General features: G+C 40.0%; 3 protein-coding genes across 6 annotated transcripts; all 3 read right to left on the bottom strand.

Annotated features, from left to right (window-relative positions):
* Window positions 1–15,151: 15,151 nt before the first annotated feature.
* On the bottom strand, window positions 15,152–36,823 carry pdgfra (platelet-derived growth factor receptor, alpha polypeptide). 4 transcript variants are annotated; one of them, XM_017456284.3, is made up of 29 exons: window positions 36,569–36,823; window positions 33,740–33,818; window positions 33,322–33,606; window positions 32,568–32,813; window positions 32,345–32,490; window positions 31,206–31,368; window positions 30,231–30,420; window positions 29,883–29,998; window positions 29,400–29,690; window positions 28,868–29,131; window positions 28,637–28,767; window positions 28,259–28,427; window positions 27,355–27,544; window positions 26,971–27,086; window positions 26,500–26,626; window positions 26,012–26,208; window positions 24,588–24,682; window positions 24,039–24,171; window positions 22,941–23,045; window positions 22,686–22,796; window positions 22,378–22,531; window positions 22,084–22,244; window positions 21,403–21,515; window positions 20,455–20,577; window positions 20,203–20,314; window positions 19,945–20,044; window positions 19,753–19,858; window positions 18,629–18,867; window positions 15,152–17,593 (listed from the first exon to the last, which is right to left on the bottom strand). In XM_017456284.3, the coding sequence occupies exons 2-29, from the start codon at window positions 33,795–33,797 to the stop codon at window positions 17,446–17,448; spliced, it is 4,389 nt and encodes a 1,462-aa protein (XP_017311773.1). In that variant the 5' UTR covers window positions 33,798–33,818; window positions 36,569–36,823; the 3' UTR covers window positions 15,152–17,445. The 4 variants fall into 4 exon arrangements, with proteins under 4 accessions (XP_017311773.1, XP_017311769.1, XP_017311771.1 ...); XM_017456280.3 differs by having other exon boundaries at window positions 36,576–36,822; XM_017456282.3 differs by lacking the exon at window positions 36,569–36,823 and adding an exon at window positions 35,118–36,326.
* A 3,528-nt stretch (window positions 36,824–40,351) lies between these two features.
* Window positions 40,352–45,488, bottom strand: LOC108257620 (pancreas/duodenum homeobox protein 1). The gene is made up of 2 exons (XM_017455530.3): window positions 45,080–45,488; window positions 40,352–42,574 (listed from the first exon to the last, which is right to left on the bottom strand). Exons 1-2 carry the CDS (start codon window positions 45,408–45,410, stop codon window positions 42,288–42,290), a joined length of 618 nt encoding a protein of 205 aa, XP_017311019.1. The 5' UTR covers window positions 45,411–45,488; the 3' UTR covers window positions 40,352–42,287.
* Window positions 45,489–49,766: 4,278 nt separating this feature from the next.
* Window positions 49,767–51,550, bottom strand: gsx2 (GS homeobox 2). The gene is made up of 2 exons (XM_017455629.3): window positions 51,056–51,550; window positions 49,767–50,651 (listed from the first exon to the last, which is right to left on the bottom strand). Exons 1-2 carry the CDS (start codon window positions 51,417–51,419, stop codon window positions 50,311–50,313), a joined length of 705 nt encoding a protein of 234 aa, XP_017311118.1. The 5' UTR covers window positions 51,420–51,550; the 3' UTR covers window positions 49,767–50,310.
* Between the last annotated feature and the right edge of the window lie 20,539 nt (window positions 51,551–72,089).

Consider the following 72,089-nt stretch of genomic DNA (forward strand, 5'->3'; position numbering starts at 1 on the left):
CTGACTAATCAACTCAAATTTTGGTTTATATTTACTGGGTAATGCTGGGTCAGTTTTTCTGTCTCTCTACATAATCGTTATGTGACTTCCTTAAATTAGTTTTGATAAAGAGAGTTGCAATCAGAGATTACAAAAAAAAAAAGTTGAATGGAGTCTCATCCATCCATTTTCTGTACTGCTTATCCTACAAAGGGTTGCAGAGAGCCTGGACCATATCCCATTTGGGTTACAAGTCAGGGGGCACCTTGGACAGGGTGCCAACCCATCCCAGGGCACAATCACACACTACAAACAATTAAGATACCTTCTTAGAGATATCTTTGAACTGGTGGAGGAAAACCCGAAGCTCGGGGAGAATGTGCAAACTCCACATACACAAGACGGAGGCGGGAATCAAACTCCCAACCCTGGAAGTGTCAGACAAACATGCTAATAACTAAACCATTGTACCCCTGAATGGCATCCCCAGAGATTGTTACAGGAAAATCTAAACAAACCACAAACCACATGAAGAAAACCAAGGGGTTGTCAGAACAGATCAGGGACAAGATTTTAGAAAAATATCCGAGTTTGGTCATGAAGATATACAGTATATAACCAAATGTTTTTGGTTATTATTTACAACATTTAAAAAGTGAGAGAAATAACTTCCTCACGTCAGACAATTTGCTAAGCTGTGTAGAGAACAATATAACTTAATCAGTATCATGATTAGTATCTATTACCCCAAACAGACCATTCATTTCATTTCATTTCATTTCATTTCACTCACTTCCTTTTCAAAATCATTAACTTGTGTACCAGGTACCTTAGGTACACATTTACTTAAACAAATACTACTTCTACTAGGGCCACAGGGAGCTAAAGTAAGTTTTATAATTGTAATTAAATAGTAACTCTGGATGGCCTTTAATTTACAGAAATACTAGTAATGCAAATGTTCTTTTTCTCTTCGTCTTTTTTTCAGTATGAGTATTTGCTATTTTGTCATTGGAAGTGGAGTCTTGCTCTTGGTAAAGGCTATTTAAAAGGTCTAGTTAAGAAAGTTAAGCTTTAATCCCACAGACAATTTAACAGCTGTGACCACACTTTTGAGTAGATTCTAGGCATATTTTACTGTAATATGGAGCCTCCGTAAAGGACAGATCACAGAAGTTTGTGGGCAGCTTTCACCAAAATTCCTATCTCAACTTCAACTCAAAAACAGCTTAAACAGAATTGAAACTAGCCCCAAAAATGTTAGGGCATAAGACCGGATGGATGCATTTTTCTTCTGTTTTTCAGTGTTTTTCATGGGGAACAAGTTATAAGTGGTGCACATTTCTGATTTGCAGTTTCTGTGATACATTATACAAAGAACCTGGTAATCCTGCTCATGGGAAAAAGACCAAGTTAATTACCGACAGGAGGTCATTGCAAAAACATTGCTAGTGGGTTTTATTTAATGATCATTCTCCTACAGTATGAATTCAAAGAAAATCGTCTCAGAAAATCTGCAGGTATTTTAATAAAAGCTGCTTAAAGGACCCCATATTGACGTACGTCCTAGCTCTTAGTAGATTCTGATAGTGGGTCCAGCAAACCTTTCTGATTCTCAAAGTTACAAGCCCAAAAACTGAAGAAAATCTAATCAAATATTATTAGATGGCTATTGTTGTCAACTGTCAACAACAGCTTCTTGATTTGGGAAAGATATTATTGTTTTGAAACATTGTTAGCTTCCTTACTCAGTCACATTAGATAGAAGATAAGGTTTGCCAGAAAGTTCCACAGGTTGATTAAAGTTATGTTCTGCCAACTGCTATTTCTTATTACAATGTATGAATGAGAAGTTTGCAGGGCATAGTGGACTTCTGGTATAAGATAAGATAAGCTAATAACACAGCAGCAGTGTAGGAGCAGTAACAAAGAAAATAATTCTTTAAATACCTATAGAATAGAAATAATAGCGATAATAGGAATAATAAAATAGATCTGTGTGTATGTACATACATGCTAGAGTTCTATTTGTATATGTTAATGAGCAATATTCTTGGTATTTATATACATGTGCAATATCTTTGGAATGACAATTAACTGTTGAGTGTGTAGTTGTGTGTGTGTGTGTGTTTGTGAGACTCAGTCAGTAGAGTAGGAGATAAGTCAAAGAACTTAGAACATGGTACCTTTTCTTTGAACCCACCCAGTTTTCAAGTCATCAAAAATTTTGGAACATGTGACTGACAGGTGTTCCTTGTTACCCACGTGTGCCCTGTTGGATTGATTGTCTAAACAATTAATAACTTGTGATATCTAATCTTGGTTTGTGCCCTGGGTTTCACCTGTGAAGACTGTATGTGTTAAAAAGGATAAGCTAACATGAAGACCAGAGAGGTGTCTATGGGAGGAAAGCAAGCCATTTTGAAGCTGAGAAAATAGAGAAAAATCAATCAGAGGCATTGCATAAGCATTGGGCATAGCCAATGCAACAAATGTCCTGAAAAAGAAAGAAACCACTAGTGTACTAATAACCTCAAGGGAGAAATCCCCCTAAACAAACAACAACTGAAAGAGGCTGTGGTAAAAGCCTGGAAAAGCATCACAGAAGAAGAAACAACAGTTTGGTGATGTTAATGAGTTGCAGGCTTGATGCAGTGATTGTAAGCAAGGGATATGCAACCAAATATTAATATAATAAGTGTTATTTACTTTCATTTTCTTCAAGAATATCTGTTCCTATACCAAAGGTGCCATTTTCTAAGTTGTTTATCACATCTACATGAAAGAATGAAAGAAATCGGGCTTGTCGTTCCAATACTTTCAGAGAGGTCTGTATATTGACTGAATGAAAGGAGTCATTGCTTTGTTAATAAACAGGATCTCACTGTTTCGGGGTTTCTTGGCTAATTAATTTAATTAGATGAGAGCTAGCAAAAGGACAGAAATGCTAGAACACAAAGACAAAGTTGTCAAAAAAATTGCCTGCACTTAGGACATAACAAAAGTAGTATGAGGTATCATCTGCTCCCCCCCCCCCCCTTCTGCATCTCACTATATCTTTCTCACAGTTGCTCAAGAGGCAAAAAAAAGTGGCACAACACACTATGTCAACATTATAGGCTATCTATGATGCTAACAGAACTGTTAATGCTAACTTTATTAATGCATGCATTTAGTGAACCAACTTGGCTGCTGTCTAACAACCCTAACACAGATTTTATTGTTTCTCTGGACTTCGTGCCAATATTAGGGAATAGCTTTTACCAAAAAAAAAGAAGAAAAAAAGAAGAAAAAATACATTTTCTTGGTATCTGAGCTTTTTGCCAATCTGTAACTATGGAGCTGTTTGGCTTCAGGTTACAGAGACTGCATCAAGAGAAAAATGGCAAACGTTAAAGGAATAAATACTATCACTGCACAGGGAAACCACAGAATTGCCAAAATCATAAATGAGATTACAGCTTTATTTATTTTTTTTAAACCAAATTAAGGTGCAATTTAGATGCAAGGCAGCAATCAAAGACACACATTCTTGTGTGCAATATTTTCTCCCATATTTCCCACACATGTCTATGGCTTCTGTGGTAATTCTGTGGTAATAATGATAGATGAATGAAAAACGGAAAGGAAAAAAAAACAACAACAGAGTTTAGTATTCCAGAGGCAAAATTTAACTCAGCACCGCATGGGACTGGATGTGATTCAAAAAGAATGATAGCACAATTGCTGTTTCCTTTAATTGTGTTTCCTTTTCAGCTTGTTAAAAACCCCTATTTACACAATGATGCCATGAACAGTTCTCATGCACTGGGCTGTGTAAAAAGCATTTGATGGCTGTAAAGCTGTCATTCTGATTTTGAAATGCCTTGACATTTGCCAGAGAGAATCAAATTTTTGTTTGAAAACAATGCTACTTAAGAACAGGTTTGCACAGAGTTTGTGGTAAATACAGCCTTGCATCATGCGGTCTGACATGGTAATGAAACGCCTGGCAGCACTACAGTCCTGAACAAATCTAACAAGTATATAAAGGTGTTTGATCTAGACAAATTGTGAAACAGCATTAATCTCAAGGCTTGTTTGATTTGAGATCAAATATAAATGGTTATGAAGTTATACAAATCGTACTAAATGCTATACCGGTTATAGATCTCTGTTTTTAAGGATAATAGCTATTCTAACGTGTTAATGTGATTCAACAACCTCTACGGTTGGCACATAATTGTCTCACTCAATTCATTAGACTGTTTCTACCATGTAACTGTCATAACATTGGAGCAAGATGTTGGCCTACTGAGACATAGGATTACCAGACGGTTTGGTGTTTCATGCTAAGAGGAATATGGAGGCCGTTTATATATTAGGTATATAATCTTTTATTTTACATGAAGTTTATTCTAAGAGGATCAAGAAAACTAACAGCGGGCTCCAGTACCACTATCGAAACCACAGCAGAGCTTCTTCTTTGGCAGGTTTAGAGAAAAAAGAAAAAGAAAAAAAGAAGGAGATGCAATCTTTGTTCTGTGTGGAGGATGAGGTAAAACAGAATTTGAGGGGATGAAAGAGAGCACCTTGTAGCCAAACATACTGATTCATATCTTCTGATCTTTATCCTGGCTAGATGGTAGAAATGCAAGCATGCAAACCAATGACTGTTCAGAAACATCACAGGTCTAACTGTGAAATTGTACGGTGCTAAATCTGATCTGTGCTTGGCAGAGAATCATGATTTTGGGAGCCAGCACTGTGTAACAAAGCTCCCTTGCTTCTTTTCAGTAGGACGGTGGGTTAAAAGTCTTTTTCTCGTCTACAACTTGTAAAAACTTGAGTTTTTCTCCACACAAATTTTTGTTATGGTAAAATCGCAGTGTCACATAGATATATGGATTATGTAGGCCAATGAATCATGCTTTTTGATATTATAAGGGAGCTGCATGATGGATTAACCTGGGTGAGCATGTAGGAAATCAGTACACTATTTAATGTATTGCAAGAGATATCCTGAGCATGCAACAATATAAGCTGGATCACTTTAGTTTGTATGACCTCTGGGTTTTGTATACTCCACTTGCAGATTAAGGACAGATAGAACATTGAGCAGTTTTCTACAGAACAGGCTTTGTTCTGGCTGGCATGGTGGTGCAGTTAGTCGCATTGCCGCCTCACAGCCTTAGGGTCCTTGGTTCTATCCTGAGCTCGGGTTACTTCCTGTAACGCATGTTCTCCATGTGTTTGTGTGAAGAACCTCTAGGTTCTCGGTTTCCTGCTGTCCATATCCCTGCAGGTATGTGAATTGGCTATGCCAAATTGAATGTGTGTGTGTGTGTGTGTGTGTGTGTGTGAGAGAGAGAGAGATGGACTGGCATCCCATCCAATGACTTGTCCTCTGTGTTACTGATATAGGTTCTGGAGCTTCCCTGTCCAAGATAAAGAGGTCACTGAAGAGTGAGTGAGCAAGGCTTTGTTCCTGTATCTTCAAAATTCCTACATAATTAAGCGTACAACAGAATGATGATGAACCACAGTGTACCAAATGCTAGTATGTTACACAAAGCTGCAGGTCCTAATAATGGATCCATTTCAAAGTTGCCTACTCTCTGTGAAAGATACTGTACGGAATAAGTATAAAGAAACAAAATAAAAATATTTATGCATAAATTCTCTCTCTCTCTGTCTCTCTCTCTGTCTCTCTCTCTGTCTCTCTCTCTGTCTCTCTCTGTCTCTCTCTCTCTCTGTCTCTCTCTCTCTCTCTCTCACACACACACACACACACACACACACACACACAAAGCTACATCCTTTTCCCGCTTGCTCACAAGGGGCAACAGACTAGCATCTTCAGGCTATAGCTAGAATTTGTGCTCACATGATATTCACACACACCCACACACACACACAGCACCCCTGTGGGGAGGGCATTAGTGGTGGTGGTGGTGGTGATGGTGGTGGAACTGGGGGTGGAAGATTTTTCCAGAGTGCAACAAAATGCAGTACCATCTAGAAGAAATACTTTTAAGATCAGTGGGCTAGAAGACATTTTAACACTCAACTAAGGGATTCATCTACTAAGCACTTGAATATTCCAAGGCATTTTAACAGCTGAAGGTGGACAGCCCAGGTCACAAACCTTGTTATGGTTACATGACAACAGTCATAAACCTTGTTGTGCATTTTAATATGTGTGCAGTTGCTATCTTTGCCACATTTTCATTAGAAAGATCCTTCCATTTTCTGTACCGCATACCCTGCACAGGGTCACAGGGAGCCTGGAGCATATCCCAGGGAACTCGGGCACAAGGTGGGGGACACCCTGGACAGGGTGGCAACTCACTGTAGGGTGCAATCAAACACTCATACGCACGCTAGTCACATTTGGAAACGCTAGTCAGCCTACAGCGCTGTCTTTGGACCAGGAGAAGAAACTGGAGTACCTGGAGGAAACCCCTGAATCATGGGGAGAACCTGCAAACTCAACATACGCAGGACAGAGGTGGGATTCGAACCCCCAACCCCGAAGATTGAGCTAACCACGGAGCCACTGTGTCCTGAATTGGAAAGATATTCAGGCAAATACAATACATTACAATAAAACTTATTGCAAACATATTTTTTCCTACTTGCTTTACACAACCTAGTAGATAAGCCCTTTCCACTGGGGCTATTATCTCCTTTCAATCTGTTTCACTTTAGTTCTGAGGCAGCAAGAAGTCAGAAGAAAAAGGAAAGCGCGAAGAAAACAAGAGGAATATTAAAGAGGTGGATTTTCACGTCATTTGAAGTCCAACACATAAAACCGCTGAGTGACAAAAACATGATTGAGACTGAGATTGCTTGGATTGAGAATCAAAAACGGTCATCATATAACCAAGCAATTTTACTCTATTATTTCCATGATGAAACCATAAACATTCTACAACTCCAGGTTAAGACAACTTAATTTATTCCACGGCCTTTGACTTTGCTCTGGTGAGAAGAATGTTTGCAGTATCAGTGATATGAAACTTGACATAGAGGTGGTTAATGCACCATACTGTGTGCTCCTGATAAACAAATAATGACCTCAGGGTCACCTCAGGGTCAGAAGGTGGTAGGATAAAGATCTTTAACCCTACAGGCAGCAAAATGAACTTTGAACTCATTTGCTTTGAACATTTAGGGCTGTATCTGGACATCCGGGAACGGTCGTGTATACGGCTAAAGCTTGAAATAAACAAAGGTGGGTCCAAATAGTGGAAAAACCTGTATTGAGTGTAAATCCAGCCTTGTGTGCTCCTAACCGCTTTCAGCTCACATTTCTCCACCACCCAGTGCTCTGAGTAAATGTAAAAGACTCAATATGCATGGTAAGACATGATTTATTTCTTTTATTGTGTTTTACAAATGGAAAAGCCTTCTTAACATTCCCGGATTTCACTTTTTATGTTGACTTCAAAAGGAAAAATCCAAGAGATGTGTGACAGCTTTATTAATTAATTAATTAATGACACACAATACTTTTCAATTTAAACTTAAATGAATTTCAGTTACAGTCATGTGAGAAAATAAGTACACCCCATAGAAACTGTTGGCTTATTTGGACAAGCTCACATTTTATCCTCTTTGAAACAGTGACTATTAATAACGTTGATACACTATCAAATGACATAAAGTTGACATTATGTAGTAATTTTCTGATATTAAATGAACAAAAAACAGATCAGTCACATGGAAAAAGTGAGTACACCCCTACATTCATCACACCTTCAAATCCATAAAATCAGAATCAGGTGTTGAAGATTGGGTGCCAGTGATGTGAACCTGCTTAGGGAGTGCAGGAGGAACCTGTCTCTTATTTGTACCCCTCTCATATCTAGCGTCTGATGTTCCCTTTGTTATTGAGGTGTGTGGTGTCATCGTGCCAAGATGTAAAGACTTCTGGCTGGTGAAAATATATATTTATATTGACTTGTCTCCTGTATCTAGCTACATTCCAAGAGGATTGCACACTGTCAGGCATCTATGTCTGTTTGTGAGTATGAACTATGTTATTATGGCTGCTTTGATTACCAGCCATACAGGAGTGAAATAGGAATATTGTATAAACTTATGTATATACGGTATATGTACTGTATATGTATTACATGTATTATATATTGGCCCTGTTTATCATAAAGTATAGAAAATGTACTTAGAAAAATATATAGAAAAAAATATATAGAAAATATACAACCCCAATTCCAAAAAAGTTGGGACAGTATGGAAAATACAAAACCATTTTTTTAAAGTCTTTTGAAAATTCAATTCACCCTGTACTATATTGAAACACACATTATTTGATGTTTTACTTTAATTGAACTTGTTTTTGAAAATATACACTCAAATCTGATGACTGCAACACACTCCAAAAAAGCTGGGACAGTGAACTGTTTATCACTGTTTAGGACTGTTTACCACTGTGTATCATCACCTTTTCTTTTAATAATACTTATTAAGCATTTGAGTACTGGCGGAATCTTCCCCAATCCATCCATTATGCATCTCTTCAGCTGCGCAACTGTACGGGGCCTTCGTTGTCTTATTTTGCACTTCATAATGCGCTACACTGTCACGTACCGTGGGTGGGGAGGGAAGCAGTCGCAGGTGACAGAATCCAGGCAGAATAATCCAAAGGGGAAAGACAAAGTCCGTGGTCCATAAACAGGCAAGGGTCAGGCGATCAGGCAAACAAACAAAACGAAGCTAGGCAGAAATCGAGGTCAGGGACGGAAAAACTGGTCAAAGTAACTTTGTAAACGCACGAGAAAAAGGCTTAGAGAATGGCACAGAAACAAGTCAACTGAACATTACTTCACAGAGTCTCTTCGCTTCCAAAGTCTCTCTTATGCTATGGTGTGAGTGTGTTTATAATGGGATGCAGGAGTGTGTGATTAGAACTCCGGGGAAGGCGAGCACATGCGTGTGTGGGAAGTGTAGTCCTCAGCGGCCATGTTTGTAGTTAGCGGTGCCTCCTGGGAAACTGAGTCATGGCTGGGCTGAGATATGACACACACATTCTGAATTGGAGATAGGTCAGGACTGCAGGCTGGTCATGCTAGCACCCGCACTCTCTGCTTATGCAACCATGCGCTTGTAATCCAGGCAGAATGTGGTTTGTCGTTGTCCTGCTCTGGATGGCAGCATATGTTACTCCAAAATGTATACATATCTTTTTGCATTAATGGCCCTCACAGATGTGCATGTTACCTATGCCATGGGCCCTGACATGCCTCCATACCATGACAGACGCTGGCTTTTGGACCTGACGCTGATAACAGCTCGGATGGTCCTTTTCCTCTTTGGCTCAGAGAGCACAATGGTTGTTTTGTCCAAAAACTATTTGAAATGTCGACTCAGACCACAAAACACGATTCCACTGTGCTACTGTCCACCTCAGATGAGACCGAGCCCAGAGAAGTCAGCGGCGCTTCTGGACAGTGTTGATGTACGGCTTCTGCTCTGCATAGTAAAGCCTTAACTTGCATCAATGGATGCAGCGGCGAATGGTGTTGATGACAAAGGTTTACCAAAGTATTCCGAGCCCATGTCAGGATATCCATTACAGACTCATGACGGTTTTTAAGACAGTGACGTCTGAGGGATCGGAGATCACGCACATTCAGAAGTGGTTTTCAGCCTTGCCTTTTACGCACAGAGACTTGACCGGATTCCTTGAATCTTTTAATTATATTGTGCACTGTAGAAGGTGAAATGCCAAAAATCCTACCGATTTGTCTTCGGGGAATGTTGTTCTCAAAGTGTTGGATTATTCGCTGATGCATCTGTTGGCAGATTGGCAATTCTGGACCCATCCTTGCTCTTGAAAGACTAGGCCTTTTTTGGAGGCTCCTTATATACTATATATTTATATATAGTTATAAACTATATATATGTTATACATTATATACTATGATTAGACGATTGCCTCACCTGTTTCACATCACCTTCTTATTTCAACTCTTCACATCGCCATTAGTCCTAAATTGCCCCTGTCCTACCCTTTTTGGACCATGTTGCATGCATCAATTTCAAAATAAACGTCTTCAAAAAACTATGCAGTTGATTAGGTAAAATATCAAATACGTTATCTTTATACGTTTTTTTGTTTAAATTCAAGTCAAAGTACATTTACAAATCACTCCTCTTTGTTTTTATTAGCATATTCCATACTGTCCCAACTTTTTTGGAATTGAGGTTGTACAACCATTAAGCTAAGAAAGACCTAAGATTGTGTCTATATTTATATTGCGAAACTGTATTGAATGTACCATGTTCACTGGATATATTGTGTTTAAGGATGTCTTTAAACATAGGCCTTGAAACAAGTACCCCAATGGGTACACTCTGGCAAGTCTGAGTGTTATTGAGTACTGGAGGATTTTAATGTCTCTGCAGTTGAGGCTGCACCATAATCGATGTAGAGAAAAGAGTGGTTTGTCCTGGTGCAATGATGCCTAGTGTTTTTCAATATGTAGCGGCGGCGGCTTTTTTGTCCAAGTGATAAATCAATTGGACGTATCGCTTACAACTCAGGAGTTTTAATCTGGGCTCGAGACTCTGCAGAAACAACATCAGTCTATGTGGGTAATTAGAGTCAGGCCTCGGGCAGGGAGCAGAGACCTACTGTGCACAAAGGAGCTGCCCAATCTCTTACAGCAATACTGTCCCTGTTGAGTAGAGAGCGAGAGAGAGACAGAGAGAGAGACAGAGAGAGAGAGAGACACATGTTAATCCACGGAGTCGAGTTACACCTGAAAGAGAGAATTTCATATCGAACAAGGCTGAGAGGTAACTAATTAGATTAGGCCCCATTATGCTTCTGCAATCCAAATGCATCATAAATGGGATTTGATCTCCCTGTTAGCGCCAATAAAACAAAATAATCTATGGTTGGGTTTCACTTCATCGCTCACCGGGGACTTGGTTGATCTGCATGGTTTACTGTTGAAAGACATCACAGGCAAACTTTTTGTTAACACATTGACATCTTAGCCATTGTATCATCCTGATGATTTAGCTAGAAGCCCGGCAATATCATCTCTCATGTATTATATATACAGCCCTTTATCTCACTAACTGGAAACAATCTTTGATTTAATACTGGCTAGCCAATACAGGTGTGGCTTGACTGTGCGCAACTGCTTTAGGTTCAAGTAATATTTGTGCTATCCATGGCTATAAGTCTAGCATCAAGAGACTGGGCCCTGATCATGCCATCTGGCCAATTAATGGAGTTCAAGCTTTTCATAACGTCTCCCTTCTCCACTCCAAAGTTCCTTTTCATTACGGACAGTGCTTTAAGTATGTGTTCATTCTCACTGAATAATATATTAAAAATGTTCCAACTGCTCACATTAGTGCCAGGGGTCTCAGGGTGAGTCTGGAGTCTGCAGCCATGTCCCAAATGGCACCCTAAGCCCTGCAGGCCTCCTCCAAGTTTCCACCTTGGCGGTGTTGTTAATGTGTAGGCCTACGGTGCAAAAGTGAGATAGGGAGTGAGAGTATAATAGCAAACATTTGAAACAGTCATTGCAGTGCCTTCACAATGATGACACGTTTAATTCATATCAACAGACACTTTTGGACATCTTGATTATTTACTTTTTGTTTGCCCTTGGCTTTAACTTTGCTGCATCCATCGCAACCCATTTGCTGCAAGTGATCCTCAAAAATAATCATAATAATCACAAGTGGTTGCAGGTAAAAGAGACTACTGCTGAGTCCAGTTTGCTTCATATGCAGTAAGTGTACAAAAAGGATTATTGTTAGCTCTGTGAGTTGATTAACAACTCTGTGTTAAACATAAAATGAGAAATAGAACCACCTCATAGACCTAGAGGGCAAGTATGCCTTTTGGGACATGGTCTGCATGGTCATGTGATAGAGTCCACACTCCACTTCAGCTCATCAGCAGGCTTTATCTGACACTGAGAGGGATTGTGATACTTTCACCATCGCAGAACCATTATTTCCGATGAGATAGAGGTTTTAGTGTGTCGATAAAATAATAATTTATACGGTAATGTTTACTGTTTACGGTTGTGTTGACATCTATTTGGACAGAAATGTCCTGAACAATGACACTCGTAGGAAAACAGTCTGTTAGAACCTAATTAATCTGGTGATAAGTTAAATGGGTGAGCACAAATGACTCTTAATTATGTGTGTGTGTGTGTGTGTGTGTGTGTGTGTGTGTGTGTGTGTGTGTGTGTGTGTGTGTGTGTGTAATATACTTGTTCGGATGGTCCCTTTCAAGTATATTGTTTTTGAGTAAAGCTCTGCTTTCTCAATACATGCACACATCAAGTAAAAATATCTTCAATATGCGCAAACTCATCTAATATTTCTTATTATGAGATTATTATAAATCAAGTAAAGGACACTTCAGCCTGTTTTTAGATGCTTCTTCTCATTTGAAGCATTAAATGTTCTTATGGAATTGGCGATAATGTTGCTTTCTAGGGTAAAATGTCCAAAAATAGGTTCAAAATCTTATATTTGGTTTAGTGTAATCTTTGTAATAGGAACTGCCCTCTCTCTCTCGCTCGCTCTCGCGCTGTCTCACTCTCGGATTGTTTTTTGTCAGTCTGTTTTGCATGATTCCCTGACAATATGAGTATTTTGATGTTTATTAGGTTGGTTAACCCTTTGGCACTAAATGTTTTGAGTGACAATTTGAGTAACAGATCTGACAGTGTGGAGAGCAACTGGATATAGAGCTGTCACAATGAAGCATCACAGACAGCATCAACAGAGACTGGTTCAATATTAACTGTGGAATATATAGATGATGTTTCATCTAACACAGAATAACACAGAGACACACATACACAGACAGGAAACTTCTCCACATTAAACATTTACCATTTCTTGGCTATACTTTATATCATATATATATAATAGTCGTGTACGAGTCCCTCAGTCGTCCTCAGTGTGAAAAGATGGATCTCAGCATCATATAGACACTATTGGAAAGGGATAAAATATGCAGAAGATGCTGGAAAAGCAGAGAATGTGCAGGACCTGGAGGATTTTTATGAAGAACAGTGGACAGTTTAACTGCTCAGGATAAACAAGGGGCTCATGAACATCTATCATAAAACATAAACACATCATGTCGTTAATCATCCAGGTAACGACACACAGTATTAATAATCAAGCGTATGTAAACTTTTGAACTGGTTCGTTTGTATGAATTCAATTATTATTGGGTCTTGTGGACTATATATAATATTCAGGGCAGGTCTAGATAAAAAACAAAACGCAATGTTTTTTGGGGAAAATGAACACTTTGCAGATTCTGCAAGGCGTATGTAAACTGTATATTGTTCACACATGATTAATTTGTCTGGAACTTTAATTTGCTAGGCATACAAGTACACATCCATACAAACCGTTGCAACCCCAGACACTTGTGCAGACTTTTGCATGTCTCTACATGATTGTGTTCTGTCTGTCTTTTGCACTCAGCTCAGTTACTTGTCCTGAGTTGTACTTTAACTGATTCTCATTTTCATGGAGTGCTGACAGATGCCTCAGTGCCTTGACTGCAGCTTAGTGCTTTGCATACCACCACCAACCCCCTCACCTCACCATCTGCACCCCCAGCACACACAGTCTCTCTCACATGTATACCATTTGCATAACCTTTTTATTAGCAAGATTATTTTCACACTTCACTCCGACTGAAAATTATCCTGCTTTATCAGTCATAACTCCAATATAAACTCATGATAAACAAGAACTGGTGCCAGACAATCCCCAGGATCTATAGAATCCATATAACTGATATAGCTGTTTGCGCCAAAGAGAATTTTTAAAATAATTTCTCATCTGTCGTAAATGTTATTCTGTGAGTAATTTCGGGGGGTGGTGGTGGGAGGGTGGGTGTATGCTTAAAATACATACATTCAGCTTTAGTTCTTCTAAAGTAGCACACTATCTAAACAAACAAAGGTCTGACCATATTACAAAGACAGACCACACTTACAAGTGAGCAACACCTCTGTCAATTTGATGTTGCGCATCGCCCTCTAGTGGAGCCGTGCATATAGTACAATCTAAATCTACTAAGTGGGTCTAAACCAGTTTAAACAAATTCCAAAAGATCATATTATAGTTAGTAATGAACCTTTACATTTGATTAGTAGTCCAACATCTTAACCACTGAGCTTCCACTTCCCCTTTAGGCATACAAGGCAAAGTAATAACCATGGGTGTATAGCAACGAATAACAATGAGCTAGAAATATAGCAGCCTACGTATGTTTGTTTTAAAAAATATCACTCCAGTATAGGTTTTATTCCACTCAGGATATATATTACATATGGCAATATTAAATATTACATATGGCGATATTAAATAAGTATAAATCAACACTTATGCAAATTGCACTTACATGCAAACACTGCATTCAGGATGCCCCATGTTATTCCAGCCTAAGTACATGACCATGTACAAGACCATGAATGTCTATCCTGATACAGAGATACAGAGAGAGCGAGAGGGATGGAGATGCTACACTATATGGTCAAAAGTACAGTATGTGGACACCTGACCATCACACCCATATGTGGTTCTTCCCCAAACTGGTGCCAGAAAGTGGGAAGCACACAATTGTATAGGATGTCTCTGTTTGCTGTAGTATTCCAATTTCCCATCACTGGAACTGAGAGGCCAAACCTGTTCCAGCATGATCCTGTGTACAATGCGAGCTCCATGAAGACATGGTATGTTAAGGTTGGAGTGAAAGAACTCGTGTGTCCTGCACAGAGTCCTGACCTCAACCCCACCGAACACCTTTGGGATGAACTGGAACACCGACTGCACCCCAGACCTCATGAGTGCCTGATCTCACTAATGCTCTTGTAGTTGAATGAACACAAATCCTCATAGCCACACTCCAAATCTAGTGGCAAGCCTTCCCAGAAGAGTGGAAGATATTATAATAGCAAAGGTGGACTAATTTCACTTGGCTACAAGTGAAATGTCCCCACAAGTGAAAACCAGTTTTTGTGGGGACATTTTGTACCTGCTAAGATATAAAAACATACACACACACGCATGCAAGCACACACACACACACACACACACACACACACACACACACACACACACACACACACACCAAAAGACAAAATACCAAATGGAAAACAAATCACATTATTAAATCTCATTTATTGAAATATAAATCATCTGAATGGACAGACATAACGCATAATAAAAACAGGAGAATAACGTCTTGTACTGAGAGTAACTACCTATTATTACACATACTGTACCATGGAGTATAATTCTTACCGGCCTTCTATTAACCATCTCTTCCTGTACAACACTCAGTTTGCTGTCTTCAGAAACTGGAAGCATTTTAAAGCCAAATAAATCTCATCAAATGTATTTGCTAAATCATATAAACTCTTCAAACAAACATAGAATGACAGATAAAAGCAACAAAAGAAGGGTCTAAAAAGTGCAACAGGTTTTTTTTCTCTTCCTTCATTCCCATAGAGTAGATCACAGAGGATATATGCTCAGAGGGAGGCAGTGGATTGCTGGATGATAAACTATACATTGGAAACGCATTTAATCCGTGCAGTGATGTATAACATCAAACTAGCTACACAGAAACTCTCTACAAGGTTTCAGGACGACTGTACATGATATAGGGGAGATGGAAATTGGCTTTAGACTTTACATGCACTGAAGCTGGACATTTGCTGGTGTACCTGTGTTTCAGTTTACATAAATGAAAAACCTGGAATACCGGGGTTTTACGCTCCATAGTCCAGCATCAATGCTCAGGAACAGAACAGAAGGTCAAGATTGTCTGGAGCTCAACATCTTATGCATATTAGTAATTTTATATGAATATCACAAAACCTCTCAATGCAAAAAATGACGTTGAAAATATCTTGAATATAGATATCAAATTTATCTAATTTATCCAATTATGAGACTACAGTAAAGCAAATATAAGATTAATAAACCTATTTCTAGACATACATATACATATATACATACATTATATATATATATATATATATATGAGAGAGTATTTTTTAAAACTAATTTCACATTTAAAAATATATATTTATATATTTTAAGCATTTAAGTATGTCTAGCAAGAAGCATAATTAACTACCAACTGTATAAGACAATTTAACCTTCAAATGTGTAGAAAATGTCTAGAAATAGGTTTAATAATATTTGGGTTATTGTAATCTTATAATATGAAATACTAGACAACTACATTCAAGATGTCTTCCCTCTCTCTACAATATTACTACGGTTATTTTGCTACTATGGTACAGATCTAAAGCTTTAACAAAAAGCTGAAAGGATGAAAGGGAACCTTTGGGTACAACATCTAAACCAGCCAATATAATATGTCATTTGGTTTAGATTATGCAAATAGTAAACAGATGATTATGGTACATTGTTATACACAGCAACAAAACATTCCAGCTTATTGTGAAAATTTGACCTTTAAAGGCCAATCAAGCTACCACAAGTTTCTCCTCTCATTGAGGTGATTAGTTCATCGCTGCCACAGGGTAAAAACACAGTTCCTGTGTACTATAACACTGGTAGAAAATGTACTTATTGGTCATCAATGGCGATATTGCCTTTGCTTCTGCTCAACACATTGAACAGAATGTTTAATCTTTGGTCCACGCTTTGGTACGGTTGTACTGCAATGGGGTGAGGTTTGTGTGCCATATAAAAGTCAAAACATTATTGCTGTTTTCTTCATTTAGAACCATAAAGACTTTCCCCTTCCCTCCCCAATATTCACAAACTATTACACTTTTAAAAAAAAATAAAAAATTTAAAAACTGCTGCACTTATTGCATCTCGGACAATATACTGTATGTATCAGCTAAAGGATCTAAATATTTAGTCAAAAGTTTGTGTTTGTGCAACGTGTTAGAAAATGGATGTGAATGGAAATAAATTGCGTCAGGTCAGTTCATTTGTTCAGGTGTAGTGGTCATTGGAAGCACAGACTGACTCATTGGTAAATAAACTGATAATGGAGAATACAATAGTACGCTCAGGTCTTGATACATTCCTGCTTAATTCACTGTTCTGAATGCCCATCAAAATAAACTTCTATACAAAAATGTTAATATTCTGTATTATTTCCTTAATTCCTCATAGTTTGAGTACCCAGAAAGTCCTCCGAACCAGTAGAGGACGCTGTCTCTAATTATAGCTGACCTTTACAGGACATCCAGGCTGTGAAGAATCTTTTTTTTTCCTCTGAGGATTCTAGGGGCAGGTGGATGACACGGGAGCAAGAGTTCAGAGAACAGGTGGGAGATAGAAAAGGGCTATTCTGAAGAGTTCTTGTATTGACGCTCGCATTTTAGCCCTTCTCTCCTCCTCCTCCCTTTCGGATGAATTGCTAAACAGGGTCTCTCTCATCCTCTCTTTTTCTCTTTCCATCTCTCACAGGAAGCTGTCCTCCACCAGATCTCCCGAGTCCAGGCACATCTCATCCAGCAGCGTAATGTCCTCCAGGGTCTCTCCCTCCCGCTTGGGCAGGGTGGAGCTGCTCGAGCCGGTCTCTATAGCGCTCTCCTCAGATGTCTGAGAGCTGCAAACACACGTTTTCACAGTTCATTCATTATTTTACTGTTTCACAAACGTAATAATAACGATTGGCCTGGACATGCTGTCGAATTCTTGAATTTGATTGGTCAGAAGGTGTTCATTCCTTTTCAGTGCTGGTTGTAATTCAAATCCTAGGTTTTTAATAATGTGCTCATTCTAATCTGTTATTGTTTCTATAGTAACCACTCACTCATTCTCAGGGAATAATAATAGACTAGGTTGTTTTTGTTTTGTTTGTTTTTTTTAAAAAGAAATGTGCTATTATTTAACAGAGTACACTCATTGACATGGCGAAGCTTTGTAAGGAGATGTTTATTTCACATTGATGGAAGGAGTCTCCAGTATCAGTGCTTTGTAACAGCTTTCCACATTTCCAGGTGCCTTTGCAGGACTTTCCAGTTTCTCAATAACATGAAAAGCTGTGGTTTTGACTTGTTATTCATTTCAAGGGTGAGAAAAAGAGGCTGGTCATTAAACGACTGTTAATAGCTGCTATAATGTAAGTGAGAACAGGAACTAACTTGTTTTTGTGGAACATTAAATGTAACTATAAACAAATCAAAACTACAATTGTTCACTACAAGTGTTCATTAATAAATAAAAAATTGCAGACGTTCACAAATTTCTGTTGCATTAAAGGACTTCAGGACGTCCCTGTCATTATTGTCCGGTGTGATTTTTTTTCCCAGTGTTTGCTATCTTGATATATTTCAATATCGCATCTCATATAGTCAGGAATGTAAGTTTCATTTAGTTATTTAATTGATTCACAGTTGAAATATAATTTAGGCAGGTATTTAATCCAACTATCTGTCCACATTTCTGACCAAATACATTTATATACATATGTACACCTTTCTCAGAAACGTGTCTGCAATATCAGACCATTCAAAACTCAGTCCACTATTATTACAGTGCTTTTATTAATATATGAACTACAGTGTAGTTTGTTCCATTTTTACCGATTATAATAAATAGTCTATGTTTTATAAATGAACAGCTGGTATGGGCTGCCTACCTGTGACGGTTCCTTTTGGTGTATTCTTCGTCGGAAAGGGGTTCAAGGTCAGGCAGAGGGATGATGTAGCCACTGTCTGAGCTCAGTCTCTGCTCCTCGAAGCCGCTTTCACGCTCTCTCATCTTGCACTGGTTCTTATAGGCCACACCCAAATAGGTCTCATCGCTCTGCACACACTGCACGCGGGTCACCGCCGGGTGGTCGCTCTTCAGGAAGTCGTTATTTACACGCTCATAGCTCTGCACAGACACAAACACCTCTTTTTAGACAGCTGACCAATTTCGACGCATTCATATGTTTTTCCTGTCTAATATTTAGGATGAGCTCATGTAATAAGATTTGTGTTTCACAAACTCTAGACCTTCTGCTTGGTTGGAATGAAAACCTGCACCCACAGTGGCCCTTTCTGGATAAGATTGGATAGCCCTGCTCTAGACCATGCTACCAGTGATGTACTTCAGCAAGAGCTATTTGAGATCTAATTGCTAGATTATATCTGCCATTACAGCATTAAAATGTGCTCCTGTCTTTCAAAATGTTTGAAGGAAATAGGGAAGGAAGTTGGATCAGCTTTAGTGGTCTCTATATTCTCCAGTATATTCCCTTAAACACTGCTATAAACATAGCTCTGTTCCATTTACACACCCGCTCTGTGGTTCTGCAAGGATTCGGAAAAACCTATAAAGAACCACATTTCCCACCACACCCCTTCCCAAGGTGCTATTACAGAATCTAGTTAGCCCCTGGCCATGTGACTCTAGGAAACTTGTGTTTTGAAGTGTTGTGTGTGGCACATGTTTAGGAAGGTCATTATGGCTAACAAGCGTACGCTCTGGGTGGATTTGGTCCTGTCGGGTGTTAGCCAGTTGGAGCATTAGCATACTAATAGCTGTTACAGAGCGTTACACACCTAGTCTGTGTGCTCAGGCTGACAAACTGAATTAATACCACAGGAAACAGGAAGCTAGGCAGAGTGACATGATTACTGATGCACCCAAGTTCAAAGTTCATGGATGAGGGAAATTGAGAGAAGCAGCAACAAGAACAGAGGCAAAAATAGGAAAAGGATTCAGTACAAATGCCTAAAGATTACATATAGAACCAACTGGTCCACTAGATCTTACCCTCTTGTATCCGCAGGGCAGCAGGGTGGCCACACTCTCACTCAGACTGTGGAAAGAGGGTCTCTTATCTGGCTCATTGTTCCAGCACTTCACCATCAGCTCATAACTACATTGACACAAGCATTGACAATCAGGCAGGAAAGCTTGCAATACTCAAAAAAAAATACCAATTTGTTGTTAAGCTGAACCTACACATCACTGGAAGCGTGTTCAGGTTTGGCCATCCTGTAGCCACTCTTGATTTTGTTATAGAAGCTGGAGTCCACAACCATGCCAGGATAAGGGGTCCCGCCTGCATACATATACATATCAAATATAAAGATTAAAAAAAGGATGATATTTTGAATTCAGAATAGAATCCTTTCTTGGCTTCTTCTCAATCAGGTATTTGTCTAAAAAGGAGATCACCAATGAATCTTCAAAAGATATAGACAGAAACTGATTATATACCCAGAGAAAAGATCTCCCACAATAAAATGCCGTAAGACCAGACATCACTCAGAGTGGTGTACAGGTTATCAAAGATGCTCTCAGGGGCCATCCATTTTACTGGCAGGAAGGTCTGTTTATGTATAGAGCGAGAGATAGAGAGAGAGAAGAAACATACTTCAACACCACAATGCATGCTTATGTAGGCCAATGTATTCTTATGTAGGAAACATTCAACACAGAAAAGCATAGCAAAGAAGACGAGACACTTACACTTCCTTTGGACACATAGTTGTTGTCGTGCATGATGTCCCTGGCCAGCCCAAAGTCACAGATCTTCACAATCTTCCCCTGAGACAGCAGAACATTTCGAGCTGCCAAATCTCTGTGAACACACTGTATATAACAGAGAGACATCAAAACCAGTTATAGGCTCTTTCCATCTTTCCATCAATCTGAAAGAGTTTGATCAATTCTTTGACTGTTGTCTCAATGGCCACACAGTGCTACCATACCTAAACAAATTGATCTGAAATTCATATATTGTTTAATTCTCTGTCCATTCAATATTTGTCATTATATTACAGCTTCCATTTTTCATTATATTACAATTTGTCATTATATTACAGCTTCTCTGTAAAGGTGGTCTGAAAAAATAAAAGAAACCCCTCCAAAAAACCAGTAAATCTGCTGGATTATCTTGGAAACTCTTCTGGAAGCATTTAAATGCCCACGAAACTAAATTCATACCTGATGTGTGGTCCTCTAATAGCATATTTTTGTAATATGCAATATCATAGTTTAATAACATGTCATAATGTACAGAAACACGCTCTTATGTTCTATTCTGAGTGTTTGGGCTTTTCTCAAGCCACCCCAACCCCACAATTTAAACAGGTCAGTTGGGAGTTTCACAAAACATTGGCTGGAGCAACGGTTGCATCCCTTAAGGATTGGTGTGTGCGTGTGTATATAGCAGTTAGAGTATGTAAACTAAAGTGTTTCAGTTTGAAACAAAGAAAACAACAATTTTCTGTGGTGGAGTTTGAATTTCTAACTAGTAGATCTGGAACCCATTTAATATAACATTTTAGCTAAAACTCTCAAAAATGTTTTGAGAGCCAGTCTGAGGGCAATCATTATTAAAATCAAGCCAACTAATAGCTTCTGTAAAGTTTATCATTGTTACACAGCCAGCATCAGTTATCATTTTAGACTCACATTTTTGGAGGCCAGGAACTCCATCCCTCTGGCCACTTGATAGGTGAAGCTAAGAAGATCCATTGTGGTCAAGCGCTCTGAGTCATCAGAGAGAAGCTTTTCTACCTCACTTTCTGTTGGACACACACACACACACACACACACACACACACAGACACACAGAGTCCAAGTTAGACATACTAGCTTCCCTTTGAAGGTGTGGGCAATACGGCTTGGACTGTTGTACATGAGGTGCGAGTACATTTTTGAAGAGCTGCTCATATAGGTCCTTGAAATGGCTGGGTGAAGCATGCAGCAAACCCCACATACTACAATTATCTCCAGTAAATGCAGGGTGCACGGAGTGCAATGCATCATATACTCAGAAACAAGGGTGGACGCCTTCACGGTTGCAGCCAAAACATCAGTGTGTATGCAGATGTGTGGGTGTGTGTGAGTTTAAAAAGTTATTGCCAAGTCAAACCAGATGCAAGCAAGCCAAACTGAACAGGGAAAACTGAAGAAAACGAAGGAAGACTCCAAAACAAATAAAACGCTCGGGCAAAAAGTGAAAGAAAAATATCTCACTGCTACAATGTTTTCTGATCCAAGGAAGTTTGTGTCACGTCCATGTGCATGAAAGAATGAGTTTGTTTTTGTGGGCCGTTTGTGAGAGCGAGTTTTGCTGACTGTGTGTTTTACCGTTGATGTGTTTGTGAGAGGGAGGGTGATCATAGTCATCTCTCTGAAGGTCGAAGTATTTGGAGGCGTTGCTCCTCTCCAACATGGGGACATACTGCATTGTGTCTGCCTGCTTCATATCCACGTAGTCTCCTTTTTCCTCAAACGACAGGATCACATAACTGAGGGCAAACACACACACACACACACGGTAACATTACTTTATCATGACTAGCTGAAAACTAGCTGTCAATCCTCTGAATAAGCTGGAGCTTGTGTGTGTGTATATGTGCATGCATGCGTGTGCGCACTGACCTTCTGCTGCTCTCATCAGCTGGATTGATGCCAAAGATGTCCAGGTCCTTCTTGCCCTTCTCAGCCTGTCGGCTCAGGAAGCTGTCTCTGTTCTTATGCAGGTAGTTCACCAGGTCTCCATAAAAACAGTACTCGGTAATGATGTAGATAGGACCTGAGAGAAGGGGGTTGGGGGGGGGGGGGTGTATATCTCAGCCACAGATCTGCCCACACACTCCCAAGTCCTAATGAATACTGAACACTTTTGTGCTCGTGTGTGTGTGTATATGTGTATACAGTTTTTGTATAGCTATGTTGTGTTTGTGTACCTGATTTGGTGCATGCACCGAGCAGGTTGACAATGTTGAGGTGGGGGCCCAGGTGAGTCATGATCTTCAGCTCTGACATCAGTGCTTGTTTCTCACTGGAGCGAGCCGTTGCTAAGGGACCAATCAAAAATCAACCAACCAATGAAACACATAAGTGCCGCATAAATTAGTGCACATCAAATAAAGCTCGATAAGATTGATGAAGCATTTTTCTTTGCTGTGTTTTTTTCTCTATAAGTGTGCAAGCTAACTCACGTTTGAGCATCTTCACTGCGACCTTCATTACTGGCTGAGAACGACTGAGTCCATACGCAGTGCCTTCCACCACCTTCCCAAAGGCCCCTGAGCCCAGAATACGGCCTGTGAAAGACATTCACAGTGAAATCATATGCTTGTTTAGCATATGCAAAGTTTCACACCTTCCACCGATATGGTCAGTGCTTTGGGTGAAAGTTAGCCGAGGCTGTTTTGAAACTCAAAGTTTAAACAAATATAATCCCTCCCTACAGTATTTCCTCCAAAGCCACACCCCAAAAAACACGCCTGAATTCTCGTTCAAGCAACGCCATGTAAATCATTTTGACTGTCCTGACAAGCTGGAGGTTGGTAATCCACAGGATTTAGGGAGATATTTTGGAGCCGTTATTTTAGTGGAAGCTGCCGGAATGTTGGGGGGTTGCTTATAATAACCAAATAATACCAAGTCATTTCAAGAAATACCAAATGAGATTTGACTCTCAACCAATTGATTCCACCTGTATGTTAAACATTTCACAGTCTGATACATCTGCATTGGCAGATGCAAGTCAAGGGTACTGTAATTGCTACATAATAATCAATAGTTGGTCTATTTTTCAAGACCATGGCCTGGCTAAATCTTGTTTTCTATTCACACTTTGCATGTTGGTGAATTCACAGGGTTAAATTTCACATGCAGTAGATGATTCCGTTTTTGAATTTCTGCATCCTTTCCCTTTTATGTAAAAAGCTTTTTCACCAGAAGATTTTCTTTACATTCTGTCTGAGGGCTTCTTAAGGCTCTGTGGTGCCTCCAAAAATCTGGCTCAACGGGGCAACACAAGGCAAGCCAGCACGACATCTGTGACTGTTCGACTACACGACTAGGACTTTAATGTAAAGAAAAACCACCTTTGATCACATCCACTGTGAACCCACCAAGTGACCGCTGTGCAGACACACACACCCACACACCACAGCTTGACAATGCTGGTATCACAAGGCTGAACAAACCGCATACTGAAACAAGCCAACACACCTGACCACAATCCATTCGATTACATCACCACAAGTTAAAGAGCCAGAGGGAGGAGGGTGGAACATCTTTTGACTCACCAAGGACAAGGCCATCACGTGGGAATTCCCAGCGTGTGTCGTAGGGCAGCTGCATGGGATCCACATAGATATACTCGTGCCCATCTGGACTCACTGACTCAATGACCCGCCACCTGATCTCATAACGTGGCTTCTGAAATGCACATAGATGGGATAGGTTTGTAGATTGATACGTTTTTGAGCTGAGAACAGAGTTTAATACCGCACAGTATAAAATATATTTAGAAATTTGTGTAATGGTTAACACAGTGTACAAAATCTAAAGCCGTATTTATCCTGGAGCAGCAGGGGAGAGATTACAGTCACAAAGTCTTTGTTTGGGTGCCTTGAAATCAGACAGAGTGAAAAAGTAAACAGGTGTTTCAATGAATGAATAAAAAAAAAAGCAAATTATGAATTGAGTGAGTGAATTAAAGTGAAGCAAATTACACTGTAAACAAGCACTGGGATGAATGGCTGAATATAGTGAATCGTTTGTGATGGATTGAGTGAGTGAGTGAGTGAATGCATTTTGAGTGACTAAAAAAAAATGACTGTGGAAGTGTGTACCTGTTTCCAGATAATGACCAGCACAATGAGGGAGATGATGACAATAACCAACAGCACCAGAACAGCAGCCGCCACAGTGAGCTCTGAGTGCGGACCTGAACACATCACCGCCGTTGGCATAAGAGCAAATTCTAACTTGATAGTTTAGTCATTTTGAGAATTAGGAAACCTATAAATAATTGATTTTGCTAATCTAATCATGTATTTGGATATTGTCTATGATTGAATATAAATTAAGTCTTTTAATATCTTCATTACTTCATTAATTACAATTACATTGTACCATCTTGAAGTGCACACTAAATTTGGATAAATGATTTACCGTGTAACTCAGCTATTTCGAAAAATTGGCCCATAGACACTGAATGGATAAACCAAAAGGGCATATGGCATATGGATTTCCCTTTCAGAAGGGCCACATGGGGAACCTATCAGAAGTTTACTACATGGGGAGCCTGACAGAATGATGCTAACAGATGTAAGGGTTATCAGCAAAGTGTAACTTTTGGTAGAACAGAGTTGCCCTTCCTGAAACACACACACGCACGCACATGCACGCACACAATGGTATATAGAAGTAGCTGGGTGAAGATATGACACTGACAATGGCACAAATGTGAATAGTATGATGAACATTGAGGAAAGCGTTGATGGTAAGTGGTCTGCATTTATATAGCCCTTTTTTAACCTTATTGGTTCTACAAAGTGCTTTACACTCGTTCTCATTCACCCATTCACACAAACACTCACAACAATGGTAGCAGAACTGCCATGCAAGGCAGTAATTTGCCATTAGGAGCAACTTGGGGTTCAGAGTTTTGTCCAAGAACACTTTGGCATGTGCAGTCATGTGGGCCGGGAATCGAACCGCCAAGCCTATGATTAGTGGACAACCCGCTCTACCACCTGAGCCACAGCTGTTGATTGCTTGTGTTTGTGACTGACACTTAACAAAGTTGTTTATTTCAGTGGTGTAGCCAGAGACCCAGCTAACTGTAAAAAATAAACTCGATGGACCTCTGAGTTTGGATTTATTCATGAATATTTTTTAAATTTGCCAAATAATATTTTATGGAGCCATACAGCTTTCAAATCCTTAATTTTCCATCATTAGAACACATTCCATCTCAGTTGACTTTTGTGCTTGGACCCCTAAATATATAAATTTGAAAATGTGGGTTGGGATTTCCACCACCACCAACCCTTTAACCCCGCTTTGAGAACTACTGGTCTAGGCTGGTCCATGTCTTTAACATAAAATGCTTATTTTTGAGATCAGTAACTGATCGAAGGAGTTAAAAATGATTGTCATTAACCCTACATTAGACAGTATTGTGTTAAATGTCTTGCAAAAACAATTAGTAATTTTCCTGAAGAGAAATGTAGTCAGCCTATGAGAGCCACGGGATGATGAAGAATCTCACCATTGGCCACCAGTTTGATCTCACGGGACACAGCGACCATCTCGTTCCGTGCCAGGCAGCGCACAGCCAGCGTGTTCTCCAGATGTCCAAAGATCACCTGACTCTCCAACTGGTTGTCCTGGTCTATGTGTGCATCAATGGTGATGCCAGTGGTGTTGGTCTGAAGAGGTGACCACTCGGTTGAGTCATTGGAACACCTAAGGAATAAGGAAATAAGAGGTGAATGTGATGATGTCACATATGCTTTTGTCACACTGTCATTGACATTGATTGAGATGTCATTTTTGCTCATTAAATGTGACAATTTATAGACAATTTATTTATAGAAACACTACCGAAAGTGTATGTGTGGAATAAAAAACACCTGAACAAATGAAAGAAAAGGAAGGAACTTGTGGTGCAAAACAAAAAACAAAAGATGAAATGAAAGAGAAAAAAAGAGAACTGTTGCAGTTATAGCGAGAAGAGCAAGTCTCAGTCATACTTACTGTTTAATGTTTTTACAGATGTACCACTCCACCTCAGGGACGGGAGATCCTCTGGCTATACACACCACAGCCTGGCCTGTTTCTGAGCCATGGTGCAGGTCTAGCAGGTCCACGATTATAGCAGGAACTATAGTACACATACAGGAATGCATTACTATTAGCAGAGATCCACACAGCTACATAGTCTACTACATATACTTTACAAAGCCATATAAGACAATAACATTCAGAACCACTAAAATAAAACAGATTAAGAGAAATTTAATATTCTCTTAAAGTTCTAACATATATGAAAATGCAGGCAAAACAGAAAGCGAATGGACAAAGAAAGGATGCACGGGCAGTCAAAAGAAAAATACGCATGCAAATGCATGAAAATAAAGTTGTGACTGAAACCCCTGCAAATTCAGAACAAAGTGAAAAGACAGACACAAGGGAAATGACAAGGCTGCAAACATTTCTGGATTTTACCTTTCACCTGAAGGTTGAACGAGTAGCTTGCAGCCTGGTTGCCTATCACAGCTTGCACCGTGTAATTGCCACTGTCCTCAGCCTTAGCTCTAATCAGAGTGAGAGTGCTCTGGTACCTACACACACATACACACACACACACACACACACACACACACGTAGGTTATGTGCATGCAGGCATATTGAAATTATTAGTAAATGAACACACTTTATACAAAAACACCTCCAAGTATAGTAGAAATTGAATGTTAATGTGAATGCATGCACTGAATGTCCCTCAACTAGGTCACATTTAGAGTTAAATCTTTTTGCAAATGAGTTATCTGAGCCTCACTCCAAAAGCGCTTGTGTTACGTCAAATCGCGTGTGTCCTAGGTGTCTAACCTTGTCTCGTTGATCGTCTGAAGGGAGGTAGTAAACTCTGCAGCAATATCACCCAATACAACGCCATCCTTCCACCACGTGACCTTAGGTTCAGGAAAAGCCTCAATGTCCACCCGGAACTCCTGAACATCGTTCAGTTTGGCTGTCTCCACATGGCCAAACATTGGATCTAGAGATACAAACTCCCTCTCTGGAGGGTTTGGGATAGAAGAGTAAAGTATACATCAACAAACAGGAATAGCGTGGAACGTTCAGTTCACAATTATAACATAGAAATGCAAACTAAAGAATACACTGCTTTCTAGACACATTTCCCAAACTCTCAACAGAAATCACGTGCAATTGCATTGTATTCACTGTAAAGACAAAGAGACAGCTGAACTGTTTCACACAAACATTTCTCAGTTCACATACATAACACCAGTTAGAGTTTTAAATTCCAGTGTATTTAACTGGAACTCAGATGGGTGACAAATGAAAGGAAATACTGATGTAAAGTGTCTAAATCTATCGCAAGCATCCTTCCAGTGCACGTCTTTGAACCTGTGCTGGAACGATGAACACTGTTCATCTAAAACATATTCCCTCAACTACTGTTTTGATGAAGATGTCTCCCATATGTGCTCAACTGGGCTCAGATCTGGTGACTGTGATGGCCATAGCATTTGATATATGTCATTTTCGTACAGATCTCGTGCCCTATCAGTGGGGGCATTGTCATCCTAAAAGAGAGCACTCTCATCAGGATAGACAGAAGATAGACAGTGACTTTTTACTGATTGGCAGTGATGCTTCTCTCTAATAAGATAATGAAGGGAAACAATGTCAATGTCTCCTGTCTGTATACAGTATATACTGTATGTACCATGCATAAAACTGTGTATTAGAGTTATCTGTACTGTACCATAGACAGTAATGGTGAGCTCTTTGATTTGGCTCTCATTGCTCATAATGTCACTGATGGAACAGGCATAAGTTCCACTGTCTTTAGTTCTAGCATCGGGCACAGTCAGGGTGTAATAGATCTCCTGATCTTTTTTGTTCTCCTTTAGTGTCGTCTTACCACGATCCGCCTGACAGAGAGAGACAGAGAGAGAAATCCATCATTAATTAAGCAAAGAAAATGTGAATATTATGCATCTGGGCGGGAAACCTAGTTGTAATATTAAAATGGTAATATCTGAGATAATATTGTACAGTTATTGCCCATATAACCACCAGAACACGCTTACAATCATAAATGGAACTTGGTTGGAAAGTTTGTGGAATATTTGACTCTCACCATTTTTCCAGGATACTTCCATTGTTGATCTAGCAAGTCACTGCCATTGGCTACACAGTTTACAATGAGGGTTTCCCCAACCAGCAGAGCCTTCTTCTCTGCCTTAAGCTCTACGTGCAGCCCTGAGCCCACTGAACAATATGAAAGAGAAAGAGAGCAAGAGATGTATACTAACATAAATTTGATATTTGAACCTAGGTCAAGTTTGGTCCCAAACATGTATAGCCTTACCTGTCCAGCCATGGACAATGTACGCGTCGCTCTCATGCTCTTCTCCATCCACAATGGCCTGACACACATATGTCCCAGGTGTGAAGTTGCCTAGAAAACCCTTCTTGCTGTCATAGTTGGTGGACAGAACCTGCTGAGTCTCAACATGGAACAGCGTCACATGAGCATTCGGATCAGACACGCGGCATGGAATCTCCATCTCATCTGGGCTCTTTAGCACATGGTGCCCATAGGGCGGCAGGGGCACGAACAGCATGTCCGGATCTGGAGTTAGCATGATGAGAGAGAGAGAGAGAAAGAGAGGAATATTTTTAAAGTTTGGCTTAAATTTTTTTTGCAAACCAGGATGTGCAGACAAATGCAGCCACATTCTAAAGAAGGAAAGCAAAATTCAGTCAAATTTGTAGCAAGAAAATACAAATGTAGTCAAATACAAGTTTACATAACACCATCAGTGCAAGTTTACATAATCACAGTGTCCTGTGTCCGGTCACCTCTTTTTCACTACCACTTTCTCTCTGTCGATCCATACCTGGCACAAAGATGTAGATGCTGCTCTTGTCAGTCTGATTCTCATTCTTGTACAAACAGATGTATTCTCCGGTGTGTGTTGCAGTAGCACTGTCCACAGTCACCGTGGAAATGAACAGGCCTCTCTTGTCATCCGACTTCTGCTTGTCAAGGGAGACGGGACCTTTCCAGAACACTTCTGCTTGGCCGCGACATGTCAGTCTAAACATGGAGTGAAGGAACACCACCATGGTCTTGTTCCTGGGCCAGATTACCGGAGCAAGCATGGGCTGTGTTATCTGGGGCTCACCAGCTGGAGTGGACACACATACAATTACTACATAAGCCCGATTTCTAGAAAACTAGGACAGACATCAGTACCATGGTTGGATTGCTCCACTACATTGAAAATGTCATATCAAAGTAAATGTATCACTACATCAGCCAGTCTGTGCACAAATAAAGTATCTACAGCATATAGCAAAAGGAATGGATAGGAGATTACCTTCAACATAGAGTTTGAAGGAAAACTCTTTTCTCTGTGAGCCGAGTGACGCTGTAATCTTATATGTTCCACTGTCATCTTCTACAGGGTGTCGCAGAATTAAAACACTCTCGTACCTTGATGGAACAGACATGAACTTTCAGCGGACAGTGAAATTCCATCAGGCTTTCTGACCGTTGACGTACAGAATATTGTAACACCGTGTCAAATTTCAATGAATCAGATTTCTCATAGAGATCATAGAGATCTAAATGTCCTCAACCAACAGCTAACATCCTGAGAAAATACAAGCACTGATAAAGCAATGGTCATAAGTGTGATGTTCTGGTGAATCATGTCTAACTTTACCTTCTGTCTCCTAGAAGAGTGGTCTTGGTTGTTATTATATAATTACTATTCAATACATGGTCATCTTTGAACCACGTGACCTTGGGAACACCATCAGAATGAATGTAAATGGTGAATTCAGCCTTCTCCACGAAAGGGATGGTTTCTATTGTTCCAATCCCACTGTGATCCAGAATAACAAAAGAACCCTCTGTAACCCAGAGGGAAGAAGAGTGAGTGAAAAAGAGAATCTGAACTGAAAAGAAAGGGGCCATGATACACCAAGCCAACTATTATCTACTGGATATCATCAAGCCTTGGTCACCAGCCACCACATGAGGTTTTTCAGGTATGTCCTGCCCATAGGTGCTAATCCTTATTAGCACTCATTAACAACTGAGCAGGCTGAAATGGTATCAAAGGCTGGCAGAAAAAAAGAGTCCTCTGATTGGCTTTAGAGGAGCATATACAATATTTATCAACTGCTCATCTCTTGTACCTACCTTTACTGTAGGTTTTAAACAGCTAAACTGTTTAAAATATTAGCAGACCTACAGTGGTATAAAAGTGATAGATAGGCTATTCTGTTTTGTCCAAAACGTCAGACCTCATCAGTAAACAGTATATTGAATTGGTATACTACTATAGGTACTGATATTGATAGGGTGGTGTACAATTTGGGCATACTATTATGAATATTGGTTGGAGATTTTAGACAAATGTTTTTGCATAATCTGCTACTGCTCCCTCTTGGTATGATGATGTTATCATACGGGCACAGACGGTACATATGTAGTTTTTGGAGTGTTCGACTGCACCTTTCAAAACAATGCGAGGGGTAAAGGGACAATGAGTGAAACTTGGTTGTCGCTAGTACTTTGATGTTGGCTTGGTCTGTCAGGGCCCCAGTACACATCTGTTTCATTCATTTCCTCCAGTAGCTTTGCATGGAGAATACAGAGGTGCAGGATAATCAAGCAAGAAGCAGATTGTTACCATGGACAATGATGGATACTTGGGAGGAGTGGGTCTTGCCGCTGGACTGCTCTGTGACTGAGCATTCGTAGAAGCCAGTGTCATTCGTTGAGGCATGTGGGATACTGAGGATATATAAAACCTTATCAGGGTAGGTCTCCTTCTTCTGAATAGCACCTACAGCCTGGGGTTGGGTCAAAGTGAAACAGAAATACAAACCATTCACTTATATATATATATATATATATATATATATATATATATATATATATATATATATATATATAGTGCATATAGTGAACAGTCCATATATAGTTCGCTCACTCTCTGTCATCTACCTTAGGTATGCTAAAATATCCTGCATAAAAGATCTGCTTTAGTCTTTCTTTCGATCTGGCTATCTCCAAGTCTGGCACTGGCTTCAGCATGTGGGGCTTGGGAGAGCGTCTATCTGTCAGCAGAAATAAATCTGTCCAGGAGGCTGAAAAAAGAGTTGCTATCTCAGCTCTGGTGCTTCTAGAGTGAGTTTCTCTAATAAACTGTCTAAACAGCCAGTGAAAGCGATCCCATACAAGCACAACTGTATATGTATATGGCTCATATCAGAGCACAGGGAAACACAATTTACTATAATTATCATTCTAATCACATACAATATATATATATATATATATATATATATATATATATATATATATATATATATATATATATAAAAATTTTGCTACAATATCCCTTTAGGGATGAAAGACACTGAGGAATAGCTGAGAAAGTTTTGGAGATGCATCAAACCCCACACACTGACAAACCCCCTCATAAACACTCGAGCAAATGGTCAGCACTAAAAGTCCTCCTTTAATCTTTCACTGACATGCAGTCACACACTCATTTTGTCTCACACACACACACGCACGCACACGCACGCACACACGCACGCGCACGCGCACACACACACGCACACACACACACACACACGAACGCGCAAAGCCTGCTTCAAAACAGAGATGCGCCAGAGAGTAAAGTTTTGCTCTCCAATGATTTGTTGGCTGTCATTCAGTATGTACCTTCTCCTTAGCAGAGAAATGAAGAAAGAGCAAGGCGTTGTGGGACCAACAAGTGGGAGAGTGCATGGGTGGGATAGGAAAATAACGTTCCCTTACCTCTTTACTGAGATGCAACCACTCCTGGACATAGAGAGCGCCAGGTGGAACCGTGCAGGTCAGGTTAAAAGCTTCTCCCACTTTTATTTCCTCCTGACTGGCTGTCAGTTCCACACTGAAATCCTTCTCCGGCACATTAAACATATCTGAACACACACACACACACACAGTTAGCAGCAGTCAAATAAAATGATTCCTAATTGGAATGTGAACTTAGGCTTACTTGACATGTCCTTCACTGTGTACACCACGCTAGGGACCGTTGTACCATTCACAACGGTCTCACACACGTACTCGCCAAGAGGAAAGTAGCCAAGAAATCCATACTTCTGTTCATAGTGATATGGGAGCTCAACTCCACTTGGTAGACTCCGTAGAATCACAACAGATTTGGGATCTGTAACGCGGCAAGGAATGTTATACCGGGAGACCTCCGTCGAATCCCCAGGAACGAATGGAACTTGAGGGTCTGAAAACATATCAGGAGGTTAGCATCCAATGTTGTATAGGAAAATACAAAAACTAAATAACATTTGTAGATTGTCATACATCTCATCAGGCTCGACTTATTTACCAGTGGTAATCTGTGTAAGTTTAAATACTACTTAAATACTAAATTGATTTTTAAATACTAAATAATATCACTTTATTTATCACTATATCACTTAATACAAAAGATATTGAGTTTTTGCTGAGAAAAGGATTGACTCTACTGGTACAGAGTTACAGTTTTACATTTTCTAAATTTCTACAAACAGGGTCAACTCATAAGTCCAGCTATGACTGACGTTATTTTGCAGATGACTTTTATAGACAAGCTACTATTTTTCTTTTTTTTAGATAAAATTCTAAAATGTATTAAACTGACTTGATTGAACTCTAATTTAGGCTAATTTCACTATTTCATACAGTAGGCTACTACACTAATTGACAAAACACCTCCATCATACTGACTTTAGACCGTTGTTAATACTTGCCTGGGACAAAAATGTAGATGCTGGCTATGTCCTCCGTGTTTGCCTGCTCTATATCTGGGCTCTGGTAAACGCACGTGTACTCTCTGGTGTGATGAGCCTCGGCACCGTCAATCAGCAGTGTGGTCATGTAATACCCGGGCAGCACGTGTGTGTTGACTGGTAGTGGCTCTTCCCAGATGACGTCTTTCTTCCCTGTGCAGCTGATGTTAAACATGGAGTGCAGCTCTAACACGAACTCGTTTGTGTCCGAAACGATGAAAGGATGATGCAATTCACACGCCACATCTACAGAACATGTACACAAGATAACCATTGTTTTCTGTTGGCTTTATTCAGGAGACTAAACAACACTCAGGGTTGCTGCAAATAAGCATTTAGTTTTCTTTTCTTTAAAAAAAACAAAACAAAAAAAACTTACTTTGCAATATTCCAAAGAGGACAACCCCCAAAAGGAGATGTGTCTTCAGTATCCACATTGTTGCTTAAGTTGTGTTCAGCTGAAATGAGAGAGAGAGAGAGAGAGAGAGAGAGAGAGAGAGAGAGAGAGAGAGAAGGGTTAGGTTTTGCAATTGATACGCATTACAATGGCCTATGTTAAACACATCTGCGAGCCATCTGGGTGACACAGAATTACAATCAGTTACAGAATTATATTCCAAAAATTAAATTTCTTGGACTGTATGAACGCCACAAAACAGTATTATGAATATCTAAGGTTGATGAAGATGTTCATACCACATTTTACAAGAATTTTACAGTGTTCACATTGTGGGCTTCTTATTTAGAAAAAATTTACAAATTAAACCAGACTGTCTCAGAATGAGAAAAAAACGGACCAAAAATATTTTTTATAAAAATCCCGACCACATTTTGGTGTGGAATATGTGGAATACATTTAGGCTACACTTTGTGCTTCACGCTGATCTGATGCTAATACCAGGTGTAAACGGAGCCATAGATTCGGGTCTTGTTTAAGAATGCATTAAATCGACGTCAGAAAATGTCTTCTTCAAAGGAATGTCCATAAAACCTCCGGTCGCTGCGGAATCACAGGACGCCAGTCACACAATGGAGAAGATCATCTCACTGCACTCGCTAGGGGGCGACACACTCCAGGGTTTTCACAGAGCGGCAAATTAATCGCAGTCGTTTCTACGGACGATAGAATGTCTTGAATTATCCAAGTGCATCAACTTTTTGTCTCTTTAGATATCTGAATTATTATTATTTTTAACTGTATCATTTAATTAAAACAATATACAAATTTATAAATGCTACTAGATAGGCTATTCGCCTTAGTCATTACAAACTCGATAAATAGAATGTAAGTTGGTATAAAATTGTAAATGAGGGTTTTTTGTTCTTTTTTTTCTTCACGTTTCGTACCAAAATGTGAGACAGTAATTATTCCAAGCAGTAATCTTGTCTGTTCATCTTCGCAAAGGCTAGTTCTTATAATCAAACTAGTCCTTATCAGGGGGGAAAATACCCCAGAGTGGTTGCAATCGGACATTCCGCGCGTCTCTGTTTTATCTGTTTGTCTGCTCTGGACCCCCGCTGGATCTCATCAGCGCTCGAGAGACAGAAAGCCGCTCTCTGTGAGATAGCTAACATCTCATTCTTACTTAAGTATGGCCTTTGGTAAACATCCGTGTGTCAATTAGGCAGTGTAGGCTATTTAATTACGTTTAATCTCTGGAAAGGCGGTTTGCGTCATTTGATCATGTCTACATATATATATAACTGTGTATAAAAGCAGCCTGCTACATAACTAAAGAAAAGTATTGCTTTATTACGTATAGATGATGGTCGGTTTTGTACATAGCTTATCCTTTGTGTTTCCATCCATGGAGGCAGAGGAGTGCCTGAATTTCTTTACAGCCCTTGTTTGAGCAGTACTCGGGTAGGAGTAATGGTCCTTGGCCAATCCAGCTGCAATTAAAACGAGTCCTCTGTCCTCTGGGTGTTTAAAACACGGGTTTGGGAATCCGAAACGCTCCTTATCCGTTTAACAATGCCGCGCACAACGGTCCCGCTCGAACCCAAAGGAATGGGATAGGAGAGTGGTTTTAGTTCCAGAGTAAAGAAGGCTCAGATCTCGGACAGACCCTCAGTCCGCACTCCCCCACCTCCACCTCCATCTCCACCCGCTCTCCTATCGCCCACCGACAGCATTCCTCCAACGCGCAGATGCGCATCTGTTTTGCCCAAAAGCCGTGAATTTGCGCGCCCTGACACTCTGGGGCAACAGCTGAGAGTGGAATGTTACAATGTACCATCCTCTGTCGTTATCTCTCCTGTTTAACCAAATCCCACATGCTCCATGGGAATACAGAGGAAAAGTTCATCCAAAGATAGTGTAGTTCTGCAATGCGCAGAAATTGCTTTAATCAAACAGATGGCACCACTGGTCGTATACGTGGCCGTGAAGTCCTCTTCAAAGTGTAGCGTACACTGTAACGCTTCAGAGGAGCAGGGGGGAAATCTGAAGAAAAAAAAAAAAAGAAAGAAATGCATGCGAAGTCATCCACGGTTTTCATCCAAGTGTTGCATACTTCAAGCATCCAAAGCCGCACTGAATCTGTGAAAGGATTTATCCGGAGTTTATATTCTTTATAGGTGGAAGAAATATATCTGCGCAAATTGCTCCAGATGTAAGATATTCCATACTCGGGCGCATTCCATGTCAATGGGAATCAAGCTGGTATAGAGGGTGAAATGTGTTTGCCATTAGATACAGGATGGCACCCCCAGCTGCGCGCTGGAGCCGAGCCGCTTTTCAATCCCTGAGCTCGGACTGGAGACCATATGCGAAACTCCGAAATGCCCGTAAATCCGCCTTGGGCTGCGCGCAGAAGTTGGGGTGAACATCAAACTCAGAAGCGGGGAAATCCTGCAGTGCGCTCAAACGCAAAAAAATCCCAGAAGTGGATGGACGTGGAGGGGAAAAAGGCTTTCTCGATAAAACCCATGAAATTATTAGATTAAATCCAATACCCTTGTTTTGGTTGAGAAAATGCTAAAATGCTGGGAAATTATTTGTCTACTTAATTAATTAATTAATTAATTAAAGTGTTTCTATCTTGTTTATAGATTATGAAAGAATAGAAAGCAAATATAAATTGGAATTTACTCAGCTAATGTATGTCTTTTTGGAAGGAATGAAAAAAGCACAAGAGGCTATTGTTTGAGAGGGGGGAAAAAAAACATGGGGAGCCAATTAGTGTAATCAAACCAATTTACTCACACAATACCTTTTTTACAAATCCCTTTGTGTGTTCCCTCGATGAAAGAAAAAAACAAAACAAAACAAAAACAAGTTGAATGGCTGTACTCCTGGACAACTCTCCACTGAGCACTGGTAAGGGTCCTCCTTACTTTTGTAGCGCTTCTAATCTTCAGTGCGTATGTATGTAAGTGTGCGTGCATGTGTGCGTGTGTGTGTGGAGTGTTTGCACTCTCTCTCTCTCTCTCTCTCTCTCTCATGCGCCGGCACCGCCGCTGCGCCCTCTAATTGATTCAGCCCTACAGTCCATCCTTCCCGGAGAACTAATAATCTGGCTCAAATTCTAAATAACTCTTAGGAAGCGCCCCCTCCCATTCTTTTTTCAAAGTAAGAGTCCTAGCAGAGGAATCGGATTTCTCTGAACGCTGCACTTTAGAAGAAGCTCATGAAAAAAAAAAAAATTCAAAAAGGAAGAAAAATGTCTTTTCATGTTTTTGCACCAGTTCGAGAGGACGCTTTCTGTAATCTATAATAGGAGCAGTTTATAAACATAATGAATCCAGGGGCCTCACTATGCACTGTATGTAAGTGCTTGCATACTAGTGGAAACCAGTGTACAGCCAGATCAATTCTAGATCAAGCAGCACTATTCTTGCTTCAAGGAATATAAAATATAGCCTATTATTTGTTGTCCAGGAGTCTGGTTGTCAGCTTAGATTTTCGGGTTATGTTGCAAGCCTAGGTTTGCGAATGATGAAGAATGGGGTCTTAATTTTGTATTTATTTTAAGTTGAAGCCACATTTTGAAGGCGCGGTAATGAAAAGCAGGTGAACTTGTGCCAGACTAGTGCCATATGAACACTTTAATGGGTACAGGGGGCGCTATAACATCAGAAACAATCAGTCTCTCTTGCTCTCTCTCGCTCTCTCTCTCTCTGTCTCTGATTTCTATATGTCTGGGTTTTTTTTTTTCTTCTTTTTCTAATATATTTCAGAATTTTACCTTCCTTATCATGGTTATTCAATTAAAATGTTAAGCCAGTGTAATAAATTGATTCTTCCTCACTTTTTATAATAAAAAAAGAAGAAAGAAACGATTTTATCTTTCACTCTTAAAAATATAGCTTCTTTAATGGTTCTCCATAGATTCTGCAAAGAACCTTCTTCTTGTCAAGAACCATTTTTTTTCATTGTACAGGGATCTTGAGTTGAGCTATATATGGTTGTTTGGAGATTAAAAGACGTTATTGATTATTGATTATAGGTTCTTCGGAGTGGTGTATTGGTTCTCTAAAGAACTTGAAAGTAAAAGATTCTTTGTGCAACTTAAAGGCGTTCTCCTATCGCATCAGGTTAAGAAAAAAAAATCTTTTTTGGATTCTAATCTGAATCTTTATTTTTCAGAGTGTTGGTCAGGTTTGTTTTTGTTTCCTTAGAAGGAAGCCGCACAGCTACGACTACATTTTGAAGTGCCTTCGTCGAGCCCTAACTGACCAGCAGACTGTCCCCCGTGTGTGGGCGGAGACGCCGCGTCTCCACTGGCTAAGCTCCAGTGCAGCTCCTTCGCCCTGCGGCGGCCCCTCAGCGTGAGACGCACCGCGCACTCCGCTCCACTCGCGCACGGGACAATTACTTCCACATGTCCTTGCAGAAGGGGCGCGCAAAGAGAACAGGGCTCCTTGTTCTCCTTTGTCCAAAACAAAGGCTTCTAATCTCCGAGTCCTGAACTACAGTCGCCTGGCTTTAAAGCGACGCAATTTTACCTTAATCTGCAGCGCATCTTGGAGCAATTTATGCGCGCCGAAGTGAGCAGCACAACTCGCAAAGACGCACGCGCGCCTCCGCTTGCTCGACGTACTTGTGCATGATATGCATGCATGCCTGAGCATGATATTAGTATATGCAGCATCACTGATATTCTAAATGTGTCGTGAGCAGCAAGCGTTATTCAGCAGCCCAACACAGACTGTGTCTGAGACTGAGTGTAGGCTTCACAGCTACGCCCTTTCCGCTGCACCTTTAATTAGCATTGCTGCGCCGCACTTAATTAGCCAACAATGTTGTGACTAATCCACTTTGGCTTATGTTCACAGCGCTCACCTGCTGTAATTAATGCTTGTGCTTCCTCACCCACTTCTCTTTCATGGTCAAACGTGTGTAATAAACGCAACTTTTGAAGGGACAACGTGACATCAACCAGTTCACGCCATTTGATCCGTTTAATTTAATTCTATTAAATTAATAATAATTCTGAGAATAAGAGGATTATTATTACTATTATTATTATTATTATTATTATTATTATTATTATGTTGACCCCCCCCCCCCCTTCTGCCTTTAGGTGGAGAGGAATTGAGGAATTTGTGCTATGGGACGAATGTACCAACTCTCCTTTCCTTTAGACGCCAGATTAAGTCCCCCATCACACACACACACACACACACACACACACACACACACACACACACACACACAGAGACTTTCGAAGTCTTCTCCTTGTGTGTGTGTGTGTGTGTGTGTTTGTGTGTGTGTGTGTGTGTGTGTGTCTACCGTTTATTCGCTGAGTAATGGCTCCCAGTATACTACTTTGTACATAACTTCAAATCTGCATTAGTCCTGCACAGAGCTACACCCCACCACATGGGGGCATATGCGTCCACACTTCGAGAGAGAGAGAGAGAGAGACTCTTGAGGGCTCTTCAATTTGATTAAATTAGACTTAAGATAAAGTTATTGTAAAAAAGTATAAAAAACAATCCATCCACACTACCAGCTCTGTACAGTTGTAGCAAGAGCAGGCTTGTTCATGACCTAATCATAATATAAAAAAATGTCTCTTGAAAGGTCATTATTAATCAGCCATTCTTTATCCAACCCATAAAAATACAAACTACATGCAAACTAGGAACTTGGAAGGAAAGTTTTTCCTTTCATCTTAAAGCCAATAAGGGTCCTCAAATATAACTAATCCTATACTATACAACTATATATACTAATTCGAATTAATGCAATGACATCAACAACAATAACAGCTTCTATATTAATAATATTAACGTGCACAAATAATAACAAGAAGAAGAAGAAGAAGAAGTTGAGGAAGAAGAAGAGGAAGAGAAACAAGAAGCGAATGGGAGGAGATGAAGAAGAAGAATATTCATAAACCAATATCAATATAAATATGTAATCAATATAATCAATAGAATAGGACATATTTTACAAATATTAAAATATTGTATTATATCGCTATTATACTCACATGGAAGAGGAACATAGACCTCATTTACATTTTGGATAAAATCATGATGATTTATGTGAGATGAACTTTGCAATAAGAATCATTCACAGACTATCTATCTATCTATCTATCTATCTATCTATATATCTATCTATCTATCGATCGATCGATCTATGTGATGACTGGTGTGTGTGTGTGTGTGTGTGTGTGTGTGTGTGTGTGTGTGTGTGTGTGTGTGTGTGTGTTTTGAATCGTTTATTTATCTTTCTGTTTATCCATTCGGTTAATTTTGAGTGTGATTAATACTCTCATAAAGCTTCTAAAAAAATTTTTTTAAAGAAAACACACACACACACACACACGCACACACACGCGCGCACACGCACACACACACACGCACACACGCACACACACACACACACACACACACACACACACACACACACACACACACACACACACACACACATATATGGATTTTTAAAAAACGATTTAGTACCACAAAACGATTTAGTACATTCACTTGTATTGTAACAGGTTAATTAATCTATAATGAAAATTCGACACCATACGAAAAAAATCTGCTTTATGACTTGGCAGTTAAATAAGATTTGGACAAATTGATTGAACACTAAACACATAATCAATGGTAAACTATAGGAGTAGATAAGGGATGAGTCAGGACATGGCACGCTCTCTCTCTCTCTCTCTCTCTCTCTCTCTCTCTCGCTCAATCTCTCTCTCTCTCTCTCTCTCTCTCTCTCTCTCTCTCTCTCTCTCTCGCTCTATCTCTCTCTCAATCTCTCTCTCTCGCTCTCTCTCTCTCTCTCGCTCTCTCGCCCTCTCTCGCTGTCCAGAGTGCTGAAACAGATACAGGCTGCAGAGACAGTTTAAATTAAACCTACTGTCGAGAAGAGAGTGATGGATAAACCTTGACAGTTAGACAATGTTTTCTATCTAAGTGAGAAGAGACCTACCCAATCTTGAAATGTTGAAAATGAATTTCCTGGCAGGAAGCAGTGTATGTAGAAATACAGGGAAGGACAAAAGTTACTGATCCAGGAAATCTGCTTCACTAACACAAACCTTATATGGCATTTTGTTCTTCTTAGGAACCTCATGATATCAGTGCTGTATCAACACCCATTTAATAAACATTCACTATAGGCCTATTAGAAACAGAATGCAGTATCTACATATCTAGGTATCCAGCAGTGTTCTTGAATAAAGCAAGAACAAAGAAGAAACTGTAAGATTAGATAGAATGTGAGTCAAAGACTGAGTGAAAGAGCGATAGCTGAGCTCATATCAGAGGCAAGGCGTATCCTGAGTCATACCTAGCTACTGGAGCACAAGAGCAAAAACAAACAAGGCAAATACTTTTTTATGGTTTACCTTCTTAAAATAGTAATATTCCATTTTTTTTCTTACAAATACAATCCATAACTCTATATGTCCATATCCATTATAATCATTCTCTTAAAATACGAGGAAACCTGATAAATGTTTTTTACATTCTGCACACAAGTAAAACAACTGTGGAAATAATTTATATCATACAAGTACAAATATTAAAATAATTTATATGTGTAAACATGATATTTAATTCACACCAAGCTTTTAGGTACACTAATAAACGAATACACACTATAAGGCCAAAAGTATGTGGACACCGGACCATTGCACCCATATGTCGGCCTTCCTTGAACTGTTGCCACAAAGTTGGAAGCACACAATTGTATAGAGTAGTGGTCAACAAGCCTCTTCCTTGAGATCGACCTTCCTGCAGGTTTCATCTCCAACCAAAATCTAACACACCTGTTTTTAGTTGATCAAGAAGTTCTTAAAGCAATGATTCGGTGGTCAGGTGGGAACGATTATTGTTGGAGCTAAAGTGTTCAGGAAGGTAGATCTCCAGGAACAGGGTTGGTCACCACTGGTGTAGAATGTGTTTGTATGCTGTAGCTTTACAATTTTTCTTCACTGGAACTATGAGGCCCAAATCTGTTCCAGCATAACAATGGCCCTGTGCACAAAGGAATCTCCATGAAGACATGATTTGCCAAGGTTGGACTCAACTGTCCTTCACAAAACCTTGACCTCAATCCTACTGGAATGAACTGGAACACCAACTGCACCCCAGGCCTCCCCACCCAAGATAACTAATGCTCTTGTATCTGAATGATCACAAATCCCCACTGCCACACTCCAAACTAGAGTGGAAAGCCTTCCCAGAAGAGTGGAGGTTACAATAGGAAAGGAGAATTCATTTGGAATGGGATGGTCAAGAAGAACATACAGGTGTGATCATCAGGTGTCCAAACACTTTTGACCATACAGCATAGCTACGTTTAAGTGGACACAAAGGAATTCTGTTATCCATCATTCATCATTTTACTGGAGGGAATTTTGCTGTGTGTTATTTCATTCAAGATGCCGTGTCTCCACACCATTCAGGCGCATTAAAAAATATTACATTGTAATATAGTTAAACCTATATCTCCTTCACACCCCTGTTGTTACAGTTGAGTCAGCATCTTGTTCATGGACCTCTTGGTTCCGTGCGCCTCTGCGCTTCTTTGCTTCCTCTTTTTTCCACTTCATGCGTCTGTTCTGAAACCAGATTTTAATGTGGCGCTCAGTGAGGTTCAGGCTCGTTGCCAGCTCGTATCTGCGTGGCCGGGAAATGTAGCGGTTAAACAGGAACTCTTTCTCCAACTCCAGCAGCTGTGCCCTGCTGTATGCTGTGCGGCTTCTCTTCTGGTCATCCGCGTCTTCGCACAGAAACCCGCCTTCAGGGAGACACAACAACAAAGCTCTTTCAAGCAACTAATAAACTCTGTATGAATGATCTAGACTTTTTCTTAAACTTTTTTAATGTATCTTTACATTTATATTGCAGTGACCATTAAAGCTTGCTTTAGGCCAAAGGGCAATGCCACTGACACCACCGATACTGAGCAATTAATCCACCCCCACAATCCCCAGTGATGAATTAAGATTTTGAATGAAAAATTACTGAATTAGCACCTACAGATCTAGTTAGCAACTATAGTGAGTATTATTACAGCACAGCATTGGCATTGAACTGGCACATTCCTTAAAGAAAAGTCACATGTGAACATAAACTTCAAATGAATTTGCCATTTCAAACACTTCACTCTTCAATTTTCTCACCCCGGTTATTCTTTTTATTCTTTTTCACACCATCACAAATTGTTCAAACGTCATCACATGTTTACTTGCGTTCACATGTGCAATAAAAAAACATAGTTATTGTTATTGTTAATTAGAGTTCATTCTGGTGTTAATTCCACACTCAATGGGTTAAATCACTTCCCTAGCAGTTACATTAGAATTTTTATGACGATATGTTATGAAATCGACAAAATTCTGATTTAATAGCGATAGAAGTGAATGATGTCAGGTCGTGTTGAATTACTACTGGAATTACATTGATTATTACAGTATTTTATTTGCACATACACTCACCAGACACTTTATTAGGAACATCATACTAATACTACAGTAGGTAGGACTCCTGTTTGCTCTTAGAACAGCCTCAATACTTTGTCACATGGATTCCACAAATTGTTGTCTGATCCATGTTGGCACATTCATGCTGGGAATCTCTAACACTCTATTGACTTCAGTTCTGGTGACTTTGGAGGCCATTGATATATGCTGTCATGTTCATAGAACCAGTCTGAGATGACTTTGTGACATGGTGCATTATCATGCTGGAAGTAGACATTATAACATGAATAAATTGTGGCCATAAAGGAATGCAGATGGTCAGCAACAATACTCAAATAGGCTGTGGCAATGCTCCTTTGGTTTTAAGGGTCCCAGTGTGTGTCAGGAAAAACATTCCTCACACCATCACACCACCAGCAGTCTGAACTGTTGACACAAGGCAGATTGGTTCCATGGATTCATGCTGTTGATGAAATTCTGATCCTACCATTTGCATGTTGCAACAGAAATCGAGATTCATCAGTGCCAGAGACATTATTCAAATCTTCAATAGTCCAGTTTCAGTGAGCCTGTACCCTCTGTAGCCTCATATTCCTGTTCTTGGCTGATAGAAGTTGGAATCCGATGTTGTCTTCTAGTCTTGTAGGCCATCTGCCTCAAGGTTCAATGTGTTGTGCATTCTGATATGCTTCTCTGTTCACTACAAATGTAAAGAGTGGTTATTTGAGTTATTCTCCTCTGTCCTCTCTCATACACAAGACGTTTTTCTCTGCCTGCAAAACTCTCTGTTCCACACACATGTTGTTTTTTGCCACACTCTGTGTAAACTCTAGGAAAGGTTATATACTAGGAGATCAGCAATTTATGAAATACACAAACCAGCCCAAATGGCACCAACAACCAGGCCACAATTACAGTCAGGAAGATTACGTTCTCCCCCGTTATGAATGTTGCTGACTGGATAATTGCATGAATGAGCAGGTGTGGAGGTGTCCCTAATCATGGATTCATGCTGTTGATGAAATTCTGATCCTACCATTTGCATGTTGCAGCAGAAATCGAGATTCATCAGTGCCAGAGACATTATTCAAATCTTCAATAGTCCAGTTTCAGTGAGCCTGTACCCTCTGTAGCCTCATATTCCTGTCCTTGGCTGATAGAAGTTGGAATCCGATGTTGTGTTCTAGTCTTGTAGCTCATCTGCCTCAAGGTTCAACGTGTTTTGCATTCTGATATGCTTCTCTGTTCACTACAAATGTAAAGAGTGGTTATTTGAGTTATTCTCCTCTGTCCTCTCTCATACACAAGACGTTTTGCTCCGCCTGCAAAACTCACTGTTCCACACACACGTTGTTTTTTGCCACACTCTGTGTAAACTCTAGGAAAGGTTATATCCCAGGAGATCAGCAATTTATGAAATACACAAACCAGCCCAAATGGCACCAACAACCAGGCCACAATTACAGTCAGTAAGATTACGTTCTCCCCCGTTATGAATGTTGCTGACTGGATAATTGCATGAATTAGCAGGTGTGGAGGTGTTCCTAATAAAGTGGCTGGTGAGAGCATAATTCCCATTTACCTTGGCATTGTTAATTTAGTACTTGTTGTGAATGATTAAATTACTCCTGTAGTGTTCAATACACTATTGCAGTAATGAATTAACTGTTGTCAAATGAACACACGTGTGCAGTGACGCTTACGTTTAAACTTATACTATTAAACCTCAAACCTATAAACTTATATGAACTTATAGCGTATGGGTATTGTAGATGTACAACACGATTCTAAAATCTTCCTAAAGTGTGCAAAAGTGTTACCTGTCATGGACGCCTGGCAGATTTGAGATCTTGAAGGTCTCATCCAAGGAAAGGCCAAGTGCGCCGTCGTCTCATCGGTCCTCGGATGGTAAGCATCAGCCTGCGGTCCTTCCGCCTGGAGATACCCGGGTGAGGGGGCATGCTGACAGGATGGCAGCTCATAGGGTGTCAAATCTCCGTCCTGATTCCCAAGTGCTGTGTTACCGTGCAGATCTAAATACGGCACCTGGTCTGTGGGCCGAGAGTACAGACATGCTGGTGGTTCTTGCTCCACACCATCATGGTTCTCTGGCTGGAAAGTTCCATTATAATACACATCCAGTGAGTCCATGTCTCTGTTCAAAGAATCACTGTGTTTCCTGTGGAACCTGAACGACAGGTGCGCACTGTGGAGTGTGTACACACCCTAGGGCCTCAATCCTAAGCGCAGCCACATGTTTACTTGCTGGTTGTCACGTAGCTGTCATGGATGATGGACGAATTATTAATTGCGCCAGGTTGGCTAAAGTGCATTTCATATTTGCTCTTGAGGAAAGGCAGTTGCTCCACCATGCGTTAAAGAGCCTCAGTGTCGTATCATTTATTTTTTAATTTGTTACAGGGCTAGTACGTGAATTTTTGTTTTAAATGAGTGTCGGTGTCTGAGAGCCTGTGTCAAATAGGCCTAGATATGATACGTGAGACTGTGGATAAAAAATCCATGGGTATACAGTACATGCACCATGTTAACAGAGATTTTGTGCTCTGCCTAAAACTGTCCAAGGGCTTGTTGACACACCTACGTCAAGCCAATGCATCTTTATTCTGTGTAGCATCAGCCTACCTATCTATCTATCTATCTATCTATCTATCTATCTATCTATCTATCTATCTATCTATCTACACTACGAGGCTAAAAGTTTGAGGACACCTGAACTTCATACCTATTCTTGGTTCTTCCCCAAACTAAGTTGAAAGTACACACTTGTATGGAATGTTTTTGTATACTGTAGCTTTATAATTACTCTTCAATGGAACTAAGAGGCCCAAACCTGTTCCAGCATGACGATGCCCCTGTGCACAAAGCGAGCGCTATGAAGACATGGTGTATTAAGGTTGGAGTAGAAGAACTCGAGTGTCCTGCACAGAGTCCTGACCTCAACCCCACTGAACACCTTTGGGATGAACTGTAATGCTCACCACAAATCAGGCCTTCTTCCTGGACATCAGTGCCAGATCTCACTAATGCTCTTGTAGGTGAATGAACACATCAACCACGCATCAAAATCTAGTGGAAAGCCTTCCCAGAAGAGTGGAGGTTACTATACCATGCAGGAAAGGGGGGTCAATGTGTGTGATGGTCACAAACTTTTGGCATCCATCCATCCATCTATCTATCTATCTATCTATCTATCTATCTATCTATAACCCACAATGAGTTGCTGGCCATATTACGAGCTTATAATGTGTTTATTAAAGTTAACCACAGCTTGTCATTTCATTTCATTCACTTCCCTTTCAAAGGTATTGAGTACAGTGTAAAGTTGATTTAATACCGCTACATTATCCCACTCATGGTTCTTCTCGTTTTAGAAGGCATTACATTATAATCCACTCCAAGTACACTCTTGGTAAATTCATAGTGTGCGCCTATAGTTTTGCGACACAAAGACGTCGCGCGCCTTGAAGAGCTGTCACTAATCAGACAGGAGAAAAGAGCTCATTCTGCAGTGCGCCAGTCTGTGCACTGACGAGTTGCCACCAAATTTAATCGCTGTAGACAACTCTGCTGGGACACGTGTCCTGAGAAGTCGCGCTTTCTCATCTAAAACGTTTTAAAAACGGCTCTTAGTAAAAGCATACTGCACAAGCAGTGTCCCGAAAAGCACAACTAGAGATTTTTTAAAAATCTTTTTTTTTTTTTTTTAGCTTTAGCTACATGCATAAACACTATTAAAGGGCCTATAAAAGAATAGTCTTTGGGAGAAAGGCTGAGTGTTCTTCTCACAGCTCAAAAGCAGCTGCGTCCGCTTGAAAAAAAAGAAAGAAGAAAAGAAAAACACCCCTAATTGCTCATTGTTATGCGTAATTGGCCTGCACAAAGTGGACAAAGAATGATTAATACGTTGCATTTCTGTAATATTTGATGTCCAAAACAACAGGTGCTCAAACTGTGACAAAGCTGAAATGCCATGACATCTACAAATATACAGTCTACAAATCTGCCACTTGTGAAGTGCAAGGGTTACAAGGGAAATTGAAAGGATTTTCAAGGATTTTCAAGGAGCTTAAAAATGAGCCACACATACATTGTTTGTTTCCAAATCTATAACATTATTTATATGTAAATTATTATTATTATTATTATTATTATTATTATTATTATTATTATTATTATTATTATTATTATTATTAATAATAATAATATTAATGTTGTTGTTGTTGTTGTTGTAGCTGTCGTGGTAGTAGTATGTAATAGTAACAAGAACAACAACAACAACAACAACAATAATAATAATAATAATAATAATAATAATAATAATAATAATAATAATAATAATAATAATAATAATAATCTACATCATCATGTTGAAGCGGATTCTCTGGAGGTTTGATAGTTCAGGGTCAGGCCTTCTCGTGTGGCTGTAAAATCCGCATTGTCGGACCATTTAAATAAGTCCACGGTCTTTCACACTCACACCTGCGAGGGGCGAAGTCTAATTCGATTAATATGAAATTCAATATATATTCATTAGGTGGCTTTCCCTCTATAATATATGATCGCAGGCAGGACGTGAAAGGAGTCTATTGATTGTGGCTCTGAAAGGACCTGCGTGGGACTGCAACTTCACCTGCTTCCCCTCTCAATTAGGAATGTATCCCAAACTCTGACGCAAAACGAGTTAAATTAACCGTTCGCTAATTTGCTATCTCGTCCCTCCCGCGTAATCCCCCACATGTTTTTTTTTCAGCGTGCCCCCTTCAATTTAGTGTGAGCTGAAAGGTTCCAATAGGGTCTAATGAAACAGTGACTAAATCGTTTTCTCTCTCTCTCTCTTTCCCAGTAGAAGGTTGGTGAAAAGGCCCGGAGCTTGGCGCACTGTCGGGGGTCCGCCGGCTAAAGGCGAGTTCCTGGCAGGACAATCTAACCTGTCAAAGCCTTTGGCCAGCTCTTCATAGCCTGTATCACCCCCTCCCCTCACCCCTACCACCTCCACCCGCCTTTTCCATGGTGTTGAAGGAATTGCTACATAAGCGACCCCGACGTGGGACAGAAACCGTAATTAAACTCCTTTTGGATTAACTTAACACGAGGGACAACGTTCAGCTGAAAAGCGCGCATAAAGCGGGTGGGGTGGGGTGGGGGTTCGGAGATCAGGGGCTCTATTATAGACAAGATCACCTGGACTCTGGGAGAGAAACTTCTAGGAGCCTTTTGTGCTCATGAAACAGGAACTGTTTGAGCCTACATGGTGCGCCATTAGGACAGGAAAAGCCGTGGCAGCGCATAAGATTTAAATGAATACACAGACTGAGCCCACACACTATCAAATAAGACTGGTGAAAAAAAAAAAAAAAAAAAAACCTCTATCCTCTTTTCGTTAGATGAAAAGCCCACATTTGCCTGCTACTATTAATTATTTTTAATGGATTCCATTTTTTAATGGATAAAAAACAGTTACTTGCATATTTGACATAATATCTGATCTAAAATAAATATGCCTAGATTCAGTGGGTTATTCATTTCCCACATCAGTATGTTTAGTGATTCAGTAGGCTTTAAAAGGCCACAACACACATCTGAATCTGTATAGATATAACTTGTGATATGAAAAACTCAGCGTACCTTGTGTTTGTTCATATTTTATTTTATTTTATTTTATTTATTATGGAAATAGTACTTGCATTTCCAGTCAATGTTGTTGTTTTTTCCTGCGGAATTTTCTTTTCTTTTTTTTTTCTTTCTTTTTTTGTCAGTTATAATTAAACTCCATTAAAATTCACTTAAGCCCATCATATGTGTGCTAGTTTTTAGAGCAGGCCACTTTTTAATTTTATTTCACTGACTGTTCTTCAGAAGTGTTGTCCTGATTTATCACAGTGCAAGCCTATATACAATCCTTGGTCTCTCCCTCTAGATGAACCCTTAAATGTTCTGTGTAGAAGCTTACAACAGTGTGGTTCCCTATCAGACAGGGTTCCATGTTACAAGTAGAGTCCCTTTGGAAAGATAAGAACCCTTACTTATCCAAATGATACCTCAATAATCTATTATATTAATTCAGGGCATCTAATAATGTAAATGAGTCTATCATTAGCTACAGGTCCAAATCAAATCTGCGCCTGCGTGTTAAAGCAGAATAAATAATCTTTCACGAGAGACTCTCCAAAGAGAGAGAGAAGAAAGAGAGAGACTCTTTCATTTCTCTCCAACCTAATATGTCACTCATGGTCTACATTATTTATGAAATACTGTAGAAGCCAATAAGATGTTCATACTTCTGCATCAGAGAAACAAAACGATATTAATTATATACCGATATAACGATATTAAGGATATACACGTCAGGCATCCAAAACTCAGAGAGAAAAATGGAGGTCGCTCGCAATTACGCCAGTTCCGTGCTTTATTTATTTATTTATTTATTTATTTATTTATTTATTTATTTATTTAAATAAATACAAATATACACATATACATTTTTTTTTTGCTTATTATAAACATAAAATTCGGGTGAGGAGAAAAATCACAGTTTGGGACATATCTAACACAAGCATTTACCACCCGTTTATTTACACCGCGCAACAGTTTTCTACGCAAATGCGCCAAACATTTGATCATTTCAAGCACACTGGTTATGTACTGTAAACTTATTTTAGGTAGAAAAGACGTAGACGTCACTTTTGTTGTAACACCAAACACCACACTTTTTTTGTTGTAACACCACCAAACAGCAAAATCCTCAGGGATAAAGCAAACACACTGTTTAAGCTCAGATGGACAAGAATACAAATAAATGCAAATGCATGTAAACGCAACCCTGGTGACTTTGGTGATTTTTTTTTTTTGAAAGAGTGACGGGTAAAGAGAATAAGACGATAAACGTTCAATTTGCTGAATCTACTTGTTTTCGGAGACGTCCAAGGGTCCGTGCGTACGGAAGACTAAGTGCTAGTTAGAGTGAATAGTCCTAGATCTTAGATCTGAGACTTCAGATCATCGAGTCTTTATGTGTCTCTGTATTTCTCTGTTACATGGGCGAACCCTCTTTCTCCTCGGTGGCTGAGGCAGGTGAGAGGGACTCCTCGTCCTCTGATCGCGGGTAGGGTGCGTGGTTCCCAGAGCACTTGCACCCTGCATGCGCGCTTCGCTGCGCGCCTTTGCCCTCCTTCTTGTGCTTAACGCGCCGGTTTTGGAACCAGATCTTCACCTGCTTCTCCGACAGGTTGAGGTACGTGGCGATCTCAATCCTGCGCAGGCGCGACAGGTACATGTTAGAGGAGAACTCGCGCTCGAGTTCGAGAAGCTGCGTGCTGGTGAAGGCCGTGCGCATGCGCTTTCCGTTCTGAACGTGGCCGTTATCCGACGCACCTGCAGGTAACAGAAGTAAGGTTGTGTAACTTGTTAATTTGAGCAGTGCATAATCGTGATTTATGTAGGTCTTTTATGTAAAACAACATAATATTGAGCTTAACGAATAGCTCGTATTTGATTAAGTGCGCACACTACATTAAGGAGCACACTTAGATGAAGAATAAAAACACAAGAGTCATACCAGTGTGGTAGAAACATTACATTTCATTTGGCACCTTAAAGGGTTTAGTGTGTTATTCTAGGGGTTTTAAGTAGAATTGTTTTAGAAAGCAAAAACTGCTAACAATAATAATAAAGGAAAAAACCTCCAGAAATAGTTGTAGAGGATAGCTATAGGGGTTGTAGTGGATAGGGAGGTCAGGTAGACGCAGGTGTGTTAAAGAGCACTTGCTCCGCCTTACCTATGGAGAGGCAGTGGTATCTCCGTGGGTCAGTGACGCTGTAAGCGGGGGGCGTGCAGACGGGCGCGGTGTTGTGTTGCTGTGCGAGCCTTTGGCAGTATGGTGCATCTCCGCTCGGGAATCCTGGAGCCTTCAGCAGAGGCAGGCCAGCCCGGGGCGAGTGCACATGCGAGGCGACGCAGAGCGGACACACGCAGAAGGCTCCGCTTTTCCGGGACGGACATGCGGCCGCAGGGACACCCATCACACCCGGTGCGTGCATGCCGATGGGGATGAAGAAGTCCTGCGCCGTGTGCTCGCCCAGAGGCGCGGGTCTGGCCGAGTCCTTGATGATGAGTGAGTCGACATAGAAAGACCTGGACATGGCTTCTTGTGATGATGCCAACCCAGGATTACAGCCGATGTGAAGAATATTCTGTGCTCTTTGCTGTCTTCTGAAGCCCTCGGGAGCTGAGAAGGAGCTTATGTTTGATGGTTCAACAAAAGGGAGCCTGGAGAGGGCCGGCCCTAACGTCACCCACGTGCGACTCCCAGCATAGGGGCTTTAGTCTCTCCCGTGACCCGAGACACGTGATGCCCGAGCGCACTACCAATCAGAACCCTGGCCATCCAGTCGTGTTACTTCTTGCTTCATGCCTTTTCACGCAGGAACAGGAGCGCCACAGTTTCCCATATTAATGAGGGTCAAGAATGACGCAGTGTAACGCCATTGACCATACATCTACCCATCTATCCATCTATACATCTATCTATCTATCTATCTATGATTGAGATGCTTGACATAACCTGGTTGTCTGTCCATCTTAATTCTGAGGGGGCATTTGACAGATGATTTAAAGCATTAAATCGTGTGGCATACACACACTTCATGGCTCTTAATCAAGGTTCAGGTCAGAAAATGGTCCTGTCTAGGGATTAACGGTGTATAAAACGCAGTCGAGTGTGGGTGCGTGCAATTTGATAGCGATTAGGATTCAATTAGAAAGCGTTTATTGTCGAGGTATTAGAGCCGGACAAACAGACAGCTATTCCAGAAATGCGCTAATCCCTCAACTTGTGACAATAATTAGCCGGTTTGATCTCCAGGCAGGTCAGGAGCGGGTTGAGTTTTCACTTTCATGTGTGCGCTCGAGCCCTTTTCGGTGTACGTCACTCTCGCGAGACCTGAGCAGCCAGCTTTTACATTTTCGATGATGATGATGATTACGATTATTAATAATAATGGCAACAATAATACTAATACTAATACTACTAGCCTACTACTACTACTACTACTACTACTACTACTACTACTAATAATAATAATAATAATAATAATAATAATAATAAAGTTTTCACAACAGGAAACTCCTTGCACGTTGAAATTCTTCTTCTTCTTCTTCTTCTTCTACTTATTATTATTATTATTATTATTATTATTATTATTATTATTATTATTATTATTATTATATAAATGATAATGATTAATCTTGCAGAGAATATGTTCACTCTGAATAGTGACATTAGGTCCTGTGACATTACTCCAGTCTCTTATTTGCATTCACGTCTGTGTATACATACCGGCCATCAACATAAACATGATAATATTGCAATATTTAATATGAAGATAAGAAATACTGGGTATTTTGAAAACAGGCATACAGTGGACAATTGTAAGTTATAAAAAGTGCACGTTATATTATGTTTATTTTGTATTTATATAAAAGCACAAGATGGAACCAGAAAAGATTTAAAAAGAAAAAAGAAAAAAAAACAGTCGAGACCATGCAATGCATCAACATAATTACCATTAATTACGCCATTAATCCTGCAGCACAGATTACAGGCCTTGGTCTAAATTGTTTGGCTGAAATGTAAATCATGGCCAACATAGCCATAATTCAAGATGCTTTTAAGGATACTGAGGGGTGAGTAAATACGGACTTACAGTAGGCTAATTGAGGACAGGGGTTAAACTGCCTAATAACGGCGGTTTCATGTCGGTATTTTCGGGTAATTTAACGCAGGGGAGCCTGCTCTCATATGTATTTAATTGCTGGAATCAGCAGAGGCCTCGTTCTTCAACACTGGAGAATAAGACCTTAAAATGGCTCTGGCGCTGAGGAAGAAACGAATACATCTGTCAAGCTGGATGTAATTGCTGTAATGGAGTGAACACGGCGTAATAACATGAGAGAGAGAGAGAGAGAGAGAGAGAGAGAGAGAGAGAGAGAGAGAGAGAGAGAGAGAGAGAGAGAGAGAGAGAGACTATTTTATTACTCCTGATCAACTACTACTTTCTATTCATGCGTACTACATACAGTTATGAAAGATAGATAGATAACAGACAGATAGACAGACAGACAGACAGACAGACAGACAGATAGATAGATAGATAGATAGATAGATAGATAGATAGATAGACCACTTTATTACTCCTGATCAACTACTACTTTCTATTCCTGTGTACTACATACAGTCATGATAGATAGATAGATAGATAGATAGATAGATAGATAGATAGATAGATAGATAGATAGACTATTTGATTACTCCTGATCAATTACTACTTTCCATTCATGTGTACTATATACAGTCATATGAGAGAGAGAGAGAGAGAGAGAGAGAGAGAGAGAGAGAGAATGCGTAAATGGATGCGCAACGCGTGTCCACATCACCGTTCCGGCTTCAGCGTTATACTTTTTCCCCCCGTTAATTCTTTCCGAAAAAAATGTCATTGTCTGTGCAGTAATCCTCCAGACTAGATCCTTTATGAGTCTGTAATGAGCTCTATAATTGCCGAGACAAGTCGGGCCACGTGGAAGGGTTTAAGGGGATTTAAGCTGCCGGGTACCGCGCGCTCCCTGTTACCTCTCCGTTACTTTCATAATTCAAGAGGAAAACAAGTCCTTTTAAGGGGAAGCCGTTCGGGTCTTTTTTAGTCTGCTCTGGGTGGCAGGACTCCTGCGTTCTCCTAGTCGGAGAGCCTTAAAAGACTTAAAAAGAGCTGGGCAGCCTTGCAAAATGGGAAAGTCTGTAAAAAAAAAAAAAAAATGCGGCATGCATTGCTTATGTGCGGGTACAATATTAATTTTTAATTGTTTGTTTTTTTATGTGATGATTAATTTAAAAATCATTTAAAGCAGATAAATGCACACATATGTCGGCTAATTCATACATACCAGGCTATGTACACATATGTAGGCTTCACTTCAAATAAATGTTTTTGGCCAGCTCAGGTGCTGATAAACAGCATAGATATAGACACCCGACAATATGCTGCATAAACAGATCAGAAGAATAACACCAAGCACAAGGCACGAGGTACAACATACTTGACCAGCCTATAGGCGAAACGCAAGACAGTGTGGCAGTCAGCAACAGGATTGCAGCATTCATAGCCTGCAGTTTCATACACTTCCCGTAGGACATGAAGAAGTCCATCACTGCTTTGTGCGTGGAGCGTCGTTAACGTGTATCAACGCCTCCTTAAGAAAAAGTTGCATTGTGATTAATGGGGCCAGTATTTCCCCCCGTCCCGAGTAACCAGGCAACACGCAGTGAATACCGAAAACTGAAAGGAAACACTCAGGTTTTCAGTGTAGTGCTCAATAGGCAATGGGGGAAAATGAACAATGATCCCACGGACAGCGCAATGGCGCGCACTGACTTTTCATTGCCAATTATCTCCTGCGTGTGAATAGCAGCTGCAATGGCTACACTTCACTTCATCGTTTCAGATCGAGTAGAGGGGGTAGGTGGGGGTTTGGGGGTGCCCCGTGTGTGTCAAAATCTAATTTATGTCTTAATGAATGATTCGATTTTTATGCAAAAGAGTCCAAGCAACACACTGGCATTTTTGGAAGCCAAACCCAACTGCTGAGTGAGGGCACTGGGACTCTTCTGTCCGGTTTACCAACCTGTGGTTCAGTCCCAAATGTTGCCTTATTGGAACCCATAATCCACTATGTAGGGTGTGTGTCAAAGTCATTTGATTGAAGACGTCAGATGTTAAGTTGACATTTAGGAGGTGGGGAGCACTACTTCCTGTAAGTTAGAATGAAATATTTTATTCTAAGAAATTTTCAAATGTGATTAAAACAAGCTTTTAAAATGAGCGGGTTCTGTATCAAAAGCCTAAATTAGCAAGGATAATTGAGTGGGAAAAACTTTCAATGTTCCTTAAGTATTCCTCGATCTTGTCATACAAATAACATAAAATAGTATTAATTAGCATGGGTATATGAGTAAATCTATACGATACACACGCTTAAAAATAAAGGTTACAGTTTCCGTAAGAGAACCCTTTAAAGTTACACAAAGAACCTTTAACTCTTCCCGAGAACCATCTATTTACCGGTGCTTTAAAGAACCCACAAATGGTTCTTTCTAGCAGTGCCACAAGGAACCATGATATTATATGTTATCTACAAAACCCTTAGTTAGTGCTTTAAGGAACCAAGTTAAGATTCGTAAGAGTGATGTCAGGAGAACAATATTCCAGTCCCACAAAGAACCTTACTTGAGCTCACTTTAACTTGTTAATTGATGATATGTTGAAGAACCAATACACTGCTCCGAAGAACCTATAATGAATAAAGAACTTCTTTCATCTCCAAAGAACCACATAGCTCAACTCAAGAACTCTGTACAATGAAAAATGTTTTTTGACCAGAAGAAGGATCTTTGCAGAATCTATGGTTTTGTAAAGAACGACTGAAAAACCTTTATTTTTAAGAACGCAGTAAAATGTTTCAACCAGAAGAAATATACACATTTTGTTTGAATCATATGTGTATATCCAGTGGTTACAACAGCAACAATTATATTAACCGAAGGAAACATTTTCTAAATTTAACAATTTGAAATCAAACCATCAGGGACAGCTGGTCACGATATTGAATGACAATACTAAATATGTATCTACTACCTATCTGTAACTCAAGGTTACGATAATGCAACCTCTATGGTTGAACCTAATAGAGGTCTCATTATTGGCAGGAAATGCATAAACACCATCAGTGATTGCTTTTTTTTAAAAGTCGTGTTTCAAGTCCATAAATATTGCTATGTTTCACCCGAATAGCTGTCATGGATATTCAGGACTTATAGCTCAGAACTACGATTCCCAGCAGCCACTGCACCCCACTGCATCACTGTCATATGACCATCTGCACCTGATTCAAGTCTGAGGTTAATGAGCATACTCTTTACTTCATGGTTTGTACTCTTGCTTTGGTTCTCTAATGTTGTCATGTCATGCATGCCTGTCATTTATGTTTTTTTCGTGTTTGTTTTCTAGTTCTGTTACATTACCACATGTTCACAGTGTCCTCTTGTGTTTTGTTTTGATCATTATCAAACCGAAAATCTTGCATCTGTCTAATAGCAAGCATGTAAACAGAAAAGCTGCACTTTCTGTAGCTTAGTCTATTTATTTCCATTCCAGGGCATTCTGAAAATCAGTCATTGAAAATATAATCAACCTCGATCACTGTATTACTTTATTACACTGCTACCCCATTTCACATGCACACAAAATCTAGGGGGTGTTTCAGTTACAGGCGGTGTTATTTTACAGTCTGAGCTACAAAGAAATCAGCCCTAGCCTTTAATTAATGCCATACTGTGTATTTTTACTTCACTGTACATGGTGACATTGGTTGTGATTCCACAAAACGCACAAACAAATTATTTACAATATTTAAAAAAATAAATAAATAAAAAATCACTTTAAGCCAGGGCGTAGCCCTACCATTTATGCCACCCTTACAAAGTATTCATCTATAAAGCACTGCATCATCATCATCATCATCATTATTTCATGTTATGATTTACATTTCCATCAATTTATAGTACCAGAGCTCAGTTCCACTGGTTGTTCACATTGGCCAGTGTGCTATATAAATTAAACATTATTATTATTATTATTATTATTATTATTATTATTATTATTATTATTATCATTATCCATCCATCCATCCATTTTCCTTACGATTTATCCTACACCGGGTTGCGGAAGCCCCAGAGGCAGGGGAAGAACATGCAAACTCCGTGCACAAAGGGCAGAAGCTGGATACGAACCCCCAACCCCAGAGGTGAGAGGAAAACATGCTAACCACTAAATATTATTATTATTATTATATTATTATTATTATTATTATTATTATTATTATAACATCATTTCAAATTCTCACATAATGTGAAAACTTTTGAGAAACTTTTTGTTTTCTTTGGATAGTTATTTCTTAGCTACCTTAAAGGTTTTTTACTTAGAACCGTAATGAGGAAACACTTTGTTATATGGTTCTACATAAAGCATAAAAGGGTTTCCCTGTTGAGCGAAGAGTTCTAGATTTCTACAACCACGTTGTGCTGAAAACTGCTATACCCATGTTTTTCACTTTCAGGAGCCACACCCTCTTCAAAATTATGAGACGTTGCACATTTTTAAGATTTAGATTGAATATAGTACTGCATGTGTTCACTTTTAGATGTCTAGGTGCTTTCAGTTTATCTGTTTCAGATGCATCTTTCTAGAATTGAATAATAAAATTATATAAAATTTGGCCCTATGTTAGTGAAATCATCAGAATGATACACCAAACAGCCCTAATGGCAAGAATCTCAATGTATTTGGAAGATGTTTTCAATAAATCAGACAGGTTATTTGAGATACATGGATGCATTTGGGAGTAGGGGCAATGTTTGGGGTCTGTTTGGAGATCAGTGTATGCTTTGTGAACAGGGCAGCAATGCTGGGCCTACACTACATATATAATTAAAAGAGATAATGATGTAAATGTCGACAGATTTTGTGATGCTGAACATGATGCCCAAATATTTTTCTCCATATTTTGTCTGAACATTATTAAGGGGCCTGCCACTTTTTCCCATCAACTTATTATAGTTCCCAGATTTGTAACAGCCAACAAATCTTTCCAAATGACTTGATGTATTGCTAAGACGCAATTGGCAAGGCAACATTATGCCGATTGTATTTCGCTTGATTTGCTCGAGTAAAGTCTCGGAGCTGTATATGGTTTTAATCTGAGGGTCATGTAAGGCCTGTGTGGTGCATCACTTAAACTCTTAATTGGTCTCCAAAGCTATGGACATGCTGCTCTAGCAGTGCTTGTTATAAAGATCTCTATTAGAGTTGGTGTGCATACAGTGTGATATCATTGGAACCACTTTGGCATGGATAAAAGCCAGAATGATATGTGGATGCTTTCATCCTACTGATCCTTCTCATCACACGCATTTACTCACAAACTCTGGTGTTTATTTCTGTTTCATTTTTTTTCCTAATACATTTTTTCCCCTCTGAGTGTTGATGTGTTTGATGACTTGCCTGAGATAAGTGTTCCTCCTATCAATTACAGTGATGTTCATTATAGTGTCTCATGCAGAGAAACAATATACTTGAATGGCATTCCATTTTGAAAGCACTGGGAGAGAGAAATCGGTAGTCTAATTGCGATCTAAACCCTAGAGGCACATGCAGTAATCAAGTTTGCGTTAACATGTTCAGACATTCCTTGTTTACAGCTATACAGCAGTGTGTGGAGCTCTATGAGGAGGTTATGTTGTTGAGCGAGTAGAAAGCAAAGGATGACAGCTGTCAAGACTTTGGAGGAAATTGGTATCCGGAGCACATTTGGTCAATAATGAAGGCATCAGAGGCTTTCTTCTCTCCACCTCACCAACAAACAGGCTTTACTTGTCATTTGTTTATTTTTCATTGCAGAGTACAGTTGCAACTTCTTCTGTGTTTCTTAGCCTAATTTTGCACACATGAACGCACGGAGGTCCTGTTTTAGAGACGTTAAAAGGTATCTGTGGAGGCTGGTAGTGTATTAGACAGGCCTTAATTAGTCTATTCATCAGAAATATATGATAACTGTTTATTTGAATAGCTTACGATTAATCAGACTCACATATAGAGTAGCTTCTGTTACTAATACAAACAACTGTTTACTTTTCATACCACATTGGTATTGTCTAATGTTAACTGATCTATCGATCCCGAGCTTACTGGGAGTTACTGCCCGTGCATAATTCTTCTTGCGTTTGTGTGTTTCCTCTTCATTTTCCGGTTTCCTCCTTCTGTTCAAAAATATGCAGGTATGCAGGAATAACCATGCTGAACTGCCCCTTAGGTGTGAATGTGTGTGGTGCCCTGCAATGGACCCGCCTCGTGCCCAATATTACCAGGATTGTCTCCAGATCCACTGCAACCATGAATTTAGGCATAGTTGTAATTATTGCATAAACATGCTCATGACAGTGTAAAACCCTACACTGCTAAACACTAAAACCTCAGGATCTTGTTTAGAGTGATATTTAGATTTTAAAAAATTATAATAAAAACAAAAGCTTCCATACTACCTGGCTGGCTCGCACTGTGACTAATATTCATTGTGCATTGTCTTATTAGGCCATATGTTTACATGGACATGAGTTAAACCTAAGAGTTAAAGACTTGCTTAAATGCTAAAGGATTACTGCTGGGGCAGTGATCCTTTATCTTATCACAACAACCACAGTGTGCAATAATTGTCATTCCATATAAAGAACGAGCATCATTAAAGCTAATCTAATCTAATCTAATTTAATCAGCCTTTTTTTAACCACAGTGTGGTCAGAGCCTGAGCTATTTTCCTCATCACTAGAAGAGCAGCTTTATGATTATAATACCTAGCCAATTAATTTGCAAGAAGAAAAAAAACACTTTGCAGCTTGGGGTACTCTTCGCACAGTTGCATGAAAAAGGACTAATTAACAAGTCCATCCACTTCTCCAATAAGGACTCAAGAAGGTCTTTTGAATGTCGCAGTTTTCAGATTTTCAGGTGTTGTTTTTGTTGATAGTGTTGGATGTGTGGTTATTTGTGTCATAAATAGCCACGGAGAGCCTTAATGGTGCGTCCCTACAGAAAGAGAGAAGAGGACTGTTACAAAGACACTAGACTGCGCCTCTCTGTGCCTTGATTGACCAGCGTTAAAGAGAAGTTCAAGTGTGTCTATTTCTTTGTCTTGCCTTAGACCGTAGGAGTATATGTGTAGTATGTGTGTATGTGCAGGGGGTTGGGGAGGGAAATTTGTATGCAGGCAGCAACGTGGCGTCCCCCACGCTCTTCAGAATTTGTATTCCCTCACCTGCCTGTTGCTGTGAATTATGGGAATTCAACTGGAGCGTGTTAAAGTGGGAGCACGTGTAAGGGCTTCTCAACGCCTGCCCAAGTTTCTATCGCTTCTATCATTTTTATTAATCATCATGTTAATTAACATGAACAAAATGTGCTGCAAATCAGGTTCAGGTTCATGGAATAGAAACCACTGATATTTCTCTATGACAAGCATGCAGTCAAACTACTGATTTTTACTTGAATTTCCTGTTTCACACATTGCTTATCCTGTACAAGCATGGGAGAACTAGATGAAGGTCAGGTCAAGAGAAATGATGACGTCTAACACTGTGGGCATAATCTTACTCAGTGATGGTTAAGAAATACTTATTATATGCCCAGCTTATCTATGAGATGTGGCCACAAATCATATGGTTGAAAATGCTTTTAGAAATGCACAGGAAGTACATTTATTGCCTTGCTTTCGTCTCCAGCTTTGGTCCAGCTGATGGCAAACTTATCAGTCACAGTTTTAGGAATCAGTATCTGTTCATAACTTTGATTCCATCAAAATCTTCTTAGTCCCTGACAACGTGCTCTTTCTGAATGGCATGATGAGTAAAATCCATCAACAAAGTGAGATAAACCATGCTGTAGGCATTAACATGAGGTTTGAGTTTGTATTTACACTAATTACTTCCATCCATCCATCCATCTTCTATACCGCCTATCCTGTGCAGGGTCATGGGGGAGCCTGGAGCCTATCCCAGGGAACTTAGGGCACAGGGCGGGGGACACCCTGGACAAGGTGCCAATCCATCACAAGTCACATTCACACACCCATTACTGTTTACAATTGGCCAACAATGCCAATCAATGCCTACAACACATGTCTTTGGACTGAGGAAGGAAACTGGAGTACCCAGAGGAAACGCCAGAAGCACGGGGAGAACATGCAAACTCCACACACACACAGGGTGGAGGCAGGATTCAAACCCCTAAGCCACCATGCCCCCTGCAACACTAATTACATTCATAAGTAATTCAATGTATTAGCAGTCAATCTCCATGATTTAAGAATTCCAAATGTTAACACTAGTGGCGTTGTTTTCCACCGCTCAGTGCTTTGTTTACAGACAGACAAAAATGTTTGCTGATCTGCATGGCCTAAGAGATTGCAGAGATGAAGGCCTTTGAATGACCAGCTTAAATGATAGTACCTACTCTGTACAAAATAAACAATTTAGATAGATGAGAACAAAAAAATGTGCAGGAACTGAGATTTATCAGATCAGGCAACATTTTTCCAGTCTTCACCTGACCAGTTTGGCTGATATGAGTGGAACCTGAGATGGTCTTCTGCTGTAGCTCATCTGTCTCAATGCTCTACTTGTAGTACAGTGACCATAGCCTTCCTGTCAGCTTGAATCACTCTGGCCATTCCGCTCTGACCTGTGTTATCAATAAGGCATTTCCACCCAAATAGCGGCCACTCACTAGATGTTCTTTTATTTATTTATTTATTTTATTGATTCTGAGCTGTGTCAAATTGTATCTACCTGTCAACCTGTCATAAAATGCATCAATAAAGTCTATGACATGAATTTGAAATTATGATAGGAACAAGGACAAGTTGATAGTCTGTAGAATATCTACTATTGAACAGTAACTCTAAACATATTATTTCACATTATTAGATCACAGTCCCTGAAGCTGGTGAACTTTCCAGAAAAAACAAAATAAAATACTGCTGCTTTTTTTTTCCGTATCTGTATTCGTGTTCATTTAGGACACATTAGTCTCCAATGGACTACACACATTAAGGATTTCTGCACTTAGAGCTTATTTAGGTCAGGAAAGGGTTTGTGGACCTGTAGTGTTTTTTTATTAAAGGCATTTCACTTTCATTAAATAAGCCCAATGCTGTCAGTTAGCCCTCTCTTCCCTTTTTACCAATCACTTTTAACTCAGTGTTGAGTAATCTACACTATTAACAGAGCCAATACACTGTAAAAAATATCTTGAATATGGGCAAATGTATCTAATATTTCTTATTGTAAGATTATTATGAATCAAATTCTTTCTTAGATGGTTTTACTCATTTCTTATCTGCCATTTCTTATATGCTATTTCAATCAGTCAAACATGTCTAATAATTTAATAATCTTATTTTTGGTTTATTGTAATCTTATAATAGTGGTGGCTCAGTGGTTAAAGGCTCAGTGGTTAAAGGCTCTGGGTTACTGATCAGAAGGTCAGGAGTTCAAGCCCCAGCACTGCCAAGCTATCACTGTTGGGCACTTGGGTAAGGCCCTTAATGCTCAGTTGCATAAATGATATGAATGTAAGTTGCTCTGGATAGGGCTTCTGCCAAATGCCCTATTACATAAAATGTAATAGGAAATTGTAGATAATTTGACTATATGCAAGTTAGTTTAACTTGCTAAGATGTTACTTTTTTTCTTTTTTTGCAGTGCAGAAGAGAGAAACTGAACTCAGAGAGAGAGAGAGGGGGGGGGGGGGGGGGGGGGGGGGCAGAGTTTCTTGCAGAAAAAAGAGCAAGAAAACCAGGAATGGTGGCCAAACCTACAGAGACAGTCCAACACATACTCACATTTGCAAATTGTTACAAAGATTAAAATTAGAGTAGGGTAGGATTTAATTATAACAATCGAAATCAAAGCATATAACCCTCGCTTGATTGAATTTGTAGGAAACTTTCATAAGATCAGGATCAGACAGACAGGAGTGTCTCATCCTTCAATCTGGTCTTCATTCAGCATCAGTAAGCCTTAAAAACTTGGTTGTCTCTTTATGGCCCAAAGCACATGCAATGGCAGAGGTCAATCTCATTCACTTTCAGGACACTGCCATGGAAATCAGCTCTGAGCCTGGCGCTTTGACCACCCCCAGAATTTTATACACTCTCCTCTCCTCCCCGCTCCTCCAGCCTTCCTTAAATCTCTTCATCCATGCATTTACAAAGTCATTAATGAGACATTCAGGGCCTTTTGAGTTGGCCAGCTACATTGTGTTTTTAAAGGAGAAGAAGACAGAGCAGGAGAAAGAGAGAGAAAGAGTGAAAGAATGGAAGACAAGTGCAAAGAGGGAGAGCAAATAGAAGAGTGGGCCAAAAATGCACCCCCCAGCTGAAAGCAGTTAGATCATGTTCTTTTCATGGTCCGATTAGAATCAAATCGATCCCTCCCTCCTCCCTTGCTCCATGGGCCGGCCCAGGCCTTTTAGGACAGGAGACCAAAGAGAGAGTTCTCCAAACGGCCCAGCCGGCTGCTCCACCTGAATGATAATCACCCTCACCCTCTGGCCTGACAAGATACAAGTGTCTAAATGTGTTCAGAATAGACTCGCTCGTAATGTTGTGTCTATCTGTAAGTGTGAGACAGAGTGTGAGAGGAAAATCAAAAAATGTGACACAGACAAAACTGGTAAAAAAAGATTTACCTGAACTGAATATGATGCCAAGATTGCAATGTCCTCTCACAATCTGGGACATTTACAGTTTGCTTTCATATTTCATGTTGCCTTTAAAACTCAAATAACAACAACAACAACAACAATAATAATAATAATAGTATTATTATTATTATACTATTATTATTATTATTATTATTATTATTACTGTATTTGCAATACAAAATGCTATTTCATGGCAACACTTATTCTACTGGGCAATTTTGTTAAGTGGGCATTTAAAAATGCAATGGGGAGATTTTGTGCATAAGTGCTTTTGTGTAAGTGATACCTTGTATGCAGTCTGTATTGGATCTTAGGCATTTAATGTGTCTGCAGTGTGTCTAGGGTCTATTTAATGAATAAAACAGAGCTGTGTAGGGGGATATTTAGTGTCATAGTACCAAGTGCTATTAAAGGCCCTTGGAGAATGGATGATACCAGCAGTCCCCTGGCAGCTGCACCCACTTGAGAGAGCAGGAGCGAGGGGTACAGAGACAGGGAGAGAGCAATGGGGGGGTATGCTTACTCAGAATGCTCTATGGGATGTTGATGGTTTCAGCAGAGGGAAGGGCTGCATTGAGAGAGTGGCTCTGATGGACTCTGTCTGTAACCTTTACTCTTACAGCTGGGCCAACACCTGCCTCCCCTCTGAGCACCAGCACTGCAACTCATTCAAATTTTAATACAAGCTCAACTCTTTATGCCCCTGAGATGACCTCAGCATGGATTAATGAGTCAAATCTAATGAGTTATGATCTCATTATTGGACTCAACTGGTAGAATAGGAATCCTCCATTTCTGTTCCCTCTAATGTGGGTTGCTCTCTCTCTCTCTCTCTCTCTCTCTCTCTCTCTCTCTCTCTCTCTCTCTCTCTCTCTCAGGGGTTACTTTTAACTGGAAGGCAGCTGCTCTATATGTTTGGGGGTGGGGTTGCCCTGTTGCCTGTCATGCAGCTCCCTCTCTCTCACCTTATCCTCACTCTATTCATCCTGCAGCTGCATTTCGCTGTTTCTCTATTTCTCTCTCTCTCTCTCTATCGCTCTCGCTCTCCCTCGCTCTCTCTTCCAGTCCTGAAGATGGATGTCAGAGCCCCCCAAAACAGTCCAACAATAGCCTCCAGCACAAGGTGAGCTCCCGCAGCTGTGGAAGGGACTTTCTCGGGGCCGCTAACTGGCTAGCATGAACGGCCCAGTATGGCAACAGTATGCTTTTGTTCTGGCTCTCAGCCTGAAAAGGGCCGAGGGGGGCTTCAGCGCAGCGTCCTAACACCAACTCATTTTTCTCTCTCTCTGTGTGCACTCTTTACCCTTCTCCCCCTCCATCTTTCCCCCTCTCCTCCTCTGCAGCTGTGTATGTGTGTGCGCTGAAATGGGCGGGAGGAAGTGTGAGGGCATGGGGATGATGGAATACGGGCGTGAGGCGGGCGGTTGGGGCCTGTTTTGGGCGCGTTTTCCCCGCCGCCTGATTAGAGGGTCGTTTATGGGCCTTGTGACGCTTTTGTCTCGCATGTTCAGGGGCGGCCGCGCTCCGTAATTGGACGATTGGCCACGCTCTGCGGCGGCACCGGTGATTTATAACGCCCACTGAATGGACCTGACTTCATAACGGCACAGGAACAGTGCTGAATGCACGGCAGCAAAAAACGCCCGTGAAAGGATGAAACATCCACCGAGGCCTTTGTGTCGGTGTGAAATCAGCCAACGGGGACAAAGAGAGTCCCCCTCTTTCTTTCTCCATTTCTATTTTTCTCTACTTCTCTGTCTTTATTAATCTCTTTCGCCCCTCTGCCTCCCTGTTTATCTACATCACTGCTTTTTAGGCCACTCTCTTTTTACTCTCCTCTGGCCCTCGTCTCTCTCACTGTCAAACCATCTCTCTCTGTCTCGGGTCGGCCTCGTCCCCTTTTCTCTCTTCCTTTCTCTCCATTTGCTTTTGTACTGTCTTTATTAATGGCTTTGTATTAGGAGTTGTCCTCTAATATTCATTTCAGGCCAGGGCTTTTTAGTCTGTCTCGTTTTATCTTAATCTCACAGTCTTTACAAAGTTGTCTGAGCACAAGGGGACAGTTTGATGAGTTTAAACCCAGTAAAGTTCAGCTGCAACCTCTCTGGATTCCCTATACAAATTTCCCAGTACAAACATTCTTCTGAAACGTTAGTTCACCACACTTTTAAGAAGTCCGAGACACTCTTTCAAAGATAGTTAGTCTGTGAAAGAAATGAAAGCCCATGCATTTTTAAAAAGATCCCAATCGAGATGATAGATAAGCTCCGGTTCAGTGGTCCAAAGCATCAAAAAAGATTAGTATTGCAGAAAATCAACACTCATTTGAAGATGAATACTCACTGGAAGATTTCAGAGGAGAATGTATTGTGGTATCCTCAGATTCTGGACTTTATATCAGAAAATCTTCTCTTATCAAAACAGATTACATTTTCCAACTTCCAGTAAAAACATCTTGAATATTTATATGGAAATGGATACTATATTATATCTAAATGCATGTGCCTCCATATATTTTATTCTCACGAGTAAGGCAGATTTAAAGTCTAGATCTTTCAAACTGAATATGCCAGGTTCTATGTTATTAAATATTTTACTGCCATGCCTCCTTATACTGTGATTTATTATGGTCTAAGAGCATAATAATAATAAATGTGTAGTGTTATGAAGGATTCTAGAAATGTAAAGTGTGTGTGTGTGTGTTTGTGTGTGTGTGTATGTGTGTGTGTGTGTTTGTGTGTGTGTGTGTGTGTGTGTGTGTTTCAGAGCATGAAATCTTTATCAAATGTCTCCACGCATTAGTGTCCATATGTGTGTGTGTGTGTGTGCATGTGTGTGTGTGGTAGGGGGTAGTAGTAAAGCTCATGGTGTGTACAGGGCAGCTTTTAATGACCTTCTAATTAAGTTTTACACTCCCACCATTGGCCGGATCATGTAGTAGGGGTTAAAGGTTGAACATATAGCGACCACTGACAATTGTTTGACAATTGTTTGGTTCGTCAAAAGAAACTTTATCCTTTATTTTAGCAAGTATAAACAAAATTCTCACTTTAGCTTATCTAATCGACACACATAACTCAAAAGATGAATCATATGTTGACTGATCACAATACCTGAGAATATATGGGGACTAAATAATCATGGAATAGAAAGAGCTGCACGAGCAAAGGTGATTTCTTCATTATATTTGAAAAAATGCTTTTTTTTTTCTTTTAACATTTCACAATTTCCTTATTTTCTTCAGACCTGAACAAGCACGTAAAGACATTACATTGAAATTCGTACTTTACTAACCAGAACCCTTCACTTCCTAGTGAAAATATAGATCAGATATTTAGTCAAATGGATGGATAAAGAGGTTTAAGAGCATCGAGTGGATAAAAGATCTGCTAAATGTAAGTGTATGTAAGTCATGGATAATGTATATAACAAGCCTGCTTGGGACTTGGTTGTATCCCTAATGAATAAGTGTGGCCAATTATTTCTGACTTTCCTAAGTTCCCTTGGGACTCGGGTGGGAGTGAGTAAGTATTAAAAGTTCCAACAGTTCCCCCTCCCTGTAGTCCCCCTGCCCCCTGTTGCTAGCCTGCAAGGGGGGGTTAATATAGTCGCTTTTCCCCTTGTGTTAAATAGGAACAGTTTCTCTTGTGTTAATTCCCCATTTTGTCCGTGTCTGTGTGCAAGGCCTCTTGCCGTTCAGTTCCTTATTCCCTGACTAAATGCTTCACTATCCCTCCCCTCCTCTCATTTTTTCCTCCTACCCTCCCTGTTTTGCCTCGTTCCCTTTTCTTCTCATTCCTCGTCTGGTTCTCGTGAGGCCAGCCAGATTATGTTGCTAAGGAGATTTTTCTTGCCTGCTCTCTCTCGCTCACACTCTCTCTCTCTCTCTCTCTTTTTGCTTTTTCAGTGTTTTTCATTGATTTGTCGTTAATGCATTTTGAATGCCCCTCAGTGTGTGCTGGGGGGGTGTGCAGGGGTTCACACTCAGTGGAGGAATTCTCCTCTGAAGGGGTAGATGGGGAGGGTGTCTAAAGAAAAGTGTAAGACCTAAAGAGAGCCACTCAAGTGAAAAATGAGGTGATTTTTACCGATCTTGGGACCTCGCTCACACACAAATACATATATACACCCTCAATAAGACCGTGACCACCCACTCCTCTTTTTTCCCCTCCCTACTATTACACTCTGAAAAGCCACCTCAGAAACATTAGAGTGCATTGGTGGACATAGATGTCACTCTTCAGGAACTGTGGGTTGGACCACACTTCAGTCCATCATCATAACTATCATAAAGGCAGAAATAACATGAAAGTGGCATTTAATGAGACTCCATGAGTTTTGTTTTTTTTTAGATGGTGAATTTAACAGACAGGAAAGAAAGGAGATAGTTGAGGATCCATGTGCAAAAAAAAACAATAAAAAAAAAAACCCACAATCCCAAAGCATAGTTGTAATTCAGACACACATAGACAGCCAGGATATCATTAAACAGAGAGTAAATCCAGAAGAGTAATCAACAGACAAGGCAACTCAGACAAGGGGAATTTTAAACAGTATGACACAGGGTTTGCTTGTCTAATTATCTTAAAAGGACCAATGAATCTTGGACTTAACCTTTGTGAGAGGAATTTCACTCAGAGATCCCTGATGGAGAGCCAGACCATCTGACCCAGTAGTATCTGAGGATGGGCTTTGCAGCTTCGCTCAGGGTTTTTTTTCTCTCACTGCTCTTTCTATTTGCACATGAGCCACTTCCAAGGTCCGCTTACTCTTCCTTATCTGTATCTTGATGGCCAGGACTCTGGATCCCTCTCTCAAATACAGGAATAGTGGAGGTTGGTACAAATACATTGGAAGCCTATATGGGCGAGGTAGTTTTGGGCACACTCAGCCCAAGGCAGCTAGGGACTCCAATCTTGTTGTTTGTTCCGACAATATGAGTGGAAGAATCTCCCAATTTCCTGAAACTGTGTCATTGATTCGGTCTCAGGAGAGGCTCACATTGATCTTTAGTTCAGCAGAATTCCAGACATGTAAGGTAAACTCTAGTCCCCTAACTGTCACAATGTCTTCAGGAATACCGTCGTATTTGAACACCTCACTAAAGATGACTTCAGATGTTTCCATTGTTGTGGTGAGTCTGGTTAGTAGGACTAAGTAACATACATTAGGGAAGCAAAGAATGATTATTGGAATGCTTGCAAAGCCTTTCAGTAATAAAATCAGATCAGTAATAAAATCAATAGAACTATATGACCTTATACCATGGTCTGTCTGAATACTCGATTCTGATTGGCTGGAAGGTGTGTGCTAAAATCGTATACAGGTTTTTCCAGTCAGTTTAATTACAGTTTTAAATTAGTGCGCTGCCTATAAACAACTGTAACCATAGTAACATACAGTTACAGCTGCATACAGCAGTAAAAGTCACAGCTTCATTATTAGTAGAGATGCGGCACAGACGCAGGTAAATTCTCTCTCTCACACACACACACACACACACACACACACACACACACACAATCTGTCTCCCTCTCTCTCTCTCTCTCTCTCTCTCTCTCTCTCTCTCTCTAATAAATATTTATTATAATCCATTCTAATAAATGTAATCTAATCACACTACGTTATCCCTGTATATGATTTCAAACAGGCAGAATTTTAGCTCTAACGACCCGTATATAAAATAACTAATAAAAACTAACCATTACTTTTATCCTTTCTATCAAATGTTGCGATGCAAACATCAATGACAGCTTTAACTTGCCGATGCTGGCAACTGACCATGGTATAAGCAAGATAATCTATGGCTAGGTGTGTATTACATGATTTTAATGCACTCTGCCTCGCATCAGGGGGTTCTTTTCCTCCACGTCGAGCATTAAAATCATCTAATGCACACCTAGCTGTGGATTATCCCTTACATATATAACTTAGTACTGACAATGGTTCTAGAAACCAGTGGTTAAGTGTCAGGGTGTCTTATGTTAAGCACATAAATGACAGGATTTTACAAGTCATGTTACGTCATTGTTCAGTGATGGTCACCAAAAATACATTGCTAGCCAGATTTATGGTTTTTTTACATTCCAGAATGCCCAGAACCAAGTAATGTATGGGTCAGAGTGATTAAATAAAGGACACTGCTCAAATGATCTTTGAGATTTCGAAAGGTTTAGGATGACGCGCCAGCTTCTATCGGTGGCTTTGTATTTCCTTTCAACAATGAAGTCAGAGATGAGTCACTAAATTGAATGCACTACTACAGTACTGCTTGAAAGTTTGTGAATCCTTTAGAATTTTCTATATATCTGCATAAATATGACCTAAAACATCATCGGATTTTCACACAAGTACTAAAAGTAGACAAAGAGAACCCAATTAAACAAATGAGACAAAAATATTATACTTGGTCATATATTTATATTCATTTGTGTTAAAATCTGATGATGTTTTAGATCATATTTATGCAGAAATGTAAAAAAAAAAATAAAATTCTAAAGGGTTCACAAACTTTCAAGCACCACTGCATAGACCCCCAGAAAACATCTTTGATTGTTCAGGAGGTTTGACAGGTAAATAGAGCCCAAAGCCAGTGCTTCCTTTACATTGCCTGAGTTTCTGGGACTCACAGCAGATAGGCTGGTGTGGAGCCAGCGAAAAGGTCAATGGTACAGTCAGTGAGTCCACAGTACATACACAAACCCTCCTATTTACAGAGTTCCTGTTCCTCCAGTGAAAGCCTTGCATGGCTACTTCTATTAAATTAATACCCAGTCTTGTTTCAGTCTTGACTTGGCAGAGGTGTGAAGTTAAGACGAGGCTTTTAACGGGATATCCATGCCAATACTCAACTGATTGAATTGGTTCAAGGTTAGCTGTTCATATCTGTGAGTGAGCTCACCCTGGAGGGTCTCACCTAAACCTCAGTGTAAGGCAGTTTTAAGTCCTGGTTCATTCCATCCACTCAGCAGAGAGGGTACAGAGACTTAGGGCGTAATCTTGGGCTGAGTTTCTCCCCTGTCGTAATGTTAAGAGCCACTCAAATTGTTGAAATGTCAGTTGTAGTGCAGCTTGATCACGATACATGGCAATGGCCCAGTTATTTCGGTTATATTTCTGTAGTTTACCGAGGTAGAGCTAAGTTCAATCATTTTCACACCTACCCAACATGTCCAAAGTTTGCTTCAAAGTTCCTCTAATTATGCATAAACACTTTCATACAAGAAAAAATAAAGTTGAATTGGAATTATTTTATCATCCAGGTCCGTTTTAATGTACAGTTCTGTCTTCAAACACCAGTACACACCTTCAGTCAAATAATTTGCTGAGAAATATTTGCTGAGAAGTGATTGAGAGATTGATTCATGATGTCTGACTTTATTCATATGATTATTTTTTTATTCATTTGATAAACTAAAAACTGGGTAAGATGAAATTTTGATCCAACCTATTCTAAATAATATTTTAGACTACAGTTTCCCAATCTTATGAGCAGGTATGTATGTATGCGTGTATGTATGCGTGTATGTATACGTGTATGTATGCGTGTGTGTGTGTGCGTGTGTGTCTGTGCGTGTGTGTGTGTGCGTGTGTGTGTGTGCGTGTGTGTGCGTGTGTGTGCGTGTGTGTGCGTGTGTGTGTGTGTGTGTGTGTGTGTGTGTGTGTGTGTGTGTGTGTGTGTGGTGTTTGCAGGTGTGTGCCTGAGGGCTTGATCACTGCTCCTCTCTAAATATTTCCAGACAAACACATCCACACTTGACCTTTCACCTTTGTGCCCCCCCCCCCCCCCCCCCCCCCACACACACACACAAAACAATCACAGACGACCACTGACTTACACATGCTAATCGTTTCAATGGTTTTGGCTACAGAGAACAGAAAAAAAAAAACACACTCCTGTTTTTGTCCACTGCCTCAACCTTAATCATGGCACGCAGATGTCTTGTAAAATAATTAGTACTTTTTAAGCCAGTTTAAAAGCCACAAACTGACTATGATAACATATGTCACAGGGTATGTACTCACATCACCCAGTGTGGCTGAATATGTACACTGTGTGGAGTGACACATTTCTGAGTCAGTCCTTTATTTCCAATATAAGTGTTTAAAGAGAAGATTATAGCACAGGTCAGGGAAGAAGATGAAGGCAACATTAATTACACAGAACCCAGACTGTTTGTTTATTCAGTTTTCTTTTCATGTTATAAGATTTCTTATTACACAGGTTGCATTCATGTGCTTATACAGTTTCAGAAAGAACAAGATCGCAGAAAACAAGGAAATAAATGTGGCGGACATTTTAGCAAGTGCTCTATAAGATACTCATAGCTGGCACTAATTTAACATAAATCTTAGGAATTCACTGATTACTTTTTCTTGCCAACAATATGCCAGTGCCTAATCTGTTAAAAAAAAAAAAAAAAACAAGAATGCCATCCACACTGGTGG

The sequence above is a fragment of the Ictalurus punctatus genome, chromosome 25 (genome assembly GCF_001660625.3).
Source record: "Ictalurus punctatus breed USDA103 chromosome 25, Coco_2.0, whole genome shotgun sequence".
Lineage (NCBI taxonomy): Eukaryota > Metazoa > Chordata > Actinopteri > Siluriformes > Ictaluridae > Ictalurus > Ictalurus punctatus.

Bases quoted from the DNA above. Each gene is read 5' to 3' on its own strand.
- pdgfra (XM_017456284.3), bottom strand. From the start codon at position 33,797: ATGTGGATACTGAAGACACATCTCCTTTTGGGGGTTGTCCTCTTTGGA. The intron at 32,814-33,321 runs GCAAGTATTAAC...ATATGTTTTCAG, and splicing joins CATCTACATTTTTGTCCCAG to ACCCTCAAGTTCCATTCGTT. The intron at 29,132-29,399 runs GTATGGATCGAC...TGCTAACTCCAG, and splicing joins CATCTACATCTTTGTGCCAG to ATCCGGACATGCTGTTCGTG.
- LOC108257620 (XM_017455530.3), bottom strand. From the start codon at position 45,410: ATGGACTCACTGGATGTGTATTATAATGGAACTTTCCAGCCAGAGAAC. The intron at 42,575-45,079 runs GTAACACTTTTG...GTCTCCCTGAAG, and splicing joins CTGCCAGGCGTCCATGACAG to GCGGGTTTCTGTGCGAAGAC.
- gsx2 (XM_017455629.3), bottom strand. From the start codon at position 51,419: ATGTCCAGGTCTTTCTATGTCGACTCACTCATCATCAAGGACTCGGCC. The intron at 50,652-51,055 runs GTAAGGCGGAGC...TGTTACCTGCAG, and splicing joins ATACCACTGCCTCTCCATAG to GTGCGTCGGATAACGGCCAC.